The sequence below is a fragment of the Electrophorus electricus genome, chromosome 1 (genome assembly GCF_041902795.1).
Source record: "Electrophorus electricus isolate QZ-2024a chromosome 1, ASM4190279v1, whole genome shotgun sequence".
Classification (NCBI taxonomy): Eukaryota; Metazoa; Chordata; class Actinopteri; order Gymnotiformes; family Gymnotidae; genus Electrophorus; species Electrophorus electricus.
The window spans coordinates 5880144-5948720 of record NC_137497.1 but is presented as its reverse complement, the minus strand read 5'-3'; the positions used below and the strand labels follow the sequence as shown (position 1 = coordinate 5948720).

The 68577-nt window shown below is 43.4% G+C and overlaps 4 protein-coding genes across 8 annotated transcripts; 1 reads left to right on the top strand and 3 right to left on the bottom strand.

The window, feature by feature from the left end:
* Positions 1–22573: 22573 nt before the first annotated feature.
* mvk (mevalonate kinase) lies at positions 22574–34210 on the bottom strand. Of its 3 annotated transcripts, XM_035526573.2 has the most exons (11): positions 33971–34210; positions 33728–33875; positions 33250–33397; positions 32816–32971; positions 28852–28955; positions 28176–28221; positions 27700–27790; positions 25451–25570; positions 25016–25169; positions 24546–24659; positions 22574–23234 (listed from the first exon to the last, which is right to left on the bottom strand). In XM_035526573.2, exons 1-11 carry the CDS (start codon positions 34046–34048, stop codon positions 23083–23085), a joined length of 1311 nt encoding a protein of 436 aa, XP_035382466.2. In that variant the 5' UTR covers positions 34049–34210; the 3' UTR covers positions 22574–23082. The 3 variants fall into 3 exon arrangements, with proteins under 3 accessions (XP_035382466.2, XP_035382467.2, XP_081566123.1); XM_035526574.2 differs by lacking the exon at positions 24546–24659 and having other exon boundaries at positions 33971–34202; XM_081709997.1 differs by lacking the exons at positions 33250–33397; positions 33971–34210 and having other exon boundaries at positions 33728–33862.
* A 58-nt stretch (positions 34211–34268) lies between these two features.
* Positions 34269–37395, top strand: mmab (metabolism of cobalamin associated B). Of its 2 annotated transcripts, XM_027013438.3 has the most exons (9): positions 34269–34536; positions 34794–34858; positions 35001–35094; positions 35181–35238; positions 35370–35442; positions 35818–35915; positions 36168–36232; positions 36910–36969; positions 37194–37395. In XM_027013438.3, the coding sequence occupies exons 1-9, from the start codon at positions 34433–34435 to the stop codon at positions 37276–37278; spliced, it is 702 nt and encodes a 233-aa protein (XP_026869239.1). In that variant the 5' UTR covers positions 34269–34432; the 3' UTR covers positions 37279–37395. The 2 variants fall into 2 exon arrangements, with proteins under 2 accessions (XP_026869239.1, XP_081566136.1); XM_081710010.1 differs by lacking the exon at positions 37194–37395 and having other exon boundaries at positions 36846–36969.
* A 1292-nt stretch (positions 37396–38687) lies between these two features.
* Positions 38688–42818, bottom strand: LOC145659791 (uncharacterized). Of its 2 annotated transcripts, XM_081723031.1 has the most exons (7): positions 42770–42818; positions 42230–42586; positions 42059–42097; positions 41867–41902; positions 41557–41670; positions 41356–41387; positions 38688–40790 (listed from the first exon to the last, which is right to left on the bottom strand). In XM_081723031.1, the coding sequence occupies exons 1-7, from the start codon at positions 42810–42812 to the stop codon at positions 40668–40670; spliced, it is 744 nt and encodes a 247-aa protein (XP_081579157.1). In that variant the 5' UTR covers positions 42813–42818; the 3' UTR covers positions 38688–40667. The 2 variants fall into 2 exon arrangements, with proteins under 2 accessions (XP_081579157.1, XP_081579223.1); XM_081723097.1 differs by lacking the exon at positions 42059–42097.
* Positions 42819–48966: 6148 nt separating this feature from the next.
* LOC118241296 (uncharacterized) lies at positions 48967–53117 on the bottom strand. The gene is made up of 7 exons (XM_081699126.1): positions 53010–53117; positions 52782–52826; positions 52241–52590; positions 52090–52132; positions 51762–51872; positions 51501–51532; positions 48967–50962 (listed from the first exon to the last, which is right to left on the bottom strand). The coding sequence occupies exons 1-7, from the start codon at positions 53047–53049 to the stop codon at positions 50840–50842; spliced, it is 744 nt and encodes a 247-aa protein (XP_081555252.1). The 5' UTR covers positions 53050–53117; the 3' UTR covers positions 48967–50839.
* Between the last annotated feature and the right edge of the window lie 15460 nt (positions 53118–68577).

Here is a 68577-nt window from a genome sequence, read left to right as displayed (position 1 = left end):
GAACGCACTGACCCCAGTAACACAGAGAACACACTGGTCCCAATAACACAGAGAACACACTGACCCCAGTAACACAGAGAACACACTGGTCCCAGTAAAACAGAGAACACACTGGTCCCAAAAACACAGAGAACACACTGACTCCAGTAACAAAGAACGCACTGGTCCCAGTAACAGAACGCCTGCAGTGAGATGGGTAATGCACACGCACTGAGAATACACAAACCAAACACACCCATGTCAACACACATACCGAACGCATACCTAATGAACACACTTATCGAACACACACACCAAATTTACCAACAGTCACCAGAACACCAGGACTGTGAGTACCAATGAGGGAGAGAAAGACACAGGCCAAAGTGATGGAGAGATTCATTATATTAACACACACACACACACACACACACCCCACACGCACATAGATGAGGGCAAGATTAATTACACTAAACACACACTCTTAAACACACACGCACATACATACTCAGACATGCATGAGGGGGAGATTAATTACACTAAACACACACTCTCAGAAACATACTCATGCACTCTGTAGCACATTAAGAGGCACAAACTCTGTCATACAAACACAGAAATACTGTAGACTCTCTCTCTCACACACACACACACACACACACACACACACACACACACACACACACACACACACACACACAGCTGAATCACTTTTTTAATGAATGAAGCGTCCCGTACGACCCGTGTGAGGCTGTGTATTGTGGTACCAAAGCTCTCTCCCTCTGCTGCAGTTACGGAGGAAGTGTAATTACTCACACACAGTCAGAGAAAGGATTCACTCACAAGACTACATACCCTCCAAAGCAGATTTCCACAAAAGGTTTAAAAGGTTTTTATTTTGTCCAAAAAAAACTCGCTATAGGATGTTTCCCGCAAACAGGAATGTTTTAAAAGACTTAAATGGCCTGACTGCATAATCCCATGAACACGGAAATGGCCCCGGATGGTTTTTGATCCGGGTTTCGTGAAAAGGGCCGACTGTACGAACTGGAAAACATCGGCACAGGCGGCGTCTTCCTGTTCTCCGAGAAGAGAAAGTTGGGGTGACGCAGAATCATCATGACGCCTCCACCGCGACGGAGCGCACGTGTGGGGGGGAGAACAGAACACTGAGGCCCACTAAGAAGACATGGCATTTACATTTGATTGAAGCTTTTTGGAGAAAATTATCAAACCGTCATTTTTAAATGCCAAATGTGTGTGTGTGTGTGTGTGTGTGTGTGTGTGTGTGTGTGTATGTGTGCGCGCGTGCGCATTTTATAATTTTTTTTAAAAAGCCCAAAGCTGAGGATTATGAAAATGTGAAGACAAGAGAGAGAGAGAGAGAGAGAGAGAGAGAGAGAGAGGGAGGGAGAGAGCGAGAGAGAGGGAGAGAGAGAGAGAGAGAGAGAGAGAGAGAGAGAGAGAGAGAGGAGGAGGGAGAGAGTGATAGTAGAGAAATATGGGGGGCTGTTTAGGGTGAGATCAGTGAAACACTTGCACACACACACACACACACACACACACACACACACACACACACACTACTCACATGAAATAGATGCTCATACATATGAAACATTTTCACATAAATAGCCTACTACCTACATTTGCATATACACACACTTGCACTCTCTTTCACTGGTGTGTAAACAGAGTTTAACTATGTTTGTGTGTGTGCGGCCCGAGTGTGTAAAACAATTTTCATTGCGCTTGGACGTCATCTCATTGTAACAGGAAGCAGATATTAAACATCCATACAGCACACTCGTGATAATAAGGCATAGAGAGGTCTGATGGTTTTGTAACTGTTTAATTTAACATCTGTACTGCACGCTTATCAATATAAGGTGAAAAAAGGTCTCTAGAAAAGGAAAAAACATCGTTATATCAGTGTCTAATTCTCACAGACTGCAGATCAAAGACACTAAGGAAGGACTATTCTTGCATCTTGTACAACTCACACTAGCTCACAACTCACAATCCCATGGTCCAATTAGAAATGTTCATGTTCTCTCCCTCTCTCTGTGATATCATTGATTAGAATACATTCCCTATATCAGTTTGACATTCCTTCTACATATTCACATTAAGATAACGTAGCACAAAATCTTAACATTTCCAATAGTAGTTATATCCAATCAATAACCCGCAAATTAAATTCATTTTCAAAATTCCATAACTGATCAGGAGTTCTTACACCATAAGCTATATTATATTATATTATATTATATTATATTATTATTGCACATTTACTGTCAGACCTCTCTATGCTTTATTATCACCAGCGTGCTGAATAGATGTTTAATATCTGCCTTACATACACATGCAAACATGTTTACACTTACTGTGTTTACACACCAGTGAATGAATGTGCAAGTGTGTTTATATGCAAATGTGAGTTATCATATGCAAATGAAAGTAGTAGGCTATTTATGGGAAAATGTTTCATATGTATGAGGAGATATTTCATAGGTATGCGCAAGTGTTTCATATGTATGCGCAAGTGTTTCACTGATTTTGCTCTAAATGGCGTTCTGTAGAGGAAGTCCTCTCTCCTCACGTCTACTACTGTCTCTCCGAGTGGCAAAACAAACATAAAGAAGAAATGGGCTGGAAGTCCGTGACCTCCAAGAGGAAGGTCAGATAAACCCACCATAGAGACCACCAGAGCAAACGCGGTCCACCATAGAGACCACCAGAGTAAACATGACCCACTGTAGAGACCAACAGAGGAAACATGACCCATATTTCCTACAGTTTTCCCAAAACTCACAATCAGCTTTCTAGCCAATATTTTTATGTTAGGATTTACTGTTAATCCAGGACCACATGCTTAGCTTTAGTGGTCAGAAGAATATTACTCAGATATTTGGGTATTTTACTTTGAAAAGAATCGATCCAAGTTCTGGTCCTGAAGCCCAGAAACAGACAGAAAACATCAGAGATCGTAAACTTTCGTAAAGCATGTCGAGTCTGGGTCATGAAGGAGTTCGGGTCCAGGCTGGACTGTGGTTAGGACAGGCTCTATGCTGATGTTCTGTTCATCACAGGCTCTTTGGGAATGTTATTTGGGAATATATCTTGGGAATATTATTTGGGAATCGTACTTGGGAATATTGTTTGGGAATATTGAGAATATTACTTGGGAATATTTTGGGGGAATATTTCTTGGTTGCCGCTGAGCTTCCTCTAACTTCAGCCTCACTAATTACTTTGAAAAGTTTACACTACTGCAGTAGAGTGGGGCAACTCCTCACACACACACACACACACACACACACACACACACACACACACACACACACACACACATGCACACACACAGTGGGATGTAAAGATCCTGTTCTGATGAGAGCAGGGGCCAGTATAGAGGTGGGCTTGGCTGTTCATGAGCTGCTCTGATAAGAGGGATTAACGCATTTAACACGCAGGTCTCTGGCACAGAGTGCCACGCAGGGTGCACGCTTTAACCTACTCTGCCTGCTGGTGTCTGGGGAGTTGTGCGGCCAAGCTGCACCACACAAACCCCACCAGAGACGAGGACCTGGTGGAGACAGAGAACAAAACTATGAGAGAGAGGGGTAGACAGAGAGAGACAGAGAGAGAGAGAGAGAGAGAGAGAGAGAGAGAAAAGAAAAAAACAAATGAAGACAAGCAGTCAGGCAAAAAAGTCCAGTAAGTAAGAACACAGTAGTCACCATGGTCTGGGGGCGGGGCTATACCCTCCATGGGTGTGTCCTGGCCTGACCCGCCCCCTCTACCTCCATGGCGGCTGCTGGTCTCGAGGACACACGCCGGCGGGGGAGCGCAGGAACAGATGGCCGGCCCACAGCACCAGGACAACGCTGACCCAAATGCCGCAGCCCAGGGTGGGCACGGACCCCTTACCAAACCCCTCAGCCCCTACCTCCCTGTCCCCTCTGACCCTCCGGGTGTGCCGTAGGCTGGCGGGCGTGCACCCGCACAGCGCTGTCCAATCGCCTCCCGCTCCCGGCGCTTGGGTTGGGCCACTCGCTTTCTGGGGCCTTAATAGCTTATTAGGCATTCACGCCACACTTCATTTCCCAGCCCACACCCATTTATTTCTCTCCCTCATTCTCTCTCTGTTCCTCTCTCACTCTCTCTCTCTCTCTCTCTCTCTCGCGCTCTCTCTCTCTCTTTAATGAAAGCGATCCATTATGCACAGGGGTGTGAACGGGGCCATGTGTATCTCAGCTGTCTCTCTGCCTCTGTAATTTTTGCTTTACTTTACCGAACCGACCTGAAAACATGCGTACACACACACACACACACACACACACACACACACACACACACACACAATACCAAGCCCCCAACATACAGCGCACATACACCCACCTCTGCATTTATGTAAACTGCTCATCAAAAATACACACCTCCACCCAAACACACCACCACACAAACACACCTCCACACAAACACACCACCACACAAACACACCACCACACAAACACAGCTACATGTATACACACCTCTGCCTGTCACTAAACTGAATCCCCTTGTCGATCACCATGATTAAATGATGCTGTATTCCACCTGAGCTCCCACCCCGCCCCCCCCCACACAGCCCCACACATCCCCACACCCCTACACCCCCCCACCCCTGGTTATGTGAGGGAGAACAAGGCCTAACTGTGTGACCCCTTCACTACAGACGCGTGCATCTCGGCGGTTTGTGGTGGTTTGTGTCAATGACACGCCGTCTGGGTCACGGGAGCGGGGCGGTGTCCTGATGTCATACAGTAACTGTAGTTACGTTACGCTGTGGTTGTCTAAATTTGTGGTTCCCAGTTACAGTCCTGCACGGCACTGTTTAACATCCTTCCTATTTGGCTCAGCTAACTCGGACTACATGGCGAGCCTACGGGAACGCCGAGGATTGGAGACAAGCGTGTTGGAGCAGCGCACGCATTTAAACGTGCCTGGGAACGACAATTCGCTGAGCGGGAGCCGCGTCCTGCCCGAGGGCCCATAAACGGTTTTCCGAGAGGAATTAGGTTTGGGGAGTGAACTCGGAATGACAAAAGGAGGGAGAGAAGACAGACGAACGCAAGAAAGAGGGGATGCCGGGTGCCCCAGTGAGAATATCGCAAATCCGCGGGCGGCTCGGGGCGTAATGGGATAAATGTCTGCGGCGTCACGGGACAACGGCGAGTGACAGCGCTGTAACGGAGATGGGTCGAATGAAGCAGCACGCCTGGTGGGTCTGGAGGAGTGAAAAGGGAGAGAGAGGGTGGAAACTGCGGGTGGAGAGGCAGGAAGATACACCGCCCACGACAGGGAGGAGGAAGAGGAGGAGTGTTTTGCCAAAAAGCCGCACACTGGGGTGTCGGTGGACCTTCAGGCTCGGGGATCGGGGTCGGAGGCCACGACCCGGGACTTCAGACGAGCAGACAAAGACGCGTGGCTGTCCCTGGTCTGGCTGCGCCTCGTGTTGGGGGGGGTGAGGGGTGGGGTTGGGGGTCACGGGGTATACTGTGGCCCCAGCCATGCAGCTGCATGCTAAAGAGGTCATGAACAGTGTCTTTAACTAAACTGGGCTGAGAGAGAGAGAGAGAGAGAGAGAGAGAGAGAGGGAGAAATATCAAAAGAACAAAAGTTGCACCATTTACTGAGAACTGAAAAGGTTATATCACAAGATAATGTTAGAGTACCAGAGGACGTAAGGAGGGAGGAGAGACTATCCATCTTCTTCATTCCTGCGTTACTTGGCCGAAAGCTCTCATTGTGAGAGGATGATGAGACAGCCCTGTCCACTCCGTGTCACTCAGGTGCTCTGAAGCTAAACGCCTTGTTGACAAACCATCATCCTTATCGCCACGACGCTACCATGGCAACGGCTTCCTTCCTCAAACGGCTCCTGTCTGTGTCCGCGCTGCACCCAGCAGTGTGTTTAACCGTGCGTGCCCCCCCCCCCCCGCCTCTTTGGAGACGGTCCCTCGCTAAAATTGTCCCACTCTAAGCGAATAACCCCTTCATTAGCCCCCCCCGTCTGTCGCGGACCCCCACAGCTCTGCTGAGTTAAGAAGGGGAAGTGCTGTCAGTGTGTGTATGTGTGTGTGTGTGTGTGTGTGTGTAGGTAGAGGTAAGGCTTTGGGGGGAGGGCAATTAGAGGGTCCCCTGTGGAACGGTCTCCAACTGCAACGGCATCTCAATGCACATCTGTTCCCTGCTCTCCCGGAGGAAGGGGGTTGTGGGGACGTGGAGGGAGAGGAAGACTCTCCCAGTCCCTCTGCCAAGAAGCACAGACGCACGGCGCATGACCTGCACGGAGCCTGTTGCCTGGACACACATGCCTCCGTAGCCGTCCGACGGGCCATGGTGGGGGACGGGCTGTTGCGTGAGCCGTGCCCACATCTCTTCATGTCCACAGGAACTGCAGTCCAGCGGAAGCGCACAGCTCAGTGGGACTTAGAAACAAACTCATACACAACAAAGGAAGGATAGACAGATTTTAACACTCCAGCCTTTCTCTCTGTCTGTTTGCTGTTCTACGATCTCTCTCCCACTCCTACACCTCTCTCTCTCTCTCTCTCTCTCTCTCTCTCTCCGTCTGACTCCCCCCGGGCGACTGCGCTCGGACCCCGCCGCTTGACCCCTCTCACCCGCCCCGAGGACTCCATCGAGGTCACCCGCTCCTCCTCACCTCAGCCTGTCTGCCCTTTCTGCCTGACCGCTGCTCTTTTCGTTTCTGTGTGTGTGTGTGTGTGAGCTCACTGCTGCTCGCTGCTTGAATGCAATTTTTAAAGAGCCTTTTTTTCCAGTCCCTGCTCAAATAAAATTACTGACGCTCCTGTTTTGTTTTGATTGTTCTCTCTTTCTCTCTCTCTCTCTCTCTCTCCATTTTCTTTTTTGATGTGTTTGGAATTGGTGGCATTTGTTGGCTTTTTAACGCAGCCGCCTCTGTCTCAACCCCCCCGAGCTGCGGGGCGTTTGTGGAGAAGTGGGTCAGAGAGGCGGGTGGGGGGGTTCAGACACGCCGGCGCTCTGTGCAGAGTGAACATCGATTTTCTGACTGAAGCGATGACTTCATTAATGACAGAATCTTACCACCATCTGACATGAGAGTCAGACGGGGTGGTGGAGGAGGTGGAGGTGGTGGGGGTGGTGGAGATAAGAACGCGCACAGGCAGCTCCAGGATGTCACAAACGGACACGCCGGTTCAGAGGTGGACTGGGGGGTGGGGCGGCTTTGATCTGTCAGGCATCCACCCAGGGGGCAGCACATCCACCCAGTGGGTACCACATCCACCCAGTGGACAGCTCAACACAGCTGTATCACCTCTGGAACTGCAGAAGCAGCAGTGGATGGACACCGGTGTACACACACACACACACACACACACACACACACACACACACACACACACACACACAGTCTGAGGATTTGAGACCAACACTGATAAATGCCATATAAGTCCTCCTTACTGACAAGAATTATATTATTCATCTGAATTGGGGTGTTTGAATCGCAGTCAGCCTGGCGCAGGTGCTTTTGTGTGTGTGTGTGTGTGTGTGTGAGAGAGAGAGAGAGATGTGGGATCGCTATATGTAGTGTATAATTAGGATCCTTCATGGACGTCTGAATGAAGCGCTGGTCGCTGCTCCTGCTACACGTGTGGTCCTACATACCAATTACAGCCCCTTTCAGAGGCTTTGGTTTCCCCCCCCACCCCCAACCGCAACCACACTGTCTGTTTTACACAAATTTCATCCACATCGGTGCTCCGAGTTTTAAACTCTGGACACGCAAACGGATCTAAGGAGGGTGTGCAGGCACTATCCACTGGGATTAGAGAGGCATAATCCCACTCGGAACGCCACAAGAAGCCGAGCGCACATCCGCCTCGGATCCGGAACTTGGACCTGGAACTTTGTGTGACCCCCGAAGCTGGCGCACAGGAACAATAAATAAGGAAATAAAGAAATAGAATCAATAAAAGATTAAATGAAACACAAGACTGGAGCGAGCAGTACGTGACTTTTGGAACTGCGCCAAGTGTCTGGAAACAAAACCTGGTCCTGCTTTCCGAAACGATTGGGAAATGGACAGAAAAAATGATTGTGTTGCTTCAGCACATTCTGTGTTGCTTCATACGAAAACCTAAACTAAAACCTCATCTAAACTAAAACCTCGTCTAAACTAAACCTTCATCTAAACTAAAACTTAATCTAAACTAAAACCTTCATCTAAACTAAAACCAACATCTAACCTAAAACCTTCATCTAAACTAAAACCTCATCTAATCTAAACCAAACCCTCATCTAAACTGAAACTTTATCTTTGGGTCTCATTTAGGGGTAAATATCAACTCTTTAATAATGAATGAAGTGAACCAACTGGTACTGGGTTTAATGTCTGTTAAAGCTCCCTGTATGACTCAGTTAGGCAGTATGAGGTGTGTGTGTGTGTGTGTGTGTGTGTGTGTGTGTGTGAGAGAGAGAGAGAGACCCCCAGGGCTACTGAACCAGGAGGAGCAGGAGAGTGCCCAAACTTCCTCTTTCTCTCTTCCTCCTCTCTCGTTCCCGCGCTCCGTACTTCGCCTGTGATTCCAGACGGCCCCCACCCAGCTAGCTATAGGCCTCTAATGAATCAAACATGGGGCGTCGCCGGGTGTAGCACGGGTGGGGGTACAAGCACAGGGGTGTGGTGGTGTTGGGGAGGGGCAGTGGAAACCCTCAGCGGCATCTTGTCTGCCCTAACCTGCCCCGGGCCGACCCCAACAGGGGTCACGGTGCTGCAGCCGCCAGTGAGCACGCTTGCACCAGACTAGTCACGTTACATTACACTCAGAGAGAGGGAGAGAGAGAGAGAGGGAGGGGGGAGAGGGAGAGAGAGAGAGAAAAAGGAGATTTTCATTGCAGTAAGGCTAAGGCCCAAGAAAGAGAAAATGAGGAACAGTGAGGAAAAACGGAGGAATGGATTAAAGATAGAAACAGAAAGGACAGAACCCCTCGTGATTGAAAAGGCCGGGGTGGGAGAATCGATTTGTAAACAGAGCAGCTGAGCAAAGCGCTCAATCTCCATCGCGCTTCAGAGAGACTGAAATATGGGACTGACCGCCGGACTGCACCGAGGCTGTCAGCAGAGTGTTCTAACACACACATACATATATACTCACATGTAGACGTTATCGCAAACACACATACACACACACCTACATGGCCCCATAAATCCCAGTCTGGGGTGGGGTGCTGGATCTGGACGGGCGCCGTGGTCCGCGGTGCCGGTCCAGGCCGTCTCTGGAGCGCCGGGTGGGTGTCGCCGAGGACGGCGGCGACGTCACTGCACCGAGCTCGGCTTCCCCGCACCCATCCCTTGCACGGACCACGCAGCTAACTTCACACATCCGGACTCTCCTGCGTGGGCAGCGAGGGGTTGGGCAGGTTAGACTAGTGCTGATGGCAGGTGTGTGCGGAGCACAGGTGGGTGGAGTCCCGGGCACAGCACAGTCAGGTCCCGCTCGCTGCCGAGTGAGTCCCACCGACACGCTCCCGACCTTGACCGCGAGGTCAGGCTGGCGTGCGCTATCCCGCTAATGACTTCCGTTTAAATACAGGCGCCCGGGATTCTGTGTTTACAGGTGCAACAGCCAGACTTGCCACAGGACCCACAACCGTGCCGATTCATGCAGGCTTCACTCGTTCATTGTGTGAACAAAGAGTGCTAAATGATAAGCAGTAGACTAAAGAAAACAAAATGCCCATATTTACATTTGGACAGGCATGCTAAACGTGGTTTACTTAGACAAGTGTGACTATGTCCTTAAATGTACTCTAAACATGGCTTTGGGTGTCCTCTGGGAACATGACCTCATTCATATGTGCTGTCGTAGAAGTTTCTGGAAGCACCATGGAGGAACTCACCTGTGATTTGTCAAAATGTAACTTAAATGGAGCCATAATCGCAGAGAGCAAATCTCACAGCGACCGTGTGGGTTTTACAAGGCAAGGGATCAAGAGGCAAGCGCAACGTCAGGGAGAAAAAAAACAAAAAAAACAACACATCTTACCAACTTTTTCAAATAAAAATTGTTTTGTGCCAGGTAGTCTGGAGGAAGGAGCAGTCAGGGGAAATGTATAATTCATCTAATTGATTCATTTTTCCAGGAGTAATGACTCACTGTAGCTCGACACAAGACCCCCTCCCACGGTATGATGTAATTAAAAGACATTGTGCTGATGAGAGCTCTTTACTTTTTTGGTGGGGGAGTCGGTAATGGGGGAGGAGCGGGGTCTCTGTTCCTGCTGACCACGCTGTTTACCCAGACACACCGAGACGTCGGCATCGACCCGCTCAACCACCTGCGGCCAATCGCGTCGCACGCAAGAACAGGGGTGTGGAGTTAGGACTGGTTGTAGAGCTGGGCTTATATTCTGGTCTCCGGTCTGAGAGTCGCGAACGTTATCCTTTCTTGTGGGTGTTCCAGGACTTCCGTGACACTCAAGGTCGGCTGAGGTTTGGGTCAGATCCATGACAGAGTTCTGTGATGGGGTCAAACCCCTGTTAAACGGCTAATCTGACTCTGCCTAGTATTATTAACAGCCCATTGGAAAATTCTAGAACAAGTGTCTGATTCAGGAACAAATGCCGAGCGCTTTAACTGAAGTTAAAAGTCAGTGTTTTACTGCACTTCCTTCCCAGTTTTAGAGCAGAGAGAACAAGCCAATCAGAAACTGCCTGAAAATGGCTGAAAATGGCCCCCAGTGAAAAAAAACAAACAAACAATACCCAGATGTCACTAAGGAAGCAGGATCAAGACTGAAATGAAATGGCAGCCAGCGCAAGCGTGACTGACTACAGAGGTGTTACTGGCGGTGACAGACAAGGGCAATTATCCGCTCTCTCACCCGCCAGGGGTCTGACGCTAAATTCATTACTGCGGAATAACACACCCAGTCTATCAGCGTTCACCGAGAAGAGATTATCCGCCGAGCTCCTGAAGTCTTTTCAGGGAGCGCTCGCTCAGACGTCATGTGGCTCTTACAGAAGAGAAAGAGACAGAGAAAACAAAGCTAGGAGGGGAGAGACAAAAAGACACTCAGAGAGAGAGAGATAAGAGATCGTGGGGCGGTGAGGATGAGAGTGGTTGTCTCTATATCTCATGTTTCTCTCTCTGTCTCCGCTCCAGTTCCATTATCCACGTGACCCTTGACATCTGCAGGTGTGCATGCACACCTGCAGCCGCACGCCCCCTCCCAGCAGATGACGCCTCCGGCTTGGCATAGGATGTGGCAGGACGTCTGATTGCGGTCTGATCTCACGGTGGCTCACCAAGCCAGAACAGCGCGGGAATCTCAGACCCCACGTCTCTGCGTCTCCACGCCAGCTGTCACCCGCGTTTACGGTCACGCCGTGGAATGAACTTGACAGGGGAACGTTTACCTCAGCACGGGCTAACGGCTCACCTCAGCATGTCTTTGCAATTTGATTCACTAAAAAGATTATTGATTTATTTGTTTATTTAGAGCTAAAATATATCATATCGCCTGTCTGATTGGCCACAAGCACTGAAAATGGAGCAGGTAAGGAATATTCTAGAAGCACTGCAATTCTAGAAATGTTTATGAGTCTAGAATCTGATTGGTCCTCGCTAAAGATCATGTATACAACATTTATGCATTTTCCCTGAAAGCGTAAAAAAAACATCATAATAAAACTAAATATAAGAGACGTTGTCACGTTAGCCACAAACGGCACAACAAAATGCATAAAACGCATTTTGGCTTTCGTAGGCAGCTTGTGGTGAAATCAGTTTTGCGTTTAATTACACAAAGAGGTTCCTTTAACTGCAGCCTGCCCGCGCAGCACGTGCCGCAGCCGGACCGCCCGCAATAACGCGTCTCCTCCTCCGTCACGCGCAGCTGTCAGAGACGGGCCGCGAGCCCCGCGCGGGCGGCAAAGAGACGAAATCGGCCGCCTGACGAAATCGCTCGAGGGCTCGGAGCAGCACCTGCGAGGCAGTGTTTCGGGAAACGGAACCGCAGACGCGTTCGAGTTTCACAGTTTAAAACGAAGAAGGAGAGAGAGAGAGAGAGAGAGAGAGAGAGAGAGAGAGAGGGAGGAAAAAATAAATTAAAAAAAAAAAAAAAACACCAAACGGCAGCGGTTGGGTAATGAGAGAGCAGGAGCGGCGGAACGGATGCGCGACCTCGCTAATTACGGGCTTTCATCCGCCGCGGGCTTCTGTCGGCCGTCAGCCTCCTTGACCGCGCCGCGTCTTTAATACGGAGTCACGGGGAAATTACTATACTTATCAGGATGTAAGCCGAGTAACCCCGGAGCAGGCTGCTCTCCGGAGGAGCGGGGGCCCCAGATCCCCGGATTAATTGGATTGGCTGCTTCATCCGGCCGCTTGTTCGTGCAGGGGCGGCGGGGGGGGGGGGGGCACCGCTGCCGTCTCTTTCCTGCTAGTCATTTAGGACTCTGTTCTTCCCATCTGTGTGCACCCCACCCGCGTCCTCTTTACGCCAATCCATCTCCGGCACATTCATAAGTCGTCGTCCTCCATTTCTGACAGCTGCCGCGCGCGTGCGTGCGTGCGTGCGTTCGTGTGTGTGTGTGTGTATGTGTGTGGACTGGACAGATCTGCTCCTTCCGAATAAAGGCATTCGGGTGTTGGTGGGCACACTCATTCAGACCTCCGTGGTGGGGGGGAGGTCTTTCACACTCCTAATGTGTAATTAGGAAGTGTTCTGGAGCGCTGCCGTCCGTGACTGAAATTAGCCGCCTTTTATTAATCAGGCAGAGAGGCACAAAGACATGTTGGGTCCCCCTGTAATCTCCCACAAAATGTTTTTCTTAATTACAGAGAGGGGAGAGGCAGCCGGGAAGGAGGGGGGGTTTGCTGTACTGTGTGTGTGTGTGTGTGTGTGTGTGTGTGTGTGTGTGTGTGTGTGTGTGTGTGTACAGCTAAAGTTCCTTCGACTAAGCATGTTCTGCTACCTATTTCCTCCCTTTCTCTCTCCACCTCTCAGACACACACACACGCGCGCAGATATGTAGGCCTTTCAGCCTAATTACAATCAGCATGAAACAGCCTCCTAGTCAGATCCTACACTGCAGTTCCGAGGGAGTCAGGACCCCAACACTCCAGAACCCTGAAGTTTCAGAGCCATTAAATTCCAGAACCCTGAAGCATCCTAAAATCTCAGCAGTTTCAAAGACAGAACCCTCATTCTCAACTCTCAAGAGAAACTACAAATCAGTTCCTAAGGACCAAAACTCTCCACTTGACCTTTATAACTAACACGTCCACACTGGTCTCAGAGCAGCAGAACGGCCCACCGCCTGCTGGCATGCTTCAGTCGCTCTGTGTGTGCATAGCGGTGACCTCAATGCCAATCAGCGTCATGGAAACACCCCGGAGAGGATTCTGGATGCTTAACAGTGCTATGTGTTAGCCTGGGGCAGGAACCCACTGAGCTAACACCCATATGGCAGTGAATTAGACAAGAGGGGAAAACACACACACACACACACACACACACACACACACACACACACACACACGCATACATACACATACCCAAAAAAACACAAACACGTGCACACACACACACACACACACACACACACACACACACACACACACATGCATACATACATACCCAAAAAACCACAAACATGCACACACAAACACGCATGCACACACACACACACACACACACGCATACATACACATAGCCACAAAAACACAAACGCGCACACACACACACGCATACATACACATACCCAAAAAAACACAAACATGCACACACAGGCACGCACACACACACAAACACGCATACATACACATACCCACAAAAACACAAACACGCGCACACACACACACACACATGCATACACATAGCCACAAAAACACGCACACGCGCGCGCGCACACACACACACACACACACACAGCTAATAAGGAGGCACCTGAATAACACCGGCTGGGTTCTGAGCTGGGATTGAAAGGCAGGAGCCCGTTGAGCGTGACAGCAGGCTGTCCTCGTGCAGACGGAGCAAAGGCGCGTTAAGTCTGCATAATTGAGCCCGCTAATGTGGGAGAACGGATGCGCCGAGTAACACTAATGATCGCTCTGGAAACCTAAACCAGGGCCTCACAGCTACGGCAGAGCCACGCTGATGAAGAGGCCGATAAGGAGTGGCGCTCTGCTTACCCAAACCCGCCAAAGGGCGCGACCGTGGGCACGTCACAATTGAGACCATTTACACTTGGGAAACCAGCCATAAGGAGAGAGAGGCTCACAGCTGTGGAGAAACACTGTGGAGCATCCTGGAAAATGTCCTGTCGAACATCCCGTCAAATGTCCTGCATGCACAGCCAATCACAGAAGAGCTGAGGACTCGCGGTACACCTAGAGCCAGAGCCCTAGTGAGAGCAATCGAAGCATCGTTACGTTTCCACAGCAGTTTCTAGCAGGCAAGGGAACTCGCTAAGAGCAGTGCTCTGTCAGAGGCACTAAACCTCAAACGCGAGGTCAGAATGGTTTCGTGCTGACTGTTCTGCGAGAGGGAGCCGCCGTGTCTCCGCTCTCTGTTGAAGTTCACATTCGCACTCGGAATTCCGAGCGTGTGAACTCTCACTGGCTGCCGGGCCTTGAAAGGAATAAAGAACCGTGAGCCCAGCTGTCAGAACACTGCCCGTCAAAACGCTGCGGCGTCTGCTGTGATGTCACTCCGCCTCCCGGTGCCACTGTGAGGCAGACTCCAGGTGTGTGTGAGTGAGCATGTGTGTGCGTGCAAGCACGTGTGTGAGGGTGTGTGTGCGTGTGAGCGTGTGTGCATGTCCATTTACTCTCTGACTGCAGGACTCTGGGGAGCTGAGCTGAGTAAGTCAGGCCTGACAGAGCAGTGGAGCCTAGGTCTGACACCTAACCTGTCACACACACACACACACACACACACAACATACTGTCACATGTGACAAGGATGGCAGTGAGTGCCTCAAATAGCCTGTGAGGCTGAGAATGCAGTCCAGAAACACGAGGGCTACACCAGCTCTCTCACACACACACACACACACACACACACACACACACACACACACACACACACACACACACACACACACATATATTTGCTGCCCCCCAACATATACTGTTTTCATTCTTTCTGTTTTATTTAAAGATGGACTGGTTCACAGTCCACCTGCACAGAACTTCACAACTGGTTACTCAGAAAAGACATGGACCAGGAAAAAAACAGAGGCAAAAGTGAGGGAGAGAGAGAGAGAGAGAGAGAGAGAGAGAGAGAGAGAGAGAGTGTGTGTGTGTGTGTGTGTGTGTACGTGCGCTTAGGCCCAGCAAAGCATGACCTTGGGCCTTTAATGTTATAATGCACTAAAAAGGTCAACCAGATTGAATCCACTCCTACATCATTCTGAAACAGTGAATCCACTCACTAAATCATTCTGAAACAGTGAATCCATTCACTAAATCATTTGGAAACAGCTTCTCCACAGCTACAATACTATAGTAATAAATTCAGAACAGGGATATTGTGAGTGAAAGCAGTGTCAAAAAAGAGGCAGTGTGTGTGTGTGTGTGTGTGTGTGTGTGTGAGAGAGAGAGAGAGACTAGGAATGCATTGAAAAGCTATATGAAATTATATTAGGATACATTACATTATTAAAAGATCTGTCAATACATCAATTAGATTTTGGCAAAAAAAATTAAATGATGTCATTAAACATATACATTTATATGGCAGTCAGGTACAGGATTCAATATCAAAAACACCCTTTATAGGACACAAATCCCACAGAAAGTTTCATTTGGAATGTTGTAATGATATCCTAAAAGTAAATCTGGCATGCAGAGCAGAACTGGGTGAATTTCCTTCTCTCCCCATGTTAAAAAAACAAAAAACAAAAAAACTTTTAAATTCCATTCACAAGCAGACTCCAATCACCAGGAGGTACATCTGAATAAACACCTCCACCCACAGCCATCAAAGAAAAACACCACCTTCACAATACAAATCCTTTCAACCTCATAAACCCACATCTCAAAATGACACACAAAACCCACCAAAATGAATACATTAATTGGATCAATGAATATATTCAATACATTAAAACATTCATAAATTAGACTGTTATATACTATCGAATGGAGAATACATTTTAGCAGATTATTTTATTAAAATTAAAAGTCCATAAGATTTGGTGTCCATAACCTGGAGACAGAAACACATGAAGAAAGACTGGAAGCCCAGGGAAGAACAGACACAGTCAGGGCAGCTCAGGAGAAACAGACTGTTGTTAATTACAATTAATGCCAATAAAGCAATATGAATTTGAACATTTGCGAGGGAGACAGACAGAGATTGAGAGAGACAGAGCAGGAGAGAAACAGAGAGAGAGGGGTATATAGTGTATATACTGTATATTTACAGGGTATATAGTGTATATACTATATACGTACAGGGTATATACTGTATATACTGTATACCTACAGGGTATATAGTATATACTGCAGTTTACTGCTCTATTTTTCATCCGTGTTTGTGTATTTGTTACTTCTGTTTCTGTAAATGCTTTGGCAGTACAATATGATTTTGTCATGCCTGTAAAGCTCATTTAAACTGAAATTGAAACATTTGAGCGAGAGAGAGAGAGAGAGAGAGAGAGAGAGAGAGAGAATGCGGCTGAGGTGGTGGAAGGCATGAGTCGTGAGTTGGGGAGCTGCTCCTCTCCTCTCTCCTCTCCGAGAGCATGACATTGCCAAAGGGAAGAAGAAGTGGGGTGTTATCATTCTGTGCCACTCACACTCCCCCCCCCACCCGCCCATCAGGCCTGCCTTATGTTCCTGCCAGGAGGGGAGACCCAGGGGCTTATGGGCTGTGTCAAGGCCACTCGTACCACTAGGAGCGGGGCGGGGGGTGGGGTGGGGTGTTCTACATCTCCCTCTGCATCGGTGGGCGGAGGGTGAGGGGAAAGGGTATGATCTCTGTCTGAGGAGTCAGGGAGTGAGAGAGAGGTGCGTTAGAGGGTCTGGATATGTCAGCGTCAGAGGTGGGGGTGTGGACAAGGGTCGGAGGTGTGGGTACGGGTGGTGGTGGAGGTGGAGGTGGAAGTAGGGGGTGCTGTCCTCGGCTACTGCGCCCGTATCCGCAGCAAGACATTTTCTGCTCGTTATGGATCATAATCATCTCATTTCATATCTCCACCTCACCTGCCACACACACACAAATTAATCCAAGGTGACTCCCTGTCATGCATTAAATGGCTCCGGCTCACGCATGCTCACGTATGCGCGCGCACACACACACACACACAGGGATATTAATATAGATGACTGCAACTGATGTAGTGGAGGTCAAGTGCTGGTTGGGGGCTCTAGCAAAGGGCTCACCAGGGACGTTCCACTGTTACCAGGTTACAGGTTCAACTGCGCCCCCTCCACCCTCTGCTTCCTCTCCACCCGCGGCCCCCAGAGCGGGCGACAGGAGCGACAGAGAGAGAGAGAGAGACAGAGAGAGAGAGAGAGAGAGAGAGAGAGAGAGAGAGAGAGAGGGTAAGAGCCAGCCAGATGCCTGAACACTCAACAAGCGGTGCAATCAGGATGAGAGGGGGAAATTATACACATTCCCCTACTGATGAGTACACAAATCTAAAACTCAGGGGAAGGAGGGAGGTGGAGAGAGAGATAGAGAGAGAGAGAGAGAGAGAGAGAGAGAGAGAGAGAGAGAGTGCGTGTGCAGGATCACCTGAAATATCATCTGGGAATCTGAAGTCTTCATCTGATCAGAAGAGGCAAAAATCACTCCTGGAATATGGTATTTCTTTATTATTTCTTCCCCATTTTCACAGTCAGGAGAGTTGTGGGAAATGATTGCTAATCTATGCAAAGAAGCAATCAGGAGCTCATGCATAATGCATGAGCAAGGGAAACCCCCCCCCCCCACAAAAACCCCGCACCGATTCAGGACTGCTTTCAGGTCATCAGATGCTAATCGGGGGGAGGCGGTCGCACCTGGGCAAAGGATGTGATGGGAGGGGTTGGACTGGACGGATAGCAGCCGGACGCAATAAGGGACGAAAACGGAAGAACACGGAAACACAGCCCGCACCTCTGAATGTGCGACAGTTACAACTATAGCAGCGCAGCGGGCGAATTCTTAATGCGAATGACAACGGATTACGGGGGGTGTGAATTATAAAAGTGATTTATTAAGGATTTTCTGTGCGTGAACCAGAAATCTGAATCATGAAAGCTCATAATGTGCGCGAATTGTCATATTTTAATATCAAGCCTGCCCGCCTCGGAAGACGACGCGAGCGGAATTTGCGGCTAATAAAATTTGAGGCCGCGCGCGCGGGTGCGCGGGTGCCCGTCTCAGACGCGTGACCAGCGCGAGATTATCCCGGAGCACATTCGGATCACTTAAATCCGTCTGATTCGGCTTTCGCATCCCAGCCGAGCCCATTTACCCGTAACTATTTTACCCGGTCCTATTTTGGGGAGCGGCGGAACCGAGCCAGTCGTCCTTATTCCGCGCGCAATTACGTTTGAATTTCGATTGCGTTCCGCGGATCGCGCGGTTTTAAAAGCGCGCGGAAGGGAAACATCGCGGCCACGTTGATTGAATTATAATAATTTGATCTGAAACTAAGCCGCGTGTCAAGCAGGTGCGCAGGCAGGACGGGGTGAACTGAGTGAATGCCGACGGCGATGGCCCGAATTGGGACGATACCAAAACACTCAAAAGGATCTTGGACTGCAGTCTTTATTTTCATAATTTTTCTCAAAAGAGGCGCACTCCATGGTGTCCGCTTGGAAGATTCAACTTTGGATTCTTACATTTGTGCCCAAATAGGGAAGACGGGGTTCAGAAAGGCGCATGTGCTTACACCCCGCACATCAGGAATTAGTTCAGTGTCTAAAAGGTACTTACCCACTCACACACACCCTTTTAAAACATACTTTTGTTAGACCGGTTATCGAAAATGTACACATGCATCTTGAAAACACACACTGACTTCTGTGAATGCTACTCTGAAAGATTCCTCCATAGACTGCTGCTCTAATGGGGTCAGCTGAGCTCAGCTTTTACTGCCCAATCACTCACTCACTCACTCACTCCTGACCCTGACCTCTGAGGCGACTCCTATTCAGTAGGGTCAGTAGTCAGAACAGGGTCAGAGGTCATAGTCTCTTGCGCTAGACTGCAGTAGAATCTGTTCAACGACGTGAACACAAAAAGCCCGTGCCATCCTACGGAAGCGCACAAAGACTCATCCCCCGGACCACTTCCCCAAAATGGGGGACTTAAAACTGGCTTCTGACTATGAATACCGATACGAGCAACTGGTTTCTAGCCACAGGGTGATGTTTAAAAATGGACTACAAGAAGCAAAACCGTCAAATTAGGGAAGTAAAATTCTCTTCCATGTGTGCAAGACAGTAACCCTAACTCGCTAAGACTCGGCTGCAAACAACAAGCAGTACAAATGTGGCAGGTACTAAATAAGAGGAGATGAATCATGATCAGTCTGTCTGCCATCGGAGGAATGTTTCCTGGTTAAGGTGGTATTTTTGTTGGCAGTTTGAGCTTGTTTGGCCTGTAGCCACACACACACACACACACACACACACCACCCTGCTGCAGTAAGACCCCCCCCCCCCCAACATACAACCTGGAGAGGGAGTTTGCTCCTAAAAACCTGCATGGCACTGACCCAGACACTACCCAATACATCAACAACACATTAACCCAGGACACACACACACACACACACACACACACACACACACACACACACACACACACACCTGTTAGCATGTGTGTGTGTGTTTGTGTGTGTGTGTGATGGAAGGACGTACTGCCTGCATGCTTTTAGCTCTTAATCTGCTTGTGTGGGAATCTCAGTAGTCAGACTCAGGCATGACCACATGAGCCACGAAGAAAACTCACTCACACACACACACACACACACACACACACACACTCACACTCACACTCACACTCACACTCACACTCACACTCACACTCACACACACACACTCACACACACACACTCACACACACACACACACACACACACACACACACACACACACACACACACACACACACACACACACACACACGCAACCATTACACTCCTCCCAATAGCAGAGTGGAAAATAAAACTTTATCCTTTATTCTATTCTTCCTTAAATGGCATATTTCTAGTATCAAGCACCAACCCAAAGCCATCATCCATGTAACACGGTGAAATAAAGTGACTTTGGTTCTGATTCTTTACATCGACTCCCTTCACCCACATCTCTGCCTCCCGTCCGCCGGCTACCGGAGCGCTAAACATCCAGGCCATTACTTTGTGTGAGCCTCCTTAATTCAAAACCAGAGAAGCACGAGGGAGGGGGGAACACACACACACACACACGCACACACACACACACGCGCACACACACACCCCTTTTTTGGTTTCCATTCTGCGTCTGCGGCGGAGCCTTGCTACCGTACACCCTTGACCCCATTTCCTGGCTGCCTCTGTTATCTGGAATAATGTCAGAACATCTTTACAATCTATTCATCTGTACAGAGAGAAGCTTTTTCTGACATTGATAAACCCCCCCCCCCCCCCAAAAAAAACATCTGTGCCTCACAGGGAGGGAGGGAAATAAAGAGAGAGAGAGAGAGAGAGAGAGACAGAGAGAGAGAGAGAGAGAGAGAGAGAGAGAGAGAGAGAGAGAAGGCAGTTGTGAATTTTAAGTTCTTTCCCTCCATCTCTCTTCTCATCAACGCAATTTAAATTGAAAAGTGGTAATTAAATTCCAGCAGGATATGGGTTTTTTTTTTATTTCATTTTTTTTTTTGGAAGTGGAAAGCGAGTTGGGTGGTGCGGGATTGACGTAGCAACGGCAGAGGCGATGGGGGAGTGGGCTGAGGCGGATTTCGGGGGTGTTATTGAAGGACACCGAGCATCTCCCCCCCCCAGAAGCACCCCTCCCCTCTTCATACATGGTACGACCCGTCTGGCAGTACTACGGCGTTAAAGCCTTCTGACATTTAAAGAAATGAATTAAAACAACAGAAAGAGAGAGTGAATGGGAAAGAGGGAGGGAGAGGAGAAGGGGGGAGAAATCAATTATTCCAGACTTTCCCCCAAATTGACCTTTTCTCTGCCAACATCCACTGCCAGCTGTTTGCTGGCTGAAGTTCAGAACCGCCAACGGGGCTAACCTAACAGCTCCCCTCATCACGAGAGAGAGAGAGAGAGAAAGAGAGAGAGAGAAAAAAGAAAAAGAATGACAGTTAAAAGGTGAGAGAGTGCAAGAGTGGACTCGGAAATGATTTACTGATTCACTTTCATGGAACTATTTGTTAGCTCAAACAAGAAGTGCATGCCAACCCAGTGGCTGGTGGGATTTGGTAAGGGGAGCGAGAGAGAGAGAGAGAGAGAGAGAGAGAGAGAGAGGGGGTGGGGGTGGGGGGCTAATCCCGGCCTTCTTGCTCTGCTTAAACCCGGCTTTATCGATCCGTCTCCTCTTCCCTGCGTCACCAGCTCCCGTCCCCACTAATCCTGTTAGAGCATTCCCACACGGAGACCCTCTGTCTGTCTGTCTGTGTGTCTGTCTGTCTGGCTCATTAGGGCACAACTGAGGGCGCCGCGGCGACAGCTGCACCGTCCGGATCGGGTTTGCGCAGGACGGGGCCGGATGAAACATGGCGCCCTTTAAGCTGGGCAGGGACGGGGAACCGAGCTCCGATTTTCCCCCCAAGGCATGCCTCAAAGCGAGACCGCTGATCTGTGGTCAGCAGTATTTCATGCTGTAATGAGCAGAACTAGAGGAGAACCGAGATTCGCTGATCCAGGATCAGCGCTGGGCACTAGAGGTTTTATTGGAAAGCAAGCATTAGTGCAGCAGGAATGACACTATCGACCTGTCTGTGCTGGCGCCCACTTTATTATGGTAATGGAGGGGTTTTTAGTGAAGCATAAAGAGTGGGTGGAGGTGCGGTGGGTGGAGGTACAGTGAATGCGCCAGCTCTGCTCCTCTCTACAGAGTGCCACGCCAGAGGCAGGGGTACGTTTCACTGAGGCAGGGGTACGTTTCACTGAGGCAGGGGTACGTTTCAAAGCTCCTCGCAAAGCCGACAGGGTTTCCCTGAGGATGAGTAGCAACGGGCAAAGACTTTGAGGAGGAAAACTTAGGGAGCAGCAGGGCGGCTCAACAGGGCCTTTCCTCTCACACACACACACACACTCACGCACACACACACACACACTCACTCACACACTCACACTCACACTCACACACTCACACTCACACACATACACACCGTGCACTTCACAAATGGACTCTGTTGGTTCCAGTACCAGTCTCTGTCCCTGGTGCAGAGGGACCAGGTGCAGACTCAATGACCAGTGGTGTACTGATGGGCCTCCTGACCAATCAAGTAGTAAAACAAGAGCCTTTTTGTTCTCAGAAGCCCTCAAAACTTGGAGCATGTTTATATATTTGCAATAGACTTTTTTAGACAATTATTTAGCATCATTTAATACAAACAGTTTACTCTTTTGCTTGAAATTTTTATTGTGGAATGGTGGGAGTATGTATTTAAGTGCAGTTTAGCTCAGTAGACATTTGATTTCAAATGACTGTCATGGTTAGTAATCGTTATCAAGACTCTGCCGCCATCTACTGGTCAACGTGTGTCAAAGCTTGATGGAGGGTCCAGTATAAACTTTATCCAGATTTTAATATGACATACAGTATATTTATAAATTTGTTATCCCTGTTAACCAAAGCCTTTGAGCATTCAGTGAAACAGGGTGAAATATCCCTCTTATTCAGGGACATGCTCCTCTAAGAAACAGACGTCTTCAGAGAACGTCTCCAGACGTGTCTCAGCACCCATATTTTTGTACTGCCTCCCGTAGATGAGCCGCGCTCAGTGATGGGGTTACCGGGACTGTAACGCCGTCAGAGTCACATATGGGTCCCAGCGCTGCCTTCGCTCCATGTCACCAGGGTCAATTTCTCCTTATCGTACCTTTAATGTCCGCGTTGGGGGAGCTCAGTGGCTGGTGAGGACGTCGAGGACGCCCTGAGGCAGTGAGGTGGCGCAGTGCAGCAGGACCCCCGGCCCCCCGATGCTCGTCTCCCAGCACTCGAAGCCCGCTTCCCTCAGCTCCCACACTGCCTCCTGCGCTACCCGCTGGGCCGTCTCTGTGGAAACGGGGACGCAACACACACACCTCAGACCTCCGCCAGGCTGTAGCTTTGCACTGACCTTTAATTAAAAACAATCACTCTCCAGTGTTATCGGTGTGTGCATACCTAGCTCGGAGTGTTTCTTAAAAGTGTCACTTAATTAGTTAATTAATTAATCGATTGATTAATGACACGTGATGTGTAATGTATGAGGCAAACACAAGTGCACCTTTAAAGATCATAACGTTTGACTTTATCCAAACCTACATGTTCAACCTTACTATGACATTATTAGAAAAGGCACACAGTTGGTGGGGAGAAGGGCTGTCTTCAGACCTTCCGCATATCCACCTGTTTGTCTTACAACAGGAGAGAAGTGGACCACACCAGTCTCAGTCTCTCACCTATACTGCCACATCGCTGCTCTATCTATCTATCTATGGAGGGAGGGGGAGAGAGAGAGAGAATCAGGACGTTTCAGATGTCCTTCACTAGCTCTGTCGCTGTCATTACCAACCATGACTGTGACATGCGCTCATGCACACAGACACACACACAGTTTCCCACTCAACACCTGTGTCTGACAGCAGAGTGATCAACACCTTGTTTTCCACCCTCTTAACCACAGTGGAACTACTGAAATGACAACTAGAATGTGTGTGTGCCCGTATGCGTGTGTAAGAGTATGTGTGTGTGCATGCGTGAGTGTTCTTGACAGTGTGCATGTGGGCCTGAGCCTGTGGACCTCACAGACCACAAGACAAAGGGAAGCAGTAAGGTTTTTTTTAAAGTTACCATATGTAATCCTCGTGATCCCACTATTCCAGGCCCCTCCCCCTCAGCCCGCTGTTCCAGGCCCCTCCCCCTCAGCCTGCTGTTCCAGGCCCCTCCCCCTCAGCTCGCTGTTCCAGGCCCCTCCCCCTCAGCCCTTAGGCATGGCTATGCCAATGTCTCTGAGGGAGCGATGCTGCTCTCCAGATGCTGAGGCAGATTCAAACTGACAGTAACTGCATGGGCCTTCCACAGGGACAGGACAACGAGACAAAGATGAGAAAGGTGGACACAGTCAGCATTGTGTGCTTAGGGAGAGAGAGAGAGAGAGAGAGAGAGAGATAGAGATGTCATCACAGAGAGCTGCATTTAAACTTAATGAGGTGTGTTCTGAAATGCCAGCGGAGCGCACAGAGCTCGTATGTCTCTCGCAGGCTCCCGCGGTCTTGCTGCGTCTCTCCCTGCACCGCTCTGCCGCGCTCCGAACTTCTGACGCGCTTACGCTTCCGCCCGCTACCGCCTTCAGGCATAAACAAAGCGAGAACTCGCGCTCACCCGACAGCCCGTTAGCCCCGTTAGGCGCGAGCGGCGAACCCCATCCGTTTCCCACAGTAGTGCTCGCCCCACGGAGGAGCGCTAGCAGAAGTGCTAACCACAGTGCTTCAATCCCTGGTGTTTTCCACCAAATACCACACACACACACACACACACACACACACACACACACACACAAATGTAATTACATCTGAGTAATTGTCCGGCACAAGATATTGTGCTTGTCTGATAGTTACAGAAAAGAATAGCTACCGATGTCATTCAAGAAGCATGTCACTGTAAATAACATGTATATGCAACAGTTATGATAAATACTGAATACGGGTTTATAAACTATTATATACTATTTATATATTGTAATAAATAGTAAGTGAGTTCTAAAGTAAGTTCTAAATATGAGGTAAGGTGTGTAGTAGGTGGTGTTACCTGATGTTGCAGTACAGGTGTGTGGTGGGGGTGGGTGGTGTTACCTGGCCGGAGCAGGGTGATGCCACAGCCTCCTCCGCCCGCACCAGTCAGCTTGCTGTGCAGGCCGTGGGCGAGCGTGAGGCGGCACAGGGTGTCCAGGGCCGGGTGACCCACACCCATCACGCTCAGGTGGTGCTGGCTGATGTCCATCAGCTCCTAGGAAAGGAAAACACAAGCACAGGGGGAGACACGCGAGCCGTTTTAGAAAGTATATGTTTCCCTTAACTATATATTTACTTCATAAAAGTTACATGGTACCATCTCCATTAACTAAATATTATCTTATAGCTCTAAAGATGTACAGTCCAGATGGGATCACACTACTGAAGCTTTGACTCTTCCTTGGCTGGCCCAGTACGTTGTTACAGAGTGGGGTACGCCGGTACTGCGTATGATGCGCCTCTACCGTGTGTGGTGGTGACGGCACGCATCTCTACCTCCAGGGTGTCGTACTGTTGGGCTGAAGCCCCTGCCGTGGCCATCTCCCGGAGGGTGAGCTCACAGGTCCGAGACACAGCGTCCACCGACTCCAACACCGGCACCATTATAGAAGGGAACTGCAGCACGAGGAAAGACTTAACAACGATGTACACAGCAGCTTTACACAACTGTATCTACACAACAGTCTCATAACCACACACACACACACACACACACACACACACACACACACACAGCAGCTTTACACAACTGTATCTACACAACAGCCCCAGACAACCACACACGCACACGCCAGCTTTACACAACTGTATCTACACAACAGTCTCATAACCACACACACACACACACACACACACAGCAGCTTTACACAACTGTATCTACACAACAGCCCCAGACAACCACACACGCACACGCCAGCTTTACACAACTGTATCTACACAACAGCCCCAGACAACCACACACGCACACGCCAGCTTTACACAACTGTATCTACACAACAGCCTCAAACCACACACACACAGCAGCTTTACACAGCTGTATCTACACATCAGCCCCAGACAACCACACACACGCCAGCTTTACACAGCTGTATCTACACAACAGCCCCAAACCACACACACACACACACACACAGCAGCTTTACACAGCTGTATCTACACATCAGCCCCAGACAACCACACACACACGCCAGCTTTACACAGCTGTATCTACACAACAGCCCCAAACCACACACACACACACACGCCAGCTTTACACAACAGTATCTACATAACCATGTATACACACAACCATATACTCACATACTAACTACACATAAATATATATAGCTGACGCTTTTATCCAAAAAGGGCCCAACAGTGGCAACTTGGCAGCAACTATACTATCATACTGTCACGTCCCCAGGCCTGAGCATTACCCGTTGTCATGGTAACCAAATCACTTCCGGGTTTTCATTCGTCTCCATGGTTCCGTCTCCGCCCCTTTCACGCCAGCTGTTCCTAGTTTGTTCCTGATTGCAGTGTTATAAAATCCCCGTCCCGACGTCGCTTGTTTGTTGTTCTTTCTATTCTGCATTGTTAGTCTGTGTCGGTTATTAAACGTATTAATTTGTTTAGTCTGTTCAGTCAGTTTGGTTCGTTATGGCGTCGTCACTTCGCACGTGTTTGCTCCCCACCCCCTCCCGTGTTACACATACACTGTGAAAAAGTCTTAGCCCACCATTAGATTTGTTGTTTTAGCAATGGTATAATGACCATTCATAATTAATTGTCATAGAAACAAAAATACAGAAAATATGTAGACAATTTTCAGAAGAAAATGACTTCTAGAGGCCAAAGTCAGTGTTAACGTGACCTCACTTGGCACTGCCCACATCTTTAACTCTTTTTACAGAGACTGTTCTGATGTTTTCTGAAGTCATCTTTTGGTATATTATACTATACTATTATACTTCTTTCAGCACTTCCCAGAATTCTTCTTTAGTCTTTTCCTGCTAGGGCTCAAGTTTTTATCTGATGTTTTTTAATACTGCATATAGAGTTCCTGTATTTTCTGGCTGTATTCTAATAAAAGCTGAGAAATAATTATATATGGTCTTTACACCAGTGCTAAAACCACAAATGTAACAGTGGCCTCAGACTTTTACACAGTACTATACACCCCATTTACACTTAACTGTATACACACCAGCTATACATGCCACTGACTATGCACACATTAGCTACACAAACACACAGCAGCTACAAGCACCCAACATTTATAAACACCAGCCAGGAGAAAGCTTTCCAATTTAAAAAACCGCAGTCCACACACTTTAAATGCAAGTTAAGTCATACTTTAAAATTCCAGATGGGCAGAGAAGACCAGAACGGTGGACTAAAGATCGTCAATCGGTGACGTTTAACCACTGGTCACTAGGAGTACGTGTTCCACTAAGCTCCTGCGCAGGTTCAAGAAAGGGCAGAGGAGGAAGCCGGCCGTTTAATCCTGCGTCCACCCCCACCCAATCACGGAGCTGGACTCAGACTACCTGCTGCCATCGCCAAGGCAACAGGGCACCGAGGGGTGCCGGCCTGCGTCTGGAGCTGTTATGAGGGACACTCAGGAGCCCCTGGAGTGTCCCCTCTCTCTCTCTCTCTCTCACACACACACACACACACACACACACACACACACACACACACGGATATGTGGGTGATTATGCTCATTGGTGGTACAGGAGTGGGGTCACATGGGCGCTTGGCACCTTGTTAATTTTGTCCTTCACGCCGGAGACCAGAAGCTTGGTGCTGCGTGGCACTTTAGTGTTGGTGAGGAGGATCCTGAGCAGCGGCACCCTGGAGAACACATTACACACACACTCGTCTAGATACACGCATGTATGCACACACACACACATTCGTCCGCTTTGCTCACCTGTCCACGTGCACATGCATGCGCATCTACAAATCCATACCCACACCAACATAACGTGTGTATCATTTTTCAGCCTTTGCTATTCAGACGTGTACTACATTATTATGTGAACATTGTTATTACATTACATTAATGTGAAGAATCATTTTTCCTCCCATTTGATCATAAAACATAACCTCCTGCTAGTCCTGTATTACACCATTTGCAGGTAAAAGTGTGTGCACGCACACACACACACACAAAATCACATCACACACTGACTTTGACTGCGCTGACAAACACTGATTATGGAAAGCACTCCGTTACCTGCTCAGTGGAGTAATCTTGCCAGCGTGGTACCGCAGAATGCCTCCTGACACACACACACACACACACACACACACACACACAGTGGGAGGCTTCAGAAAATCAGAGAAGCACAGGCCAAGCACATCTCAACACGGACAGCCTTGATGGTCTTTTGCGTCACTAAAACGGGGGGGGCAGTATTTCTCTTTACAGGTCGTCTGTAGTACTTTGCTCTTCCACTTTCAGGCTTCTTTCCTGACTTTAAAAGTTACCTTTGAGTGTTGATTTTTTTTACATTTAAAACAACAGGGATAACATGCCATTTTTGATGGGCTGACTCAGAAAATGAGATGCCATTTGTATCTGAGGAGACCAGGCAGGTTCAGCCTGCCTCTCTTGTTAACCACCTGCATGTAGAACGTAGAGGATAGAAGCCCGTGGGAACGCGGAGTCCCAGTCTGCATGACCCCGTATTGCAGTGTGGGTAATGTAGTCATAAGTCAGCGCGCGTCATTGCTTGTGCATCTTGAAACATATTGGGCAGATATCAGTAAAAAGACTGATAAATCACCTTATGAGCTGAACAAGAAAAACAAAACCAAAAATGTGCAACACAATTAGCAATGAAATGCACTAGCATGTGACTACATTATCCACAATGCATTTAGCAGCTAAGACGAGCCCGTGGCCTCACCCCACGTGGCCACAGCGTTGTCCACTCCAGACGGGTTGCCGTGAATGATCTTCTCACCCTGAAACGCCCACTTGTTGATCAGCGTCAGCTCCTCCTCACTCCAGCTAAAGCACAAGACATGCCATGACTTACCCACAATGCTGCGGTTCATTAAACAGTCTGTAATCCTGCTTAGATAAAGAAAAATGACACATTTTTCTGTGTATGTGTGTTATATGTCTCCTGTTGCTGTATGAGGAAAATTTGTGTGTGTGTGTGTGTGTGTGTGCGTTACCTGGCAGTCTCCTGTGGCTGTGTGAGGAACGTTGTGTATGTGTGTGTGCGTTACCTGGCAGTCTCCTGTGGCTGTGTGAGGAACGTTGTGTATGTGTGTGTGCGTTACCTGGCAGTCTCCTGTGGCTGTGTGAGGAACGTTGTATGTGTGTTACCTGGCAGTCTCCTGTGGCTGTGTGAGGAACGTTGTGTATGTATGTGTGTGTGTGTTACCTGGCAGTCTCCTGTGGCTGTGTGAGGAACGTTGTGTATGTATGTGTGTGTGTGTTACCTGGCAGTCTCCTGTGGCTGTGTGAGGAACGTTGTGTATGTATGTGTGTGTGTGTTACCTGGCAGTCTCCTGTGGCTGTGTGAGGAACGTTGTGTATGTATGTGTGTGTGTGTTACCTGGCAGTCTCCTGTGGCTGTGTGAGGAACGTTGTGTATGTATGTGTGTGTGTGTTACCTGGCAGTCTCCTGTGGCTGTGTGAGGAACGTTGTGTATGTATGTGTGTGTGTGTTACCTGGCAGTCTCCTGTGGCTGTGTGAGGAACGTTGTGTATGTATGTGTGTGTGTGTTACCTGGCAGTCTCCTGTGGCTGTGTGAGGAACGTTGTGTATGTATGTGTGTGTGTGTTACCTGGCAGTCTCCTGTGGCTGTGTGAGGAACGTTGTGTATGTATGTGTGTGTGTGTTACCTGGCAGTCTCCTGTGGCTGTGTGAGGAACGTTGTGTATGTGTGTGTGCGTTACCTGGCAGTCTCCTGTGGCTGTGTGAGGAACGTTGTGTGTGTGTGTGTGTGTGTGTTACCTGGCAGTCTCCTGTGGCTGTGTGAGGAACGTTGTGTGTGTGTGTGTGTGTGTTACCTGGCAGTCTCCTGTGGCTGTGTGAGGAACGTTGTGTATGTGTGTGTGCGTTACCTGGCAGTCTCCTGTGGCTGTGTGAGGAACGTTGTGTATGTGTGTGTGCGTTACCTGGCAGTCTCCTGTGGCTGTGTGAGGAACGTTGTGTATGTGTGTGTGCGTTACCTGGCAGTCTCCTGTGGCTGTGTGAGGAACGTTGTGTATGTGTGTTACCTGGCAATCTCCTGTGGCTGTGTGAGGAACGTTGTGTATGTGTGTGTGTGTGTGTGTGTTACCTGGCAGTCTCCTGTGGCTGTGTGAGGAACGTTGTATGTGTGTTACCTGGCAGTCTCCTGTGGCTGTGTGAGGAACGTTGTGTATGTATGTGTGTGTGTGTTACCTGGCAGTCTCCTGTGGCTGTGTGAGGAACGTTGTGTATGTATGTGTGTGTGTGTTACCTGGCAGTCTCCTGTGGCTGTGTGAGGAACGTTGTGTATGTATGTGTGTGTGTGTTACCTGGCAGTCTCCTGTGGCTGTGTGAGGAACGTTGTGTATGTATGTGTGTGTGTGTTACCTGGCAGTCTCCTGTGGCTGTGTGAGGAACGTTGTGTATGTATGTGTGTGTGTGTTACCTGGCAGTCTCCTGTGGCTGTGTGAGGAACGTTGTGTATGTATGTGTGTGTGTGTTACCTGGCAGTCTCCTGTGGCTGTGTGAGGAACGTTGTGTATGTGTGTGTGCGTTACCTGGCAGTCTCCTGTGGCTGTGTGAGGAACGTTGTGTGTGTGTGTGTGTGTGTGTTACCTGGCAGTCTCCTGTGGCTGTGTGAGGAACGTTGTGTGTGTGTGTGTGTGTGTTACCTGGCAGTCTCCTGTGGCTGTGTGAGGAACGTTGTGTATGTGTGTGTGCGTTACCTGGCAGTCTCCTGTGGCTGTGTGAGGAACGTTGTGTATGTGTGTGTGCGTTACCTGGCAGTCTCCTGTGGCTGTGTGAGGAACGTTGTGTATGTGTGTGTGCGTTACCTGGCAGTCTCCTGTGGCTGTGTGAGGAACGTTGTGTATGTGTGTTACCTGGCAATCTCCTGTGGCTGTGTGAGGAACGTTGTGTATGTGTGTGTGTGTGTGTGTGTTACCTGGCAGTCTCCTGTGGCTGTGTGAGGAACGTTGTGTATGTGTGTGTGTGTGTGTGTGTTACCTGGCAGTCTCCTGTGGCTGTGTGAGGAACGTTGTGTATGTGTGTGTGTGTGTGTTACCTGGCAGTCTCCTGTGGCTGTGTGAGGAACGTTGTGTATGTGTGTGTGTGTGTGTGTTACCTGGCAGTCTCCTGTGGCTGTGTGAGGAACGTTGTGTATGTGTGTGTGTGTGTGTGTTACCTGGCAGTCTCCTGTGGCTGTGTGAGGAACGTTGTGTATGTGTGTGTGTGTGTGTGTGTTACCTGGCAGTCTCCTGTGGCTGTGTGAGGAACGTTGTGTATGTATGTGTGTGTGCGTTACCTGGCAGTCTCCTGTGGCTGTGTGAGGAACGTTGTGTGTGTGTGTGTGTGTGTGTTACCTGGCAGTCTCCTGTGGCTGTGTGAGGAACGTTGTGGCTGTGTGAGGAACGTTGTGTATGTGTGTGTGTGTGTTACCTGGCAGTCTCCTGTGGCTGTGTGAGGAACGTTGTGTGTGTATGTGTGTGTGCGTTACCTGGCAGTCTCCTGTGGCTGTGTGAGGAACGTTGTGTATGTGTGTGTGTGTGTTACCTGGCAGTCTCCTGTGGCTGTGTGAGGAACGTTGTGTATGTGTGTGTGTGTGTGTGTGTTACCTGGCAGTCTCCTGTGGCTGTGTGAGGAACGTTGTGGCTGTGTGAGGAACGTTGTGTATGTGTGTGTGTGTGTGTTACCTGGCAGTCTCCTGTGGCTGTGTGAGGAACGTTGTGTGTGTATGTGTGTGTGCGTTACCTGGCAGTCTCCTGTGGCTGTGTGAGGAACGTTGTGTATGTGTGTGTGTGTGCGTTACCTGGCAGTCTCCTGTGGCTGTGTGAGGAACGTTGTGTGTGTATGTGTGTGTGTGTTACCTGGCAGTCTCCTGTGGCTGTGTGAGGAACGTTGTGTATGTGTGTGTGTGTGTGTTACCTGGCAGTCTCCTGTGGCTGTGTGAGGAACGTTGTGTGTGTGTGTGTGTTACCTGGCAGTCTCCTGTGGCTGTGTGAGGAACGTTGTGTATGCGTGTGTGTGTTACCTGGCAGTCTCCTGTGGCTGTGTGAGGAACGTTGTGTGTGTGTGTGTGTGTGTGCGTTACCTGGCAGTCTCCTGTGGCTGTGTGAGGAACGTTGTGTGTGTGTGTGTGTGTGTGTTACCTGGCAGTCTCCTGTGGCTGTGTGAGGAACGTTGTGTATGTGTGTGTGTGTGTGTTACCTGGCAGTCTCCTGTGGCTGTGTGAGGAACGTTGTGTGTGTATGTGTGTGTGCGTTACCTGGCAGTCTCCTGTGGCTGTGTGAGGAACGTTGTGTGTGTGTGTGTGTGTGTGTGTTACCTGGCAGTCTCCTGTGGCTGTGTGAGGAATGTTGTGGCTGTGTGAGGAACGTTGTGTATGTGTGTCTGTGTGTGTTACCTGGCAGTCTCCTGTGGCTGTGTGAGGAACGTTGTGTGTGTATGTGTGTGTGCGTTACCTGGCAGTCTCCTGTGGCTGTGTGAGGAACGTTGTGTGTGTGTGTGTGTGTGTGTGTTACCTGGCAGTCTCCTGTGGCTGTGTGAGGAACGTTGTGTGTGTGTGTGTGTGTGTGTGTGTGTTACCTGGCAGTCTCCTGTGGCTGTGTGAGGAACGTTGTGTATGTGTGTGTGTGTGTGTGTGTGTGTGTGCGCGTGTGTGTGTATGTATGTGTGTGTGTGTTACCTGGCAGTGTCCTGTGGCTGTGTGAGGAGGGAGGAGATGGTTCCTCTGGCTGAGAGGAGAGCAGCAGACAGACACACGGTGTAAGCAGCACTGGAGCCCAGCCCTGCCCCTGTAGGCAGCTCTGACCACACACGCACACTCATACTGGGCAAGGTTCTGAACAGTGCGCGCGCGCGCACACACACACACACACACACACACACACACACACACACAGAGACAATGTTTCTGAAGAGACACATTCATACTCTAAACAAACTACACACATACAGACACAGTGCAAAACTTAAAATAAAGCCGCCATCATGAAAACCGCGTAAGAGAACGAAACTCGCTGCACTACGGACTTATGTGGCCTGCATTTCGCATTTAAAACTCCACCATCAACCACGCTGACTAAAACGCGCATGTCCGCCCATGCTCTCCGCTCTTACTGTGCGCCCGCAAAGCCGCTCAGGTAAAGGTAGAGGAAGGCCAGCACCGCCATGTTTCCGCTGTCCGTGGAGCCCTCGGCGACGCCTGCGAACGCCCGCAGCCTCTCCACCAGCTCCAGATCCAGCTCCCCGCAGCGCCCCCCAGCGGCTACAACCGAGAGGTGACGGATCAACCAACCACAGCGGTCTTAAACACCCTGCTGATTTTAATTTTTTTTTTATTTTTTGCTCACATTGTAAACTGTAAATAACTTTAGGAACGTAAGTAATCTCTGGTAAACTCTCATTTACGGTCGTGAGATATCATTGGTCTGCACTGTCTCGTTTTTTAATCGTATTAAGAGTGATTCATCACTTTAATAGAACTCATAATTAGGGATTTGATTAGTGCCATCCACCGTCTCAACACAAGAGGGCCCATAACGAGATAATCCTTTACTGTTTCAGTTACAGCCCCCGTGGTTTGCGCTAGTCCCACCTTTTCTGTCAGACACTAACGGCTGCAGTGCTGCGACGTCCCAGGCCCGGAAAGTGTCGATATTAGGGAGATGAATGCAGATTTGACCGCAGGCGGTGCCCTGCAGCCGCAAATACGTGCGCAGGTTCAAGCTTACAGCCAGGGCGACCTGTTCGGAGACAGCAGTACTCAGCAGAACTGTCAACATGATATCAGATGTGGTTTTTCTAATTCGTTAGGAATATTCGGATCTGGATAACGTACCTTCCCATGAACGACTGCATGTTCGCCGTGCAGGATAGCCTTCCCGGGGGCCGAAACGAAACGCTCCCCAACATGCATCCGGAAAATCCTCCTGACGGTTTAGTTAGGCTTAGTTAGCGATATGTTTAGTAGCTAGTTGTCCTCGTTATATTATACTAATCGCTAAGAATGCTTTAAAATGTCCGTCTGTGTGAAAGACTGACTGTCAAACGCAAATATCCGTAACTTGCACCGCATGAGTTGGGTCTTACGACCGCGTCCCGATGACCAATCAGAATTAGAGGCTACATGTACGGACATCAAGCGTCCAATGAAAATACAGCTCGCCAAGTCGTGCCATTGGTCGTGTGTTAAGGCTGATCCGCCCACTAACCCACGGATTGTGAGAGGGGCCAAAAATGATCAATTGTAAACATGAACGACTGTTAAACGACTTTAGCTAGCTAGGATAAGTTACACAGGATGGCAGCAGCACTGGTTCGATCTGGGCATCTTCGCTGTGTTCTTCGGTTAGCGACGTGGGTAAAGCCGCAACGGATACCGCCTGTGTGTGGAAATAAAAGAAGGTGTCTGTGTGACCGTAGATATTTCACCTCACGGCTCTCTTTATAGCAGTACCCTCGCTGCACCTCCCCGACTAGCTAGCTGGCGGGCTAGCTATCTGAAATAACGTTAGCTACAAATCAGTGACAACGCGTGTCAAATTAAAGCTATAAAATAAAAAGCAATGCGCACATGTTATCAGTGTTTCAGTCTGTAACTAGGTTAGCCTTTTGCCATCGTTATGTGTAGCTAGGCTGTAACGTTCTCTCACCTTTTCGAGGTACGCCGCAGAGTCTGAGGGAGACCGCCGACTTCCAAAGATTTACACGAAGACAGGAGATAAAGGTGTTTCATACCGTACTTTTCTTAGCTGCGCACAAACATAACATTAATGTGATCAACGAAACATCTCTGAAACAAAATGGGTAAATACTTATGTGGCGGTTAATTCATAGTTAACCTGTTCGTTTCCATTTGCTCCCTTCAGGATTTTCTAGCACTTTCACAGGAGAGAGGAGGCCGAAAGAGGACCATATCTTTGAAGCTTTGGGGACAACAGATGAACTGTCATCAGCCATTGGGTAAAGGAAATGTTACCCCCTTACTGTTTCGTGATTGTGTCGTTACAATGTGACTCCAGTTTAATAGTGTACGTGTCCTCTCTTAGGCTGGCCAGAGAGTTTTGCCTTGAAAAAGGACATTCCTTCACAGATCAGCTAGACAAGGTGTGTGGGTTTGTTTGGGTGTGTGTGTGTGTGTGTGTGTGTGTGTGTGCATGCTTGCACCCACACGTGCACCTACTCCCTTATGATTTCCCGTGAGAAGTTTGGATAAGGTGTGTCTTTTCCTCCTGCAGATCCAGTGTGTGCTGCAGGACGTAGGCTCCAACATTGCCACTCCACACTCGTCAGCCAGGCAGAGCCACATAAGTGCGTAACACTGTATGATGTCTGAACAGTGCCAAAGACAGCACAGTTTGGCTATGCATGGTTAATGAACTCTATTAGATTTGCTGTTCACTGTGAGGTAAAGTAAATGCATTTCCTGACCAAGCCACAGTGGTACCTTTAAGTGAGTACATTTCATCAGTACACACAGACCAAACCAGTGTGCTAACCTTGAGCTAATCTTAAGGTAGTCCTGAGCTGAGCTGAACACTTTCCTTTGGGTCCTGGCTCACTAAACCGTGTATCCTGCAGTTTAACCCATCTTCTGTGCATTTCCCCTCCACTAGGCGGCTGAGCAGCGAGTCTCTTGTGCTGCCCTGTCTTTGTGTTGTTCACTGTTCTCTCGTCCCAAACCAGAGAAGACGAGGTTCAGCAGTCAGCCCGTGTCCGAGCTGGAGAGCTGGATTGACTCCTACATGGGGGAGCTTCCTCCGCTCACAAACTTCATACTGCCTGTAAGCGTGTTGGGCCAGGCAGAGTGGAGTGTGTGAGAGTGTGTAATGCGGTGACATTTTCAGAAGTGTGTTAATAATCCTCAGTTCCTCATTAGAGGTGCTTTCTGCAGCTTTTTTTTTCTTAGTGAACCTTTAAATAATGACTGTATTTCTACTGAAATGTGATTTGTGCTGTGATTAGCTCTAGTTTCCTGCTAGTGTATTTAATTCAAATGCTGACCGTGGGCTGTGAATGGTTATTGTGTTCTGCAGTCAGGGGGGAGGAGCAGTGCTGCCCTGCACGTGGCCAGAGCTGTGTGTCGACGAGCAGAGCGCTGGTCAGTCTCACACACACACACACATACAGACAAACACACACACACAGACAAACACACACACACAGACACACACACACACACAGACACAGACACAAACACACAGACAGACACAAACACACACACAGACAGACACACAGACAGACAGACACACACACACAGACAGACACACAGACAGACAAACACACACACACAGACACACACTTTGGGCAATGCATGAGCACTCCCTCAGAAGACAGGCGGTACTCTCAACACTGTGACTAAGGCTCCATGTTATGTCTGTATGTCTCTGTATGTATTTTATCACAGTGTAGACATTGTGATTTATGATCCTAACTACCACATATCACACTGACCCGCATTCTGTGCCTTTGCTGGCTCCTGTAGGCATCTGAAATGCACAGATAACTTCACAGTGATATTTCTAAGTATACAAGATCAATAAAGCCAGCACTGTCAAGCTCTCATTATTACATAAGGGGTATAAATCTAGCTATTATTCTGGCCTCATCTCTGAGTTATGGGTAACTCCTCCATTCTCACTGTCTGCAGTGTGTAACCCCTCCCCCACTCACTGTCTGCAGTGTGTAACCCCTCCCCCACTCACTGTCTGCAGTGGGTAACCCCTCCCCCACTCACTGTCTGCAGTGGGTAACCCCTCCCCTTCTTCCTGTCTGCAGTGTAGCCCCTATAATCCGCTCAGGCGAGGCTGACCCTGACATCGGCAAGTATCTCAACAGGTAACCTCTTCATCTGAATGAATGGAACTAAAACTGTATGCACAGGACTAGGTTTACCCCATGAGGACTTTTATTTTGGCAGTAAGATGAATTTGGGATAGATACATGGACATTCTTGGTCATTTTGGCATCACTAATATGAATAAAGCAACAATGCAAGACAGTTATGTTTTCTCGATATTCCTGGTTCATTTCCTGTTCAGATGGTATTCTTGCTTCCACAGGTTGAGTGACTACCTGTTCACAGTGGCCAGATATGCATCTATGAAAGAACACAACGAGGAGAAGATCTACAGGAGACCTGAATGAGGATGTGTGTTAATCACCACACTGCACCTCCCATCCTCTATAGAATCGGTGCATGAAACACAATGTTTCAATTTTCAATTTTTCCATCAAAAAAGAAATAAAATGTTTTATACAGTTTTTGTTTGTTTTCCTAAGTTATTTCTATCATGTGTGCCATTAGGAGATCAGTTAGGCAGTGAAGCACTACAGGTTAGTAGCCATAAACTAGGAGCCTCCATGCTGGTCAACTCCAGCAGTTTTAGGATTAAACCTTGGGGGCACAGCGGAGGGGCCGAATAAGATGTTGTAGCACAGGGTCAACACTAGATGGCATGCCAAGACTGGATTTGTATATTTCTGCATAACATTTGGTTACTACGTACAAGGCCTTAACTGTGCCAGCTACAGAAGGTCAGACTGTGGAAATACCTAAAAGACAGCTTACAGAGACAAACCTGAAGAAAAGTACACATTGAACGCTGAAAATGGTGGTGAATCGTAATTAATGGTGGGAAGACGATGCAAAATGTTCAGTGAAGTACTCATTTTAACAGTTCCTTTAAGTGTCTTTATGCTGCTTCCTTATCAGTCAGTTATAAGTTAAGAAGTTCTTTTTAATTTCTTTATGAAGAAGATTCTCTGCAGCTCCTTGGATTTGTTACCATACCTTTTAATACTTTTTCACATACTGTAATCACCACATTTGACCCAAACGATCAATTACATTTCCAGTTAATTTCAATTCAATTTCGATTATACAGATCTTTTACAACAACATTGTCTTAAAGCAGCTTTACACAAATCCCAGTCTGAACTTCTAAGAGGTTTAGATCTGGATGTTTAAATAGTGACTGCAGTAAAAATTCTGTGGGATGATGCAGGCAAGAAACCTTGTGAAGGGTCTGACTTTAAAAGGGAAACCCATCCTACTTTGGACAGCACACGCATCATATTTTTGTCATTATCTTCCCGGTCTATAGTTTGCTGTGAGTTGTTCAGAGTTGCAGAGTTACAGAACTACTTTTGCAGTTTTCATGTGATTTCATATATCTCTCAGTTGTTAAAGATGACAATGTCAGTGAAGATTTCAATATTTTTAGATTGTTATATGTGAGGTCCATGATATATGTAATGCTTTAAAATTATGTACTACTTAATTCCCGGTCTGAACATTTCAGTATTAAGACCACATAGCTCTATCATTAAGTGATTGTTGATGATGGTTGTACCTGCACTTTGCAGAACCTTTCAGCACTTCATACAGGAACAGCTGAATTACTGTAGTTGATGTTAAATGAAGGCAACTTCACTTTGTGCATGATCTGGAGTCTTATATGAAACAGTCATACAAATAATTAAGAAAAGTGTACATACTTAAGCAACTAAGGTATAAAAATGTTTATTATTTTTCACAAAATTGTACACTTGTCTTTGACTAACATATATCGTCAGTTAGAAAACCTTATAAGGCCTGACATATTTGGTCTGTCTTCTGCCATTACATCAGCTAAAACCTGAAACGCCTGTGTCATTTACACAGTTGTATATTACTTTTTCAGTAGTGCAAGATGCACTCTGGTGTATTTTAACCACAGAGATGTGAGAGCTTCCATTCTGTTGTTAGTTCAGCAGCAAGCTGAGAAAATGTTGCCAGAGGTCACATTTGAATATCAACCACCAACCTGGTTTATACACAGATGAGTGTAGGGCTAAGAATGGAAGTTATAATGAGTTTTAGTGGCACATAATTACATAAATGTTTTGAAGTTTAAAGTAGTAATTGAAAGTAACACAGTAACATTTTAAATATTCTGTAATTGTTTAGCACTTCATATTGTAGCAAAATGCTTTGTGCTTTTTTATTGCTAATGTAGATTTTCTAGCTAATTATAGTTAAAAAGGGATGTGGTTGCTTTAATTTTCAAATTAGGTTAATATGGGTTTAATCTCAGGTTAGCAATGAAATGGCCATTGTGGAGTGAATTAGATATAACACATGTTGTCAATAGATACTAAAAGAAAAAAAACTGTTATTGTGACTTTTTGATACATATATTCAAACTTTCACTTTTATCTACTTAAACACTTCCCTTGTTTCAATTTTATCTGACTAAAGACCCACAAGGGTCTATCAGCTTCTCTAGACCTGGGTGTTTATGGGACTGGATAACAAATTCTTATCTCCAAAGACAACATCTCAAGCAATAAATTAATGCATAAAATAAATCCAATTGATGGAAATGTACTGCAGTATCTGAAAAAAATGTCAGTTTATTTCTGTATAGAAGCAGAAATGATAAGTATGCGTGATGAACGTGTTTGTGCAAAAATGGGTCACAATCTCGTTTCTGGAGACCACAAACTCCATGATATACTAAAGCCACACACACACGTGTAGGCAGCAGTCTTTGTTTCAACTATGATTTCATATAAATAGTATGAGAAAAAGATATATACATTAATGATATAATAAATGTAATTATGAAATTAAGTAAAATGTAAAAAATGTTATTAAAGAACTCTTTGATTATCTTTCATATTCTGTTTTTCCATAAACAGTAGGACAGAAATATATAATTTAATCCATTACAACAGAAGAGATATGGGATTGACAATTAAAACAGACACAAACAGACATATGGGCTTACACAGTGTAAAAAGGTGGTGAAAACAGCTTTTCAGACACACACATACACACACACACACACACACACACACACACACACACACACACACACACATATATATATATATATATATATATATATATATATAGCCAAAAACTAAATTGATCTGTTGGTATGACAACATTAGCATCATAAGGTGTCATACTGTTGTATCTAAACTATTAAAAAAGTTCCCTCATGAATTTCTGTTGTCAGTCATGACTAACTGAAAATTAAGTCTTAAAACTGTCCAGAGATAATCTGAACACCCCTCTGCTTAAAAGGTTTTGTTTACAGATTGAACAAGTTGACCCCCAGAAGAAATTCTAGCTCAGTAAACTACAGGTTTGAAAAGTTAATCAGTGCGAATACACATAACTCACCCCTCACCCTTGCACTGGTCACATCAAACTCCCAAACTCCCCTGGGTTAATCCAGTTTGTGATGCATCACAAAGATGTTTACAGATCTTCAAAACAGCCTCTAATGTTTTTGTATTTGATGACACTGATATTGCAACTACATTTACGGCATTTAGCAGATGCTCTTATCCAGAGTAACTTACAAAAGTGCTTTGTCATTTACTCATAGAATACATGATGTAGGATTACTATTAAATAAAGGTCAAAGGTGAGGTCATGAACTACTGTGTTACCTCTTATGGCTTTAATCACCCAGAATAATAAAGTCTGTAATGCTGTTCCAAATAGTGACCGAATGACTTTGTTCTGTTACAATACTTTGCTAGTGTCTTACTGAAGAAAGTACAACATGTGTATCCACCACTTCACCATGTCCTGCTAATCTTCTGGTTTTCCGATCAGAGAACTGTAGAGCAGCATAGTTCACCGAGTTAGGATCCTGCTCCTGTATGAAGTCAAGATTTAATAAGAAATATTAGTCACACTAAAACAAGTAACAGAGGAATTAATTAACACTGCATAATTAATATGCAAATATGTTTAGTTAAATAATAATATAATAACTACGGAGACTGTTATTTTAATCTAGAAAAATTTGGAGCTGTGATGATATTATATTATTTCCTTAACTGTTTAATTTTGCACAGCTGTTTCTTTAAATTTAAGAATAACAAACAAAATCTTTCACTTTCAAGTTTAAAATAATTGAGTGCCAATTTTAATTGGAAGCAGTGGAATCAAACAACTTCTATTTTGACAATGCTTCTTGATAATTTAAGAATATATAACATAGATAAAGTTAAAATATTCTAACTTTAAGAATATGTAATTGAGAAGAATTTAACTAGTTTGTCTGATTGATTAATGCAAAATGCAAACTAAAGCACTTTGGTATTTCTGTATCTTTTCTGCACAACATCTCACTGAATTAATAGATATATTACATTCACATACACTCTGTTGTAGATTTATGTGGGCTTCAAGCATTTTCCGTGTATGTTCAGAATTACCTCTTTGTGTTGTTTAACTTTAGAGCCAGATACTGTAGAAAACAGACCAAAAGACCTTAGTGAGCTGTGCAAGTATATGCATACTGAGCTAGAGTCTGCATATTTACATGTGGACATTGCTACCCTTTTCAGTTTCCTTTGTAGACATTTTATTTTTGAACATACAAAAGAGATTAATGGATCGGTTTTAATCAGCAGTACCGTCTCTGTGTTGTTTTCTCCTCTTCAGCGTGACTAGAAGAACACCGATGAGAATCACACTCACACCACCGAACACCACCGTCAGCATGAAGTAGACGTCTGGAGGGCAGTGAGCTGGAGAAGAGATTTAAAGAAAGGAGTTATTTTTGATCTGCACATTTGGCAACACAAAGCATTTCATCTAATTATTGCAGTTGATTCACATGTCGGTTTCAAACAGAAGAATAAATTCAACAAAATGACAGGATGGTCTAATTTCAATTACTGCAGTATAATAAGCAAAACAGAAACAAAATAAGAGGAGTTAAACCTTCAGAACTGCTCGTGGAAAGTGTTTCATTTCGCTCTGGATAAAACAACAAAAAAAACATTTGTTTTCTGATTAATACAGATACATTAATATAATATTAACCTTAATATTACTACAAATAACCTGCCATATAAATATGTGTCTGATGCACAGAAAGTAACCTAATCAGCTAAAGAATATGAAATAACACACCTCCTCCAGATCTGGTCTTCAAAAGTATTTTGTTTTGCTCTGAAACAATTGTTTATTATATTCATATGAATATTCATATGAATTATAACACATAATGATTTTTAATCAAACATACTATATAAATCTTTGGTGCTGATTAATGTAATGTGACTCTTTTGCACGGAACGTTACCTGTCACTTGTAAATATGTTGTGTTGCTGAAGGAAATCTCAAGGCTCTGCCGAATGCCGCAGTAATACAGTCCCGAATCAGTGTGATTCACTGCAGTTATTGTCAGAGACGTGTTCTGGGAGTTTACGGACATCACCATGCGCTTACTTTGATGAACAAAAGAACAAGGGCTTGATGCAGAAGATTTCTTATACAACTGGCATGCAACATGATGTGGAACAGAATGATTCGTGTGCGTAAACCAGTATATGTAAGCTACTTCCATCAAGTTATGCTGGCACCAAATGGTGACATCATGACCAGGTTCTGCCACCAATGTTAAAGTGTCTGGAGAGCCCAGAGTCACTGGGAGCAAATCTGTAATCCAGAAAATGACGAAAAATATAAATAAACACAAACTGTCTAAACAGGACGGTATAAAAACATTCAGCTTTAACTCATTAATTTTAACTGTTTAACATTTTAAATGTTATCTTTGTCATCTTCAAAACAAAAAAGTTTAATTTTTCTATGTAATAATGTAAATGAGATTAGACTTACTTATGCCACAGAACAGGAAAATTAGAACTGATATACAAACCATCGCTGCTATCAGACATGAAGAGGAAATGTGACTCTCATGTCAAACTGTGCTTTATATAGTTGGGGGTGTGGCTTATGCATGAAAAGAAAATTAATAAACTGCCATAATTTCAGTGCAACCCATAAATAAATAGGTCACCATACATTCATACAGTACTACATAAGTTCCTCTGTACAAGATCCTTTGCCATCTTGTATCCTGGTCTTCAGTGTCACTGCTATCAGTCAGGATCCTTAAACGTGTGGTGAAGACAAACACTACTTGAGCTTCTCTTGATGAGTCCTTGACAAACAAGTACAGGCTGAACATAAAGTTCACATGGGATTGGAATATGGCTCATACTCAACAAAACAAACAAAACATACAAAACCTTTGTAACATGAGTGCAAAACGTTCTTTGATGTGTAGAACTGAATTACAACCCAGAACCCTGCATAGGATTATTGTATTTGTATTCAGCGTCAAGCAGTCAGAGATATAATGTAACAGTGAAGTTGTTAATATGAATTAGTGCAGTGTACCATAACAGATAAATAATCTGCTTTGGTGCAGGAAACAACATAATTAACATGTACCAGTGAATGAGTTACATCATGTAATGTACTGAATTATGATTAAATTTAAGTGTTTGTTCACATTAACATGTGTCTTTCAGTTTAGATAAAGATGAATCACCAAAACTAATTTAATTCACTGAGCTTGGTTCTTGGGCTTTACACATCAAGATTGCATCTAAATCCCTCATTGTAAGTGACTTATAACGGCTGGTTGTGATTAACAGCATACCAGGTAAGATCTGTAATTTTCAATGAACTACAGTAGTCTGAACTACAGTGGTCTGAACCACATATTAAGAAAAAAAAATCCTTTGTTGTAGGTGACTGATAGTGGTTGGCCATCATTAACAATGCACCAGGTAAGACCTGTTATTTTGACTTTTGTGGTCTGTAGACATTGTTTTGCTAATGTTTGCAGTAGCATTAGTTGCTGGTGGGTGCTGCTAGCAGTGGAATCCTTGTACTCAGTTTTGTACCTACTTTGAAGATGTTTTATAAAGTTTCTTGTACTACAGGAAGGTGTCTCATGGTGCTGTTACCTGTGAGCACTTTAACAACACCTTCTGTTATGTGATATAGATGGACGAGGTACCCTGTTTTGGTGTGAGCTGTTATACAAATGAAAATGTGAAAACTCATCACAGCGAACCTACCCAAGACCCAACATCTAACAGTAATTTGCAATTTTTGCCTCCACAAGTCATGACACAAATCAGATGCTTGTTGCATTTAGGTAAAGAAAAAAAAATCAGATTGTTGCCTTTTCAACCTTTAATGGAGCTTTATTGTTCTATTAAAGGAACAGTCATACTAAAACAGATGTTTACATCTATAAACAGGCCCAATTTTACCAGCAGACACTCTGCAGGTAAAGTGAAGTAAACACTTGGCTGTGAATGTCAAAGGGGTATCTAGAGAGAACTGTGATCAAGAGTTTTGAAAAGTGTAAGGAAAAACATGGGGTCCACGCTGAGGTTGGAAAATATTCAGACCAAAGTGTGTAAAAGAGCAGAATGGCTAGAATGACTGCTAGGTACACAGCCACAGCCTTTGATGTGGTTGAAGGTGTTAAACTGTCTGTTCAAAGGCAAACCATCAGTGCACAGACATACAGACACGCACACACACCTACAGATCTGCTTCCAGATCTTATGGTCTGGACAAAAATGCCTAAGGCATGTTCTAAGTAATTCTGAGAAACAGGTTCTGTCGGCATTAAACTGAAAGCTAGACGACCAAAAACCTCTACGGATGTAACTGCTGTTCTGGCCTCATTCAGCAAGAGTCTGTATCATAGGGCGCCTCATCTGTCTTATGAATGTGGGGTTAGCTGTGCCTCATTAAAGCAAATTGGCACCCATACAAAATTCAGACAACCCAGAGAGACAGGTAGAATTTGCAGAATGGGTTACACAGCAACTTCAGATAATCTGTTTCTAAGAATTTGGCAAGAAGTTTGGCAAATGCAGTATGGGCAATATATATATATATATATATATATATATATATATATATATATATATATATATATATATATATATATATATATATATATATATATAGATAGATAGATAGATAGATAGATAGATAGATAGATAGATAGATAGATAGATAGATAGATCCATTTATTCTTGTGTGTTTGTTTTTTGCTTGTGTGTTTGTTTTCCTAAGTTATTTTTATCATGTGTGCCATTAGGAGATCAGTTAGACAGTGAAGCACCACAGGTTAGTAGCCATAAACCATCAGACTGCATGCTGGTCAACTCCAGCATTGATAGGGTTAAACCTTGGGGGTGGAACCTGGAGTGCCCCTCATCTACCCAGTGCTTTCTAACACACCTCATTCTGCTTATGAAGGACTGCATACATAGCGGAGGTGCTGAATCAGTTTAATGTCATAGCACATTGTCTCCACAAGGTGTAGTGCGAAGATTGGCTTTGAATATTTCTGCATTGCATCTTTGTTTACAAGACCTTAATTATCTCACCTGCAGAGGGACAGGTAATCTGGTAATACTAACAGCTCTAACTCCAGCTAGAGAGGGTCAGGCTGTGGTAATACTATCAGATCTAAACCCAGCTGCCTTAAGACCTTAATATTTCCTGCTAATAATTTTGCTGTTGAGTCAGATTCCTGAGAAAAAAACAAAAAAAAAAACAAAACAAAAAAACAACAGTAGCACACAGTCCATTAGGAATAGTGGAGATAATGTGTTAATTCACACATACATACAGAATGTGGTTTTCTGATAAATTTAAGAGTGCATTACTCCACCAGTAAATCTGAGATTCTAAGGCTGAAGTTAAAAACCTAAAAGCTTTTTATATACATAATGATTTTTTGTTACTAAACTGGTCTGTCAGCACAAGCAAGTGAACACTGCAGCAGCAAACAATTCAGTGAGAGCGTCCACACAAGACGGAAGTGGACGAGAACATATATTCTACAGTTTCTGTAGAAAGTAAACTGTTTTCTTTGCAAAATGAAGAGATTAATACTGTTTTGTAAATGTCAGATTTGGATATCTGCTGTTTTATAAGCCTTGTAATACACCACATATTACACAGCCCAAGATTACGCATACGAGTTTCAAGTTTGGGGAGTATAAAGGCAAAATCCAATAGCTACCTTCTATTAACTTCTATTAATTCTTACAACTCCTTTAAGTTTAGTGTTGGTGTTTCTGCTGCTTCCTTCTCGTTGAGTCCTCATTTTTAGAAGATCATCCTGATTTATGTATAAAGAAAATTCTCTACAGCTCCTTGAATGTGCGACCACACCTGTTATTAATTATTGCAATCCTCACATACTGTATCACACTCCACCCAAAAAATTGGTTTCATTTGAAGTTCATTTCACTTCACTTCAGTTCTGTTTATACAGCACTTTTAAAATATTGTATTAAATCAACTTTATACTAATCAAAATAGATAAAAGGGTTTATATCTGGATGTTAGAAAAACAACTGCAGTAGGAACATTCTCTGGCAAGAAGGCAAGAAACCTTACAAAGAACCTATAGGCAAGAAACCTCGGAAAGAGTCGGCCCTTAAAAGTGAAACCCAAGATTTCGATATTTTTTACATTTATTGTCACAGATGTCACAGATCTAGTACCGCATATCGGAATCGGGTCATTATCAGCAAAAAACAAATGCTGGATCGGATATCAGAGAAGAGTTTTTAAGGAAACAGATCTGATAGCATCAGGAGAGCAGCAGAGCTGTGCAGCAGCGCATATGCGATAATGTGATTATCAACCAGGTTAGTTTGAGCAGCACACTTGATAACAGCCAGGCAAGCTTGAGCACAGTGTAACTGTAGTGTTTTCTTCACATTAATAATGACTAAAAACGATTACATTCAAATATTCATGCACTTTCACACATGTGATGATTTCGATAGCTATCATTTTGATAACCTAGTGTGGGGGGACGTTGTCTGTCTTCTAGTGAGAGCATTTAAACGAGACAAAACAGGGTTTTAGTGAAGTGCCATGGATCAGTTATGAAATTTAATTAATACGTTCTTTAAAGAAATTGAGATGTTTCCAGTTTGGCTGGAATTTTTTTAATAAGATGCTGGAGATGAACTCTGTCCAGAGATTTTTTGACTAGGGCGAATAAGCATCTTGTAATTGTTAAAAGGTCAAATTTCTATCGGTTTTAAGCAGAGGTTGACATAAGACAGACTCATAGCAGGTTCATAGTAGGTTCTCTTTGCTCACTTAGTGTGTCGTGTAATAATATGATATGATAATATGATATGATAATATGATATGATCATATGATATGATCATATGATATGATAATATAATATTATAATATGATATGATAATATGATATTATAATATGATATGATAATATGATATGATAATATCAACCAAGAAAATAATATCACCTATGTAAGAGAGACACTGACAGTAAGATAATGAAAGGAATAAAAACTACATGCTTTAGTCCTATAATCAAAATTTAGTTTTTTATTAAACAAATTCATTTTTATTTATCTGTCATATCCACGTGTGATATCTATAAATATATTGTATATAATACATCACACCCAAAACAATTCCCCCAAACAACTGACCCACAGCTCCACAATAGTGTTTAATGAAAAAATCCCCTAACTGTATCATATCGACCGACAGTCAAATGCATGATAACGGTTTGCGATTGGTGCAGAAAAATTGATATTGTGCCATCTCTAATTTTTATATCTGAGGTCCATTATATATGTAATGCTTAAAATTGTATTATTCAAATTCTGGCCTGTCCATTTTGGTAATAGATTGCATCTATCATTAAGGGCTGGTGGATGACGGTTATATTTTCACTTTGTAGGAATTTCAGCACATCATACAGGAACAGCTAAATTACTGTAGGTGATGTTAGATGAAGGCAACTTCACTTTGTAAATGATCTAAAGTCTTGTATGTGTCAAAACCTAAGCAACTAAGGTATTAAAATGTTTTTATTATTTTTACAAAAATTGTACAATTGTCTTTGACTAACGTTGTCAGTTATCTTATTAAGAGGGGGAAAGGCATGATGTAGTTAGTCTGTTTTCTGCCTTTACATCAATAAAACCTTAAACTGCCAAACCTTTCAGTTAAATACACCCTCATATACACACTTGTGTTTTTTTCAGTGTGAGATGCACACTGAAGCTTGTTGTCCACAGAGATGTGAGAACCTTTGTTCTATTCTTAGTTCAGCAGCAAGATGAGAAAATGTTGCCAGACGTTACATTTGAATATCACACACCATGTACAAATCAGACCAGGCCTAGCAAGAGAGAGAGAGAGTAAAATTATTTTAAAAGTTACATAAAAGTTTTGAAAATTACAGTATTTTGAAACATTTGAGTAACAGTTTAGTACCTTTTAAAAAAATATTCTGTAACTGTTTTTTAGGGCTTCCTGTTGTAGCAAAAATGATTTAGGTATGATAATCTATATTATCTAGCTGTATTCATTGTAATTCATTGTAATTTTAGTTAAAAGGTGATTAATTTTGAAATTGGGTTTAATCTAGTAAATTAGACATAATGCATGCTGTGAACAGATAAAATAAAAATAACTTTTTATGACTTTGTAGAACATACAGAATTTTTAAAAACTTTTATCTAATCAAATATGTCCTTTCTTTCACTTTTATCTGAAAAAAACATCTACAAATGTCCTAGCAGAACTACATCTACCAGCAACTCTACATCTGGGTGTTTATGAGAGTGCCTGAGTGACTGGAGGACAGGTTCACACAGTACACCACACATAGCACACAACTCTAATAGTAAATCAATATATAAAAAACAGTTGGTGCACAGTATGTGAAATAAATGTACTGCAGTGTCTGAAATAAAGCTCGAACAGTAAACCTACACAGCTTGTTTCTGTGGCTGGTTATAGAAAGAGAAGCGATGAGTGTGTGTGTTGAAAATGGTGTTTGAGTGTTTATCATGCAGTAAGGCATCTGTAAAAATGGTCACAGTCTTGTTGAGGGAGACCACAAAGACCATGAGCTACTGAAGCCACTCCCATGCATGTAGGCAGCAGTCTTTGTTTCAACTATAATTTTATTTGAAAAGTATGTTAAAACTAAATACAGACAGAGACAGAGATAATGATATGTATATATATATATTTGATGATTATAAACATAATTTTTATAATCTCAGTTTTTGATATTACTGAGCTGTTAACAGAAGATAAGTAACAATACCTTTGTTTCTGATCTTTCTTGTGAAGTGCATGTTTGAACTAGTTCTCACATCTAATGCTTCAGCAATATAAAGAGGATGTATTTATTTATTTACTATTTACACAGATGCCATTTATTTAGCACATATATATTCCACACCCTGTTGTTAAAGGACAAAGCTTCCATCACTCTGCGTGAGGTTTTATTCACTGTTGCCTTCTCCACAATGTGCAGGTTTAAAACGGACAACTGTATTAATGTCAGGACAACTAAAGAACTGAATAAGTTAAGCTACATGTTTCAAGTCAAGCTGCAAGTTTTCATGTATGTTCAATTAAGATAAAGAATTTCATTTTAACAGAGGCAACTTGAACTAATAATAAACCGAACTTGAACTAATTTATCACGTTACATCAAATCAAAATACGTTAAACTTTTTTGTTTGCAACACATTTATAAACACATGAGACGACACACAAAATCATCGTCAATAAAATAACTAATAAACACACACAACAGAAAGTGTATTTACAATTGCAATCTGTATGTACCCATATTTGTGAGACACCATACATTTTTGTACTTGTACTTCCACACATGCACATACACAAAAAATGTATTGTGTTGATTCTTGTTTGTGGACCCTGTTTATTGTCACTGCATGAGAAAGGTCTATATACTGATATGTGATTCCTTCGGAATCAAAGGGGGGAGTTTTAGATACTGGAGCCTTTCTGTCTGCAGGCACCCAACACAAGGTCTATGTCCATCAGCCATGACATGGTGGCTTGACCGCGAGCTGGTCGCTCGAGGTCATCCGCTCCCTCTTCTTGTCTCCTTTACTGCTCCCTTTTTCTTTCTCTCTCTCCCTGTCTCTCTCTTTCTCTTCAAGCACAGGAGTGGCCCAAGGCTCGCACGGGAACAGTTCGTGGCTCGTTCATACAGAAAACATCTAATCTTTACTAACCTCGTCTCTTTCCTTTCTACGTAGACCCTTAGAACATGCCTCACTTTTCCGCGTCATCTTGTAGATTTAGATTTAGACAGTAGAAATAGGACACATATATACTCTGTGCTTTCCTCAATAAAGTGGAACTCTCTTGATTCACTACGCTGGTGTCAGTGTGTCTTGACTTCCCGGATCCGGCTACAGAGGACGGAGGGCAGAGGGTACTTGGAGGAGATCGAACCTGAAGGACTGGTCACTTTGAACCAGTTTCTAACAGTCTGGTATAATTAAAACAAAAATTAAGCGATAAACAAAAAAGTTATTTGTAAAAATACAAAAGGATGTGCACATAGCTGGATTTCGCTCCAATTAAACAGTAAAAAAAAAAAAAATTCAGGCATAATTTAATCACCCTATTGAAGGATTTTTTTTACAGACTGAACACATGTTGAGCCCCTCAAAAATTCTAGATCAGTAACCTACACATATGAAAAGTGAATCAGTGTGAATAAAAGTAACTCACCCTTCACCCTTGCACTGGTCGCAACAAACTCCTGGGTTAATCCAGTTTTTGATGCATCACAACAGTGTTTACAGATCTTCAAAACAGCCTCTAATGTCTTGTATTTGATGACACCGACACTGTTTACTGTATGTAAAACTACATGATGTAGGATTACTATTAAATAAACGACTGAGGTCAAAGGTGAGGTCATGAACTACTGTGTTACCTCTTATGGCTTTAATCACCTACAATAATAAAGTCTGTAATGCTGTTCCAAACAGTGACCGAATGTCTTCCTTCGGTTACAATACATTGCTAGTGTCTTACTGAAGAAAATACGACATGTGTATCCACCACTTCACCATGTCCTGCTACTCTCCTAGTGTTCTGATCAGAGAACTGTAGAGCAGCGTAGGTCACTGAGTTAGGATCCTGCTCCTGTGTAAAGTCAAGATTTAATAAGAAATATTAGTCACATTAAAACAAGTAACAGAGGAATTAACACTGTGTAATTAATATGAAGATATTCATATCATTTATTAATGTAAATAATTGTAGGCACAGTATTATTTTAATCTAAAAATAATTTGGAACTGATATGATTTATAGTATTTATTAATTTTTTGATTGTGCAGTTCTTTCTGTAAAGAGCTCACCAAAACCCCTGACTTTCAGATTCATTCAGTGCCTGAAGAACATCTTCCATTTTGACTCACATTATAATGCTTCTTGGGAATTTATCCATGCATAATAGATAGATAAAAGTGAAAGATTCAAAGCTTTAAGAATATGTAATTAAATAAAATATAATCGGGTTTGTTTGATTTCCAAAGTAAAAGCTAAATTCAAAATGTAAACTAAATTAATTTGTTATTTCTCTATAGTTTCTGCACAACATCTTATTGAGTTAACGCAATGCTATATTACATAAAGTCTATTGTAGATTTATATGGGTTTCAAGAATTGTCAGAATTACCTCTTTATCATGTTTAACATTAGAGCCAGTTGCTGTAAGAAACAGTGAAAAGATACACACACACACACACACACACACACACACACACACACACACACACACACACATATATATATATATATATACTTGAATACGAATATTTGCATATATTATTATTATATTATTACATTATATACACATATTCCATTATTATTTCAGAAGCTTCTTGGAACATACAAAACAGGTTCATGGATAAACTTTAAACAGCAGTATTAGCAGTACCTCTGTGGTGTTTTCTCCTCGTGAGTAGGACAAGAAGAACACTGCTAAGAACCACATTCACAACACCGAACACCACCGTCAGCATGAAGAAGACATCTGAAGAGCAGTGAGCTGAAGAAGAGATTTAAAGAAAGGAGTTATTTTTAAATCTGTACATGTGACAAAACAATGCAGTTGATCTAATGATTGCAGTTGATCCATATTTATGTTTTAAACAGCAAAATGAAAATAACAAAATAAGAGGATGAGGATGGTATAGATCCTCTTCAGTATAAAAAGCTAAAACTATAATAAACAAAAACTGATCCCCTGAAAAATATAAGATAACAAACCTTCCTTAGAACTGCTCTTGGAACCTGTTTTATTTTGCCCTGAAAAAAATGTTTATTGATAACAGTTCATAAAGCATAATCACTTTTAATCAAACATATTTTTGTTAATGAGTAATTTAATGTTTTGTTTGCACAAAAACCTCTCACTTGTAAATATGTAGCGTTGCTGAAGGAAATGTGAATGCTGGGCATAAAACCACAGTAATACAGTCCTGTATCAGTGTGATTTACTGCAGTTATTGTCAGAGACGTGTTCTGGGAGTTTACAGACATCACCATTCGCTTACTTTGATTGCCAAAATAACAGAGGCTGGGTGGGGAAAAAATACTGTAAAATTGGCACCCAACATAAAATGGCACAGAACTGTCTGTGTGCTTAAACCAATATACGTAAGTAGCTGTAGTTTTCTCACGCTGGTACCAAATGGTGACATCATCACCAGGTTCTGCCACCAATATTAAAGTGTCTGGAGAGCCCAGAGTTAATGGGAGCAAATCTGTAATCCAGAAAACACCACAAAATGAAAGTAAAGACAGACTGTATGAGGGGGACAGTATGAAAAACATTCAGCTTTAACCCTGGACACCTGAAGTTATTTTACTATAACAAAAGTCATCTTTGTTATCTTCAAAACAGGAAAGTTTATTCTCTCCATATAATAATGTAAGTGAGATCAATATGACTTACCAATGCCATAGAACAGAAGAAACAGAACTGATATACACACCATCCCTGTTATGATGAAAAGGAAATGTAACTCTCATGTCTCGTACCAACTGTGTTTTACATAGTTGGAGGTGTGGCTTATGAATAAAATAAAATTAATAAACTGTAATAATTCAATTCAATACAATTAATATATGTATTTTGCCACACAGACATAGGTAATACATAATTGAATGGAAGTCAGCATACATTCATACAGTATGTAAAGTCCCTTGCCATCTTGTATCATGTGGTCACAGGTCTTCAGTGTCACTGCTGTCAGCCAGCATCATTATAGATGTGGTGAAGACAAACACTACTAGAGCTTCTGTTTCTGACCTTTACTACAAGTTCTTGACAAACAAGAACAGGTTGGATCTAAAGGTCACATGAGATTGGTGTATACGGTTCCCATGCTACAAATGCAAAACACTCTTTGATGTGTACAACTTGCAACCTAGAACCCTGCATAAGATTATTGTATTTGCATTCAGTGTTAGTGATACCTTAGTTAGGAAAGAACATATTTCTAACATGGACCAGTAAATGGTTTACATCTTGAAATGTACTGCAATTTAATTTAAAGTGTGTGTTCACATTAACACGTGTCCTTCATTTTAGATAAATTTGAATTACCAATACTAACTTAAATCATTGAGCTTGGTACTTGGGCACCAACACATTAAGAATGTATTAAAATCCCTCATTGTAAGTGACAGATAGTGGCTAATCATCAGGAAAAATATACTTGGTAAAACCTGTTATTTTAATTGATCTACAGTAGTCTTAAATACAGTGGTGTGAACTACAGTGGGCTCTACATATTAAGAAAAAAAAATCCCTCACTGTAGGTGACTGATAGCGGTTGGCCGTCATTAACAATATACCAGGTAAGACCTGTTATTTTGACTAATGTGGTCTGTAGAAATTGTTTAGCTAATGTTTGCAGTAGCATTAGTTGCTGCTGGGTGCTGCTAGCATTGGAGTCCTTTTGCTAAGTTTTGTACCGACTTTGAAGATGTTTTATAAGATTTCTTGTAGTGCAGGAAGAAGGTGTCTCATGGTGCAGGTAAAGTGAAGGCATGTTTTAACAGATGTCTTCAAGAGAACTTTTGTGGTCAGTAATCACTTGTTTGTGGCAGTGAAAGGGGTATCTAGTGAGAATGGAGATCAAGAGGTTTTGATGCAATGTGTGAAGAAACATTGGGGGTCCAAGCTGAGGTTGGAAAATATTCAGACCACAGTATGTAAAAGAGCAGAGTGGCTATAGTAGCAGTTAAGGATGAAGTCACAGCCTTCAATGTGGTTAAAAGCCTTTGTTTGTTGTTTTGCAACAGCAAACTGCCTGTGCACAGACATGCACACATGCATACAGATCTGTCTGTGCCTACAGACACACAGAGATGCACACATGTCTACATGTTTGTTTCCTTTTCTTGTGTTCTGGACAAAAATGCCTAACAAACACCATCCAAGATATTCCAATAATCTAGTTCTGTCGCCAGTAATAATAAACCATTACAGATGTATCAACGGTAACCACTGTTCTGGCTTCATTCAACAAGAACCTGCATCGTAGCACTCATCATTTTGTGGGGTTAGCCTCAATTCAGTGAATTTTGTCTGCTCATCAATGACACCTTTACAAGAATCAGACGCTCAAACTTCTGACTGAGCACGACCTAGACTGTCAGGTAGAATTTGCAGAATGGGTGACACAGCAATTTTCTGCAATGATGTGTGCTTCATTCACTAGAAAAGAGGATGATCTCAACATGTTCTGCTTCACATCACTTGTTCAGAAATATCAATGTTTGAACATGAGTACAAATAAAGTTCTATTAACATGAAGCACACCACTGTTTATCTGGTGAAGTTCTCTACAAGTTTGATGTGTCGCACACCATCCCATTTGAGGATCCAAGATGGCAGCATTCAAGATAGCTGCCATCTTAGTCACATGACCTAACAGGTTTTTCCCTTCCCCACAGAGCCTGTGTCTAAAACTGGATCACCATCTGTCAAACCATTGCCAAACCATTTGCATATTATATGTGTGTTTGTTTACTTTTGACACCCTTCACCCTATATATGTGGATGTTTATATATATATATATATATATATATATATATATATATATATATATATATATATATATATATGTGTGTGTGTGTGTGTGTGTGTGATCAATTCCATGTTCTACACGTTTAATCTTGTGCTGCACTCATAACCACTGAGAAACGTTCACAGCAGGTATGTGCCCTACATTTCTGTAGAATCAAGTAAATCTCACTGATGACACTGAAGAATGAAGAAATATCTGATAAATAATTTATGTCTGCCCCCTGGTGGTAAAAAGATGTGCCATCTTGGAACTGGATTGGATTTCATGCAAAATATTTTCAAATATGTAGCCTACATTTTAATGAGAAGTGAGTTTGTATGACTGGACTGTGGCATACCAGTTTCAGCAAACACTCAGGAAGATGAATGAGACAGTACCTGTTATGATAGGTGATGGTTCACTCTTAGGAAGATGGATAATGCCTGTTATGATAGGTGGTGGTGCACTTTTTGAAATGGAGGATATTTCTGGATCTATCAACATCACAACCTGTTAAATTATGTAAATAGTATTGATTGAAGATTACTTTGTTACTATAAAGATAATAAGCAATGTGGTTATGTAGAGTATCATAGTTCATTAGACCGCAGCAGATCATCTGAAGGGCTATTGTCCTATATTGTCAAATATTACAATAAAGGATAATCCCAACATTAGCTGATAAATAATTTTTAACTTCAAACTCAGATTTCTTTAAGATAAGTAAATATCAAAACCTTTGGTCCATAGAGTTTCTTTATTTAGGGAAAAAATGGACTTGATAAAACTGGTGAATGCAGCAGTGAATCTGTTCATGATTTTGATTTGTCTGGTCATTGCCATGGAGATGGGGATTTAAGTACCTCCACTTAGCCTCACTTACTGAGCAGGGAACACATAAGCAAAACTAAAACTGATCAAAAATGGGTTTCCCAAATAAGGACGTAGAAGGCAAAAGAAAGAATAAAAGAGAGGGAAAGCAAAAGGAATACCGACCAGATAAGAGAGGTCTAGACCTCTAGAGCTAGACCTCTCTAGAGAGAGGCTGAGGCAGCTCATGGATGTAGAGAACCCAGGGAGTCAAGAAGCAGCCCATGACATCACTACCTGAAATACCAGCCCATGACATCGCTACCTGAAATACCAGCCCATGACATCACAACCTGAAACACAAGACCATGACATCACAACCTGAAACACCAGACCATGACATCGATACCTGAAACACCAGCCCATGACATCACAACCTGAAACACCAGCCCATGACATCATTACCTGAAACACCAGCCCATGACATCACAACCTGAAACACCAGCCCATGACATCATTACCTGAAACACCAGACCATGACATCAATACCTGAAACGCCAGCCCATGACATCATTACCTGAAACACCAGACCATGACATCAATACCTGAAACACCACACCATGACATCAATACCTGAAACACCAGCCATTTCCTTTACCAGAATGCTGGAAAAGGACCTCTGAGCTGCTCTTAAGTAGGCAGGAGGCATGGCTAATTGCCTCATTACCCCAGAGCCACCCTATGTCACCCTATGTGTAAAGAGGTGTATGTTAATCACCTCACTGTCTCACATCCTGATTAAATGATTAAATTCTCAACTTCCCCCGCAAAGGAATAAATGTTTTTAAACAAGTTCTAGACTTCCCTAAACAAGTTCAATTTCAAAATGTATTTGTCACATACACAGTCATTCATGGTATAACTGGCAGTACTTTTTGTAATTTTGTAAACATTTCCATCCTTTGTGCCATTAACTGATCAATTAGGCAGTGAAGCACTATAGGTTAGTAGCCATAAACCAGGAGGCTGCATGCTGGTCAACTCCAGCACTGATAGGGGTAAACCTTGGGGGCAGAGCCAGGAGTGCCCCTCCTCTACCCAATGCTTTCTAACACACCTCATTCTGCTGATGAAGGACCTCATAGCTGAGGGGCTGAATCAGCACAGGGTCACCACTAACAGGTGTGCCATGGCTGGGTTTGTATATTTCTGCGTAATATCTTTGTTTACTATGTTTACTGGCAGTCTACCTACTGAGATAAGCCTGAAGAAAAGTAAAATCCTGAAACTGGTGGTGAATGGTAACCAGATTAATGGTGGGAAGACAACATCAAATGTTCTGAAATGCAAAGCATAGCCAGGTACTTCTATTAATTTTTCCAACTCCTTTAAGTTTAGTGTTGGTGTTTCTGCTGCTTCCTTATCACCTAGTTTGTTCTTTAAGATCATTCTGATTTGTTAATGAATAAAGAACACCCTCTCCAACTCCTTGAAATTCTGACCAACAATTTTTACACTCCGCACATATGGTAAATACCACACTCTACCCATAAGATCAGTTTAATTTTCAATTAATATAAATTTCAATTTTGTTAATATAGCTCATTTATAACAGACATTTAAAACTTCTTTTAAACCTCTGAAGAGCCAAAGGGCTTTAGATCTGGATGTTAGAAAAGTGACTACAGCATAACTTTGTTGAAATATGTAGAGAAGAAACCTTGGGAAGAGTCTGACCTTAAAAAGGAAACCCATCCTTCCTAAGACAACACGCACATCATGTCACTGTCTGTAATTCTGAGCAGTTATGTGCTTATTATCTACCTGTTTAATTGCTGTGTGAGTTGTTCGGTCTTGCATTATATTTGCAGTTTTCCAGGGATTTCATATTTCTTTGAGCTGTTAAAGATGAAGATGTCAGTGAAATTCTAAATATTTTATATTTTTATATGTGATATATGTAATGGCTAAAAATGATTTACTGTTCCAATACCGGTCTGTATGTTTCAGCACTAAGATCGCATAGATCTAGTGTTAAGTGCTGGTAGCACCTGTAACACCTGCACATTCCTAAACCCTTCAGCACATCATACAGGAACAACCATAGCTGATGTTAAATGAAGGCATCCTACATATGCCCAGGATAAGATGTAAAATATCCTGTGCCATTAGAGCCCCATTAGAGCGTCACATGGAACCTTGCTTATTCTCTTCACTCCAGCAATCAAAACATCGCAGGCTCTTCTCAGGGGCTGTCAGGTAGGCGCTGCCATTTGTGTGTGTTTTGCTGAATTTACTTTTACATGATCTGGAGTGTTAAATGAAATACAGTCATACAAATTATTATGAAATGTGTCCATACTTAAGAAATGGCATTAAAAAAATCAGTCGTTGACTAACATATATTGTCAGTTACAAGACCTTATTAAGGGGGTAAAATGCCTGACATAGGCTCTGATTGCAGCCTTTACAGCTGCTAAAACCTGAAATGTCAGTCAAACCTTTCTGATAAATACATCATTTACACAATCATCGACACAGAGATGTAAGAGATGTAAGAGCTTTCATTCAGTTCTTGGTTAAGATGTAAGCTGAGAAAATGTTGAGGTCAATCAACTTTCACCCTGGTTTTTACACAGACCATTCCACAGGTAAGAACAGAGGTTAGAATGAAGACTATTAAAACTGATAAATTACATAAATGTTTTGAAAATAACAGTACTGGTGAAAAGTAGCAATTTAAAAAAAGCAGCAGAGTTGTGTACAGTAGCATGTACACAGATAATCAAAGGCCACTGTATTTTGTACAACCCTTCAGCTTTCCATTAGCACAAATATCTAATCAGCCAATCACATGACAGCAACTCAATGCATTTAGGCATGTAGACATGGTCAAGAGGACCTGCTGAAGTTCAAAGCGAGCATCAGAATGGAGAAGAAAGGTGATTTAACTGACTTTGAACATGGCATGGTGGTTGGTGCTAGTTGATTTGAGCATTTCAGAAACTGATGATCTACTGGGATCTTCATGCACAACAATCTCTAGGGTTTACAGAAAATGGTCAGAAAAATAGACAATATACTGTGAGTAGCAGTAGATGACATAATTAAGTATAATACTTTAATCTTGTTCATCAACTTGTTGAGCTAAACAGCTTGGGTTAGCTTTCATATTCTGCCATCACTATCGGACAGAGATAAATAAGATATTACAACAGTACACTGATACAGAATTTACATTTGCAATAATGTGTGAGCACCAATATTGGATAATAAATATGCAAATACTATTATGATTTAATAATACAAATAATAAAATAAAGTTAATAAAAATAAATACAGGCACAGTATTATTTTAATATTAAAATGCTAGAGCTAAAATCATACATTTGCTTAATTCTTTGATTATGTGTAGCTGTTTCTGTACATTTAATTATTTTCTATACATTTGATTGTGTGTAGCTGTTTCTATACATTTAAGATTAACTTGCATCTTTCATTTTCAAGTTTAAAACCTAGTGGATTTTTGTTTAAAAGCAGGAGACAAGCAACTTTTATTTTGACCAAAGTGTTACAGTGCTTCTTGAGAATTTAAGAATATATAACAGATAGATAAATGTGAGATAGTCACTTTAAGAATATTCTCTTGAGTATAGCTTAATCTGGTTTGTGTGTTTGATTTCCAAAGTAAAAGCCTAATGCAAAATGTACACTAAATCACTTTGAAATTACAGTACAGCTTATGCACAATAGCTCACTGAAATAATTACATTCACACACACACACACACACACACACATATATATATATATATATATATATATATATATATATATATATATATATATATATATATATATATATTACATTCACATAAACGCTATTGTAGATTTATGTGGGTTTCATGTATTTGCCAGGTATAAACAGAATTACCTCTTTGTGTTGTTTAACTTCAGAGCCAGTTACTGTAGAAAACAGACCAAACAGGCTGCACACAATTAAGAATAAATCCCAGTCTTCTATATTGTATAAAGTAAAACTGCATGATGTGTGACTGCTATTAAATATATGACTGTGGTCATAGTTGGAGTGATGAACTACTGTGTTACGGCTTTAATCAACTAGAATAATAACGTCTGTATTGCTGCTCCAAACAGTGATGGAATGATGTATCATTTTGTTCTTTTAAAATACTTTACTGGTATTTAAACATGTTTAAACCTTTTTCACTTTCCTTTTCAGAGGTTTTATTTTTGAACATGCAAAACAGGTTCACAGAATAACTTTAAACAGAAGTATTAGCAGTACCTCTGTAGTGTTTTCGCCTTGTCAGTAGGACAATAACACTGATGAGAACCACATTCACACCTCTGAACACTACTGTCAGAATAAGGTAGACATCAGAAGAGCAGTGAGATGATGAAGACATTCAAAGAAAATTGTTTGTCTTTTTACATCTGTACACATGACAAAACAATGCGGTTGATCTAATTATTGCAGTTGACTCACATTTATGTTTTAAACAGCAGAATCACAGCAAGATGAGAGCATGGTCTAATACTGCAGCAAAACACAAACTGCTCAGCTGAAGAATATGAGATAACAAACCTCCTTCAGAACTGTTCTTGGAATGTGTTTCATTCAGGTCTGAAAAAAGGTTTATTGATTTATTCATTTATTGTATTAGTTACACAAATTTAGTAAAAGTGTAAATATGTTATAGTACATAATCATCTTTAATCAAGCATGCCATATAAATGTTTGGTAATGATTAATGTAAGGTGACTCTTTTCCACAAACGTTACCTGTCACTTGTAAATATGTTGCGCTGCTGAAGAAAATATCAATGCTCTGCAGAAAGCCACAGTAATACAGTGCTGAATCAGTGGGATTCACTGCAGATACTGTAAGAGACGTGTACTGGGAGTTTACAAACATCACACAGTTCTTTTACTTTGATTAACAAAAGAACAGCAGACGTGTGAGCACCTCTATAAAAGCAGAAGTGTGAGCACCTCTATAAAAGCAGAAGTGTGAGCACCTCTATAAAAGCAGATGTGTGAGCACCTCTATAAAAGCAGACGTGTGAGCACCTCTATAAAAACAGACGTGTGAGCACCTCTATAAAAGCAGACGTGTGAGCACCTCTATAAAAGCAGACGTGTGAGCACCTCTATAAAAGCAGAAGTGTGAGCACCTCTATAAAAGCAGACATTTTGGCAGTTTGCTGGTCTGGAGCATTCGTGTGTGATAACAAGTCCAAGTAGGACAGAAATCAGCAAAGATCTTAGAGAAACAATTGTTGCTGCCCATCAGTCAGGGAAGGGTTATAAGGCCATTTCCAAACAATTTGAAGTCCATCATTCTATAGAGAGAAAGAATATTCATGAGTGGAAAACAAGTCCCAGCAAATTCACCCCAAGGACAGACTGTGCAATGCTCGGAGAAATTGCAAAAAAACCCCAAGACCTACATCTCAGAATCTACAGGCATCAGATAGCTTGTTAAATGTTCAAGATCATGACAGCATAATTAGAAAAAAACTGAACAAGTATGGCTTCTTTGTAAGGGCTGCCTGGAGAAAGCCTCTAATATCTAAAAAGAACAAGGCAGCATGGCTTACGTCTGAACAAACCACATTTGAACAAACCAGAAGACTTCTGGGACAAAGTGCTTTGAACAGGCAAGGCTAAAGTGCAGATGTTTGGCCATAATTCACAACACCTAAAACCAAACAGCATATCAGCACAAACATGTCACTCCAACTCACAAGCTTGGTGGTTGACGGAGAATGATTTGAACTTGTTTTGCAGCCACAGGACCTGGACACCTTGTAGTCATCGCTCTGACCATGAACTCCTCTGTACACCAAAGTATTCTAGAGTCACATGTGAGGTCATCTATCTAAAAGTAAAAGCTTAGCTGAAATTGGGTCATGGAACAGACCAATGATCCTTAGCACACCAGCAAGTCTATAACAGAATGGCTGAAAAAGAAAATAATCAATGTGTTGAAATGCTATGTGTTTTCACACATGGGAGAACCATTTTGGCTTAATTTTTGTTAAATAAATAATGACATGGTGGAATTTACTGTGTTGTTCATCTCAGGTTGTATTTGCCCAATTTGAAGACCTGCTAAGGACCAGACTTTTCAAAGACAGTATACCTTTTTCACATGACTGTATGCTGAAATAATTCAATGTACAGCGAGACCCCTGTGCATAAATAGGCCAAAGATCCCAAAATATTAAAAAATGGACAACATTTGTCAACTTTAAAAGGGCACACTGGAAAGAACCATCCACTTACTCCCTTATCTGTACTTCTTTACCACAGCTATGGGACGCGGTAAGCCAGGCTCACATGATGACTTGATCTTAAGACTGCTGCTTTTCCAACAATAAGAGCATGTAAAGAAATTAAACAGGTGTTCAAGAGTGTCTGTGTGTATGGAAGTAACTGGGTAAGTGCAATTCCATCACCCATATTAGTTGACATTAGCTAACATTAGCTAGCCTTGCTAGCTAGCTAGGTTAGTAGCTAACTGACTGACTTGCAAAGCTTGGCGGCTCAAGCCATAGTGGGGTAAAACTACTCCACATAGTTGCATTATGATGATTCACAGAGTATATTATGAATGCGAATTCAATATACACTGCGTGCAAGAGAGCATTTTGACCATATCATTTTATACATATTTTCCAATTCCATGCTGTATGCTTACCATAAGCAAACCTGAATGCTTATTGGATTTAAGCATATCAGGTGATGTGTATTTGCATAATGAGGGCGGATGTGGCCTAAGGCGATCAACACCATATTTCAAGGTGTGCTTAATTATTAGTCAGCTTCTTTTCCTCAGGATAAATTGGCCAAAAATGAGATTTAACTAACTCTTAAAAGTAAAAAAATTGTAAAAGGTCTTTCAGAGGGATGTAGCACTTTTAAAAATAACTAAAATATGCTAAGAAATGTGCTGAGAAAAAAGAAATGCATTAACTGCCAAAGATTTGAGAAGAATCAAATGTGAAGTGACCAGGAACCCATTATCCTCCAGTGCTGTCATATTCCAGAACTGCAACCTACTTGAAGTGCCCAGAAGTACAAGGTGTTCAGTACTCAGAGACGTGGCCAAGGTAAGGAAGGCTGAAACCTGACCACCACTGAACAAGACACATAAGGTGAAATGTCGAGACTGGGCCAAGAAATATCTGAAGACAGATTTTTCAAAGGTTTTATGGACTGATGAGATGAGAGTGACTCTTGACGGACCAGATTGAATGGCTGAATCAGTAACAGGAACAGAACTCCATTTTGACTTGGATGCCAGCAAGGTCAAATCAATTTATTTATATAGTGGTTGTTCTTGAGCTAATCTGAAGGCCAACTGAAGTTTGGACGTCGGTAGCGATTGTATCTGCAGAAAGTTGGCAATCTCTGCACACTGTGCTTCAGCAGCCTGACCCCACTCTGTCATTTTACGTGGCCTACCACTTTGTGGCTGAGTTGCTGTCATTCCCAATCACTTCCACTTCATGAGATTTCTGTGGGAATTTGCCATAAGACTGAAGGTGGTTAATTAACCTCTACTTCACTCCAGCACTCCCTCCCTCTGCCCCACAAAGCCATTTCCTTATTTGTACCTGAATCCTTCTACCTGAACATATGCAAAGACATCTGTGTTCTCCACAGCCATGAAGGACTTCAGTATCCTCCTGTACTCCATGTTAGCACTCCTGATGATCTATAATGATAAGTACAACAAGGTCTTATTAATGACGCACTGAATCATTAAAATAATGGACTTTGAAAATAAAATTTAAAACTAAAAAACACTTTCACAACTGATGTTTTGAGTCAGCGAAATGGCAGTATTCACTCACACACACATACCTATGGTAATTCTGGTTGTATTTCTGTTTTATACTGTTTGTCTACTGTCAATGTGCATTACGTGGCATCACCGCTGTGTTATATATTACTAATATTTTGTAATTCCTCTCTTGTGACTAAATGTACTTTATTTTGTCTTTTCTCCAGTTTCAGCATTTAGTCCTGTAAAGGTGAATCTTCATGATACTGCTACTCTCCCCTGTAATCAGACATGCTCTGGTCTGGTCACATGGAGTGTGTCCAATAAACCACGTGACATTCTGGTTCAGTGTGACCAGACATCATGTCAGTCAAAGGAGGGATTTCACATGTCCCATGATCAGTACCTGAAGGGAGATCTCTCCCTCACCATCATACTGATTAAACTACGAGGGCCTGGTACACCTACGCCTGCAATTATGAAACTGATTGGATGATTCAAGTCCATGGTAAGTAATGCTTTACTGTCTGGTCATGTTCAGATGGAACAGTAAGTTAGAACAGTCTAAGACTTTTATAAAACTAGACGCAGTGAGAATTCTGAGGCGTGTGACGGTAATATTGCACAATACTTATACACTACAGAAAGGAATATCATGTATATGTGTACTCTACATCCAGTTTTCAGTAAAAAATTCATGTCCTTGCTGGAGAATTTGCCAGCATGGAATGTGCCCATCAGAGCCAGTGGAGCTGAACAGGACTGGTGACACCAAATCAAACACTGTCAGACTGTGTGAGATTAGGGGAAGTGAAATTCAATGTGTCCCCGAGTATGAGAAGAGTGTCATTCAGTTCCAGTCTGCAGCGGAAGGAGCTGAAGGAGCCTGACAGCGGTGTTTACATAATATGGGACACTCATATGAAACTATATTACTCTTTTAAAAATGAGTAATATAGTCATCCTCCAGGAAGTTACCTGTATAGATTCACAATCAGTTAAAAGGTCACAGGGTATCAGGTACAGCAGACGCAGACCTAAAACAGTAAGAGGCAAACCGTACACATAGAGGACAGGACACGACACAGGAGAGCCAAACAGACTAAGGACTGGAAAAAAAGCCACAGAGAAAAGGAAAAAGGACAAACGGATGGCTACGCTCAGGGTCAGAAACAAATACAGGAATTATGGAATGGAACAACAAGGAAGTAAAGGAAAACAAAGACAAGCCAGTGAAATCATGGAAACAGGGATGCCCAGAAGGTGGCCAATCATGACAGAACCCCCCCACCCCCCACCCCCAACACTGGGGCAACTATCAATTATTACGTGTGAAGGTTTATTAATTTCTAAATTAGTTTAGATTTTATGCAGTGACTGAATACCATTGCTTCAAATATTTGCCACGATGACCAATTGACAAATAATGTGAATTTATTTATAAATGAATAAGCAAATCAGTGTCAGGAGACAGGCGGTATAGGCTACTATAGCGGACTTGGCTCAGGTGTACAGAATTCCCAACGAATGAAAACTGAGGGAGGAAAAAAAGGGTGATGATGAAACCCAGGAACAAAATCAAGTAATAAACAAAAAGGAAAAAATTGAAATCTGAGGTGTAGAACATTTGCTTTTTTTTAAAAAACCAAACAGTGCTGCCACATAGGAATTATTTGATTTAGGTCGATATACATATTGCTTAATTTTCATCTTTGTCTGCATGATCGTAAAACAAAACAAAATATATTAGATATTTTGATACTACTAAAATCGGGTTAAGAACTGTCCAACGCGTTATTAAAAAGTGGAAGGACAGCGGGGAAGCATCTTCGAGGAAGGAATGTGGTTGGAAAAAATCTTGAAGGGATGTGAGGGGAACTCAAGGGATTGGGATTAAACAGCTGTGTAGCCTTAAGAAAACCACTTGTCAGTGAGGCTAACCGGCAAAAATTAATTCAATTTGCTAGGGAGCATAAAGCTTGGACTCTGGAGCAATGGAAGAAGGTCATGTGGTCTGATGAGTCCAGATTTATCCTGTTCCAGAGTGATGGGTGCATCAGGGTAAGAAGAGAGGCGGCTGAAGTGATGCACACATCATGCCCAGTGCCTACTGTACAAGCCTGTGGGGGCAGTGCTATGATCTGGGGTTGCTGCAGTTGGTCAGGTCTAAATTCAGCAACGTTATGTCCCCAAAGGTCAGCTGACTACCTGAATATACTAAATGACCAGGTTATTCCATCAATAGATTTTTTCTTGTGTGATGGCATGGGCATATTCCAAGGTGGTTCAGGTAGCATGAGACATCATTTTCACACATGGATTGGCCACCCCAGAGTCCAGACCTGAACCCCATTGAGAATCTTTGGGATGTGCTAGAGAAGACTTTGCACAGTGGTCCAAATATCCCATCATCAATACAAGAGGGGGGGGGTGTGGAAATGTAATGCAACTCTGGACAGAAATAAATGTTACATTGCAGAAGCTTGTGTAAGCAATGCCACAGCAAATGCATGCCGTAATCAAAGCTAAGGGCAGTCCATCTAAATATTAGAGTCTGTGACCTTTTTTTTTTGGCCAGGCAGTGTATTTTCATGTACGCTGAAAATGATGTCCATGATTATGAGCACATAATAATGCAATTATGCACAATATCAATCTAACAAATCTGCTGGCCTGAATGCCGATGGGCGTGGAGCAGGAAGCACAGACTCCCTCAGTAAAGTGAAACATTTATTAACGAAAGACGCGAACAACACTGGTGGCACTCGTACACAATATTAACAAAAGACACGACTTCCATATTTAACAAAACACAGATCACAATAACGCTTAACAATGACTACATACATGTTTTACATATAACAGCAGACTAACAATGACCAACACCATACACACACTAGCGGAGATTTAAATAGACACGACATAAAACCCCATGCAGGTGCACACAATCACAAAAGGCGTGGCCACAAACAAAGTGAACCCCCCTGCATGCGGCAGGCCATACCACGTGACTGGGGGGGGGGGGGGGGGGGGGGTAGCGTCCCATGACAATTATGTAATGAGAACAAGCAGTTTTGCTGCATTAATTTGTACTGGATATTTTATAGCCTTTATATATACAGACAACAGGGGGACAATGGAGAACACGTGAGGTCAATAAACAGGGGAGTTGGATCTAACAATGTTGACAGAAGCATTATGGGAGTTGGAGTCCAAGAGTGCAGTGGCAGGTATGAAGGGAGAAGCAGACATGACACTGGTAACAGTACCTCAGGGTTTCTTCTTTCACATTTACCTAAGAAAGTTAGAGTTGTCCAAAAACGTTCAAGAAATAAAAAACAATTTAATTCATGAACACCTATAGGACTGGAGAGCTGTTACTAATATTCTTGAGTCTAGCTAATAAATGCACCACTTGCTTTAACCTGTCATTATTCCTTGTCAAAAGACAATCATGTCACAGACCATTAAATTATCCTTTGCCCATGTAATAGACAGTTTGCCCTGACATACTGTGAAATTTGAATTTCAGCCATTTATCCCTGACCTCCACTGCCACATACCCCCACTGCCTGACTCAAGCCATGGAGCCTAGCCTGTGGACTACCTTGAAATTAAATGGCTAGTTACCTTCTGGTGTAGCCACTGAAGTGCAGTATAGTCTGAACACACGATAAAAGGGTATCCCAGCAACTATTACCACTATTTGAAGGTTTTCACAGATCACATCTAGGACACCCCAGGGTTTCCATCTATATAACAGCTCCAAGGGGTTTTATTAAGGTTTGCAAGACCTGTCCTAAGGCAACCAGTAGACCATCCAGACATTTATGCCTATGTCATGTACACACTTCTGAATCATGTTTTTGAGGGTCTGATTAAACCTCTTGACCAGGCCACTATGGTTGGGGAATATAGACACTGGTACAAATTGATTTAATCAGCAATTCATAAATTCTGCATTACATAATTGCTGTGCCTTGATCAGAGAAAATCTCTTTTGGAATCTCATCTCAGGAGCTGGCACAGAAAGCTAAGCTGCTGTGGAAAGTCACTGGTTTATGGGTATTGTGTTGTTTAATCCACTGAGACTAATACAAAGTCTGACCCTACATGTTCCATTCTAATGGCCCAATAACATGCATACCAGTTATTTCAAAATGGACCTCAATTAAAGGAAAAAGGCACAATGGTGCTCTTGGCCAGGGGTAGGAAGGTGGAGGGTTAACCAGATGGCATTTGCAATATGTTACACAACACCTGCATGCATCAACTCAAATACTCAGTCAATAAAAATGGGCCATTAAGTGGTTTAGTGTTTTTACCCTGCCCTAATGCCCTGCCATATGATTATTATGAGTAGATGCATGTAAAAGTATTTTGTGGTTTTTAGGAACCAAAAATTAGACTATTATTTCATCTGCCATTAAAAATGGAAGAAGAGTTGAGTAGGACAGGACAACTCCTGCCTCAAGCACCTGAGCGCTGATTACTCTCACATGGTCAAAGGTGTTTCAGGATGTCCTGAGACTGCAGAGTGGGAAATCTCCAAGGGGAGCAAAGACATCTCACACTGCAGCTCCCCCTGCTATGGCTCTGCACAGGATGTCCCCAGAGGTGCTTCTTGCTCAAGGGTCATGTAAGTGACCCACCCCTGATTACATGCCTTACTATCCCCTAGAATTGCGGCCAATCAGTGCCCAAAATTAGGGGGTGAGTAAGGTAAGGACCTTGATACTATACTCTTTCCTCTTTGAAATGGGAAGTGACAGGCGCTAGTGAACACTCAAAGGTCCCCGTGTACACACATCACCTTTACTGAGCATTTCCTTTCAAATGCATTGTCTTGAAAAAGTAGATAGTGGTCTGATGACACCCCAAGGCCTCTGAGGACTGATATGTACATGCTTGAAGACTCACTGGTATACAATATATTCCTGCTCAGTTGGGGGTGGGAAGTGGTTCTGTAAGGACCAGGACCATCATCCTAAATACATGAAGGCTCACTATTCTTGAAATGCACCAAGTCACCGCTCGGTATGCCACAA

What these genes read in the sequence shown, in the direction of transcription:
- mvk (XM_035526573.2), bottom strand. Translation starts at nt 34,048, where the DNA reads ATGCATGTTGGGGAGCGTTTCGTTTCGGCCCCCGGGAAGGCTATCCTG. An exon ending in ATGCAGTCGTTCATGGGAAG is followed by an intron (nt 33,876 to 33,970) that starts GTACGTTATCCA and finishes GTCTCCGAACAG; the next exon opens with GTCGCCCTGGCTGTAAGCTT. An exon ending in CAACGCTGTGGCCACGTGGG is followed by an intron (nt 28,222 to 28,851) that starts GTGAGGCCACGG and finishes TGTGTGTGTCAG; the next exon opens with GAGGCATTCTGCGGTACCAC.
- LOC145659791 (XM_081723031.1), bottom strand. Translation starts at nt 42,812, where the DNA reads ATGGTTTGTATATCAGTTCTAATTTTCCTGTTCTGTGGCATAA. An exon ending in TTTCCTGTTCTGTGGCATAA is followed by an intron (nt 42,587 to 42,769) that starts GTAAGTCTAATC and finishes TCTGGATTACAG; the next exon opens with ATTTGCTCCCAGTGACTCTG. An exon ending in GAAGACCAGATCTGGAGGAG is followed by an intron (nt 41,903 to 42,058) that starts GTGTGTTATTTC and finishes TGTTTTATCCAG; the next exon opens with AGCGAAATGAAACACTTTCC.
- LOC118241296 (XM_081699126.1), bottom strand. Translation starts at nt 53,049, where the DNA reads ATGATACAAGATGGCAAGGGACTTTACATACTGTATGAAT. An exon ending in TCTTCTGTTCTATGGCATTG is followed by an intron (nt 52,591 to 52,781) that starts GTAAGTCATATT and finishes TCTGGATTACAG; the next exon opens with ATTTGCTCCCATTAACTCTG. An exon ending in AGCAGTTCTAAGGAAGGTTT is followed by an intron (nt 51,873 to 52,089) that starts GTTATCTTATAT and finishes TCTCTTCTTCAG; the next exon opens with CTCACTGCTCTTCAGATGTC.
- mmab (XM_027013438.3), top strand. Translation starts at nt 34,433, where the DNA reads ATGGCAGCAGCACTGGTTCGATCTGGGCATCTTCGCTGTGTTCTTCGG. An exon ending in CACGAAGACAGGAGATAAAG is followed by an intron (nt 34,859 to 35,000) that starts GTGTTTCATACC and finishes TGCTCCCTTCAG; the next exon opens with GATTTTCTAGCACTTTCACA. An exon ending in AGCCAGGCAGAGCCACATAA is followed by an intron (nt 35,443 to 35,817) that starts GTGCGTAACACT and finishes GTCCCAAACCAG; the next exon opens with AGAAGACGAGGTTCAGCAGT.